At 53.8% G+C, this 69,534-nt stretch overlaps 3 protein-coding genes across 5 annotated transcripts in view; 2 read left to right on the top strand and 1 right to left on the bottom strand.

Moving 5' to 3' along the window:
- Positions 1-20,852: 20,852 nt before the first annotated feature.
- Positions 20,853-47,921, bottom strand: USP31 (ubiquitin specific peptidase 31). Of its 2 annotated transcripts, XM_030482980.1 has the most exons (17): positions 47,328-47,921; positions 39,189-39,326; positions 38,652-38,740; positions 37,684-37,776; positions 37,014-37,149; positions 36,382-36,526; positions 35,438-35,621; positions 34,647-34,758; positions 33,940-34,034; positions 33,353-33,430; positions 32,750-32,879; positions 31,876-31,995; positions 31,492-31,717; positions 30,489-30,647; positions 29,658-29,810; positions 27,121-28,679; positions 20,853-21,071 (listed from the first exon to the last, which is right to left on the bottom strand). In XM_030482980.1, the coding sequence occupies exons 1-16, from the start codon at positions 47,919-47,921 to the stop codon at positions 27,136-27,138; spliced, it is 3,996 nt and encodes a 1,331-aa protein (XP_030338840.1). In that variant the 3' UTR covers positions 20,853-21,071; positions 27,121-27,135. The 2 variants fall into 2 exon arrangements, with proteins under 2 accessions (XP_030338840.1, XP_030338839.1); XM_030482979.1 differs by lacking the exon at positions 20,853-21,071 and having other exon boundaries at positions 21,690-28,679.
- Positions 47,922-48,172: 251 nt separating this feature from the next.
- On the top strand, positions 48,173-59,882 carry SCNN1G (sodium channel epithelial 1 subunit gamma). 2 transcript variants are annotated; one of them, XM_030482977.1, is made up of 13 exons: positions 48,173-48,414; positions 48,533-48,854; positions 49,655-49,949; positions 50,366-50,559; positions 51,461-51,564; positions 52,021-52,184; positions 55,024-55,122; positions 56,323-56,440; positions 56,847-56,925; positions 57,004-57,061; positions 57,407-57,468; positions 57,670-57,745; positions 58,169-59,882. In XM_030482977.1, the coding sequence occupies exons 1-13, from the start codon at positions 48,390-48,392 to the stop codon at positions 58,556-58,558; spliced, it is 1,986 nt and encodes a 661-aa protein (XP_030338837.1). In that variant the 5' UTR covers positions 48,173-48,389; the 3' UTR covers positions 58,559-59,882. The 2 variants fall into 2 exon arrangements, with proteins under 2 accessions (XP_030338837.1, XP_030338838.1); XM_030482978.1 differs by having other exon boundaries at positions 48,309-48,414; positions 48,536-48,854.
- A 9,103-nt stretch (positions 59,883-68,985) lies between these two features.
- Positions 68,986-69,534, top strand: part of SCNN1B (sodium channel epithelial 1 subunit beta) — a 13,604-nt gene continuing 13,055 nt past the window's right edge. The window contains exon 1 of the mRNA XM_030484576.1: positions 68,986-69,040. The gene's annotated coding sequence lies outside the window, so the exon portion shown is untranslated. The remainder of the gene's footprint in view (positions 69,041-69,534) is intronic.

Genomic DNA, 69,534 nt, shown 5'->3' with positions numbered 1-69,534 from the left:
GGGAGGTGTCCCTGCGCATGGCAGGGGGTTAGAACTGGATGATCTTAAAGTCCTTTCCAACACAAACCAGTCTGATTCTGTGGTTGAGCCTCATGGGCTGTTCTACAGGAGCCCACGAATACAGTGCAGTGCCAAGTGCCGCACGCTTTGGTAACTGGCCCCATCGCATTGGTCACTGTTGTCCTTTGATTTACCTCCCCGGCCACCGCAGCCAGCCCGGGTCGGGTGCCACCTCCCTGAGCTGATGTGGGACCAGCCGCTCTCTGACTGCGGTGCATTTGGGAACAGCGAATTCTCCCAGCTCAGCATCCTGCCTGGAGCAGAGATTGACGGGCTGCATCCTCAGGCGCTCGGAGGTGGTGCAGCATCCCTGTGTTCCCTGCTCAGCATCCCTGTGTTCCCTGCTCAGCATCCCTGTGATCCCAGCTCAGCATCCCTGTGTTCCCTGCTCAGCATCCCTGTGCTCCCGGCTCAGCATCCCTGTGTTCCCGGCTCAGCATCCCTGTGCTCCTGGCTCAGCACCTCTATGCTCTGGCTCAGCACCTCATGAGCAGCTTGGGATCCAGGGGCTCAAACAACTCCCGCAGGGCTCAGCCAGGCCAGGCAGCATGGCCATGGGAGTGCCTGAGCTGTGGATACACACACATAGCCCCATCCCATCCTGCAGCGATCCATCTTACACCCTGTTAGCAGGCCCTGTAATGACCACCGCTGCTCATGAATATCAATAACAGCTTTTGTTGGCAGGGTGTTATTTGCCTTTCCAAGAGCTGGACTGTTTGAATCATCTATTGATTTTCGTAGTAAATCTCAGGCATTTCTGTCAAAGGCTGCAATTTACCGCTAGCACCTAAATCTCAGCCCGAGCTTCAGCTCTCCCCAGTGCCAGCACAAACTGGTCTCTGTACCACTCTGCAGCCAAGTGTCCCGGTGCAGGAGCAGCCCAGGAGCAGCCGGATGGGCCAGGAGGCTCCCAATGTTTGCCAGCACAGACGGGTGCTGCAGTGGTGGCTGTAAGATCCCCATGTGCTGCGTGACAGAACTGCAGAGAGGCTGTGACTGGTGCCCGGGAAAGGGGCACGCTTGGGTGGGATCAGTTTGGGATGAGATGCTCCTTCCCCTTGTGCTCCAGTGCTCCCTGCATGAGCCACAGGCTTCCCTGCAGAGGGGTCAGCAACGGGGCTGCCAGAGACCCCCAGTGATTTGTCACCATGTCCGGAGCACCGAGCCAGCAGGACCAGGGTGCAGGAGACTGAGGGGAGCCACAGTCCCAGCACCCTCTGTCCTTGGGCATGGGGCTGGGGATGCTTCGGAGTGATGCACGGTGGCCCTGTGGGGATGCAGCGCAACCACAGACCAGTTTAAGAGGCCTTACTGGAAGTGATTACTGTCCAGTGAGCTCTAATAGGAAAAAATTGGAGGTAATTAATGGGGATCTAATAGAGCTCTATCTGCATCTCTTCCACTATCATCCAGCAGCAGCCACAGGAGCCATGGGGGACCCAGCAGGGAGGGTACCCAGAGCCAGCTGAGGGAGAGGAGGGGATTAGCGTCTGTCTGCAGGAAGATGGGATGTTTTCTTGCATGATTTTTCCTTTAAAGGATAAAAACATTCATAGTGAGACTCACAAATCCCAGCCTCACCATAGAAAAGCCATTTCCAATCCACTCCAAGGAGACAGAAGGTGCTGGGTTAGATTGATCCCCCTGATGATACTGTATTAGAGGGAAATTAGAGCTGGAGCCTGAAGAAACTGCTGCAATATCAAACAATTACTTTACATTTGCCCTTACAAATGGAGGAAGCAGAAATGTGCTTAAATCAAGTATTAGGTTTCCAAAGGGTGAGCAAATGAGGGCTTAGGACGGGCTGTACTGAGAATGCTTATCACATTAGGAGCTCTTAAAATGTGGCTTAAAAAGCCCCGGAGCAGATGATCTGCATCTGAAAGAGGCAGGATGGGGGTTTGGTAAGGACATTGAGTGGCGCAGGTTTGGTGACACTGATGCTGAGCAGAGAGGCTGCCAGAGGGGCTCCCCCCTCTCATCCACGCCATTAAGCGGCTGTAGCAGTCAGGAGGAAAGTGCTTTCCTTAAGTGCAAACTTTACAAGCCAGGATGTAAATTCTAACAACCACTGTATGACTTTTAATGGGCCGGAAGGTACGTGGCTTAAAGCAACTGTTTCTATGAGAAAGGTGATGGAGAGCCCTGCTAGAGCACAGTGCAAAGCCTTGATGAGCATCCAAAGAGAGCAGGACAAGGACCTTTTGCTGACCTGACTGACACGGGTGCCAGGTTTAGAGTGCTGAGCCCATCTTGCCGCAGGGGAGGGACGGGGTGCAGGGACGGGGTGCAGGGACAGGGTGCCAGAACTGGAGCTGAGCTGCAGGGACACAGCGATGCCCTGAATGGCCGTGCTGGAGACGAGGTTGAGCTGCCCATCACCTGCATGAGCCTGCTGCAAGCTGCAGGCAGAACACAGTGCAGAGGGAACATCCCCAAGCTCTCCCTCCCCAGGGAAAGCCCCAGCACTTGCATCAGGCAGTGCCTGTGAAGCTGCCATGGCTTGCACTGGAGCTGCCGTGGGGTGACCCACGGGATGCACACCCCACCAGTGAAGCCGGTAGCACAGGCAAAGCACACTGGCCATGCCAGGAGGTGCCAAGAGACACTCATTGCCCATCAGCAGGCGGGTGCACAGCCATCCCTGGTGCAGCACGTCCCATGGCCCCAGAGGCATGGCCACAGCCATTGCGTGCACTAAGTTTTGATCGGTTCACTCAGGCTTGAACCCCAGAGAGCGGCTGTTTAATATTTATCAACTCATAAATACTTAAATGTAATGAACGTGACTTAAGTGGTCCCTGATCCCGTTCATGCTGAAGAGCTCTTGAGACGTGCTGGGTCAAGGGAAACCTTTCCAGGGCGCATTTACATCGCTGGCGAGTGCCCTGCCCTGCCCTGCCCTGTGGAGCCAGCGGCACGTCCCCATGAGCCATGGCACCGCTGCACCGCTCCGGCCCGGCAGCAGCCTCCCCTCCAGAACAGCCCTGGAGGCCCCTTCCCTGGCAGGACCATCCCAGGACCCCCACTCCTTCAAGGTGGCATCTCCATTAGCTATTTACCTCCCCTGCCTCCTGGCCCCAGGCAGGAGCACAGCGGTTGCTCTCTACCAGCAGGCAGGTTCCCGGCAGCCCCAGCCGGGAGCTGGCTCCGTGGTGAGCTCCTCACCAGCAAGCTTGAGCTGTGGCGCTGCACTGGCACATTGAATTAAACCCAAGGATGTTCAGCAGCACAAGGAGCATCGCTCATCCCTCAGACCATGGCGGCGTCACAGCACTGTGAGCACAGAGAGAACTTGATTAACTTCTTATTCATTAATACAATTCAGTTTCACTGCCGGCTCCATGTTTATGGGCAGTGGCGGGGATGGGGAGAGCGGCAAGGCCCTGGGAGCGGTGGGTGAGGGCAGCCCTGTGGAGGGAAGCTTGACTCTGCCTCGTGTTGGCCATTACAATCCCCAGGCAGGGACGAGCATCGAGATACACACAGTTCTAACACAGCCCCTCTCTCCGCCCAGCATGGAGCTGGGCAGCAAACAAATATGATCATTAACAGACACCTCTGACCCCTGGAGATGATTAATGCCCAGGAAGAGCTGGGGTGCTGGCACATCCAAGTAGGTCAAGTTTCCTCCTGTTATTTTATCAGGCTGCAACAGAGGATGGAAACCCGCTCTCGGCTGAACCCCTTGGGACCTGCCGCTGCTGGCCAGGACAGGTTCAGCTGGAACATCACCCAGTGATGCTGACACACGCCCGGGCAGTGCAGACACAGAGCAGGGTGCCGGGGAGCCAGCTCTGTGCCGCAGTGACCCGGGTCCGCAGGCATCCCCTCTCCTCGCCACGGGTCCCACACACAGGCTCCAGGATCTGCGCCCTGTGGCCAGTCCTCCCTTCCCCAGCTGGAGCCCTCCAGCACCTCCCGAGCTCCCAGGAACCACCAGCTTCCAAGCCCCAAACCCGCTTTCCCCGCTCCCAGCCTCTCTCCCTGCCTGCGGGCGCTCGGGGGGCGCAGGCAGCTGCCCTCGGGCACAGAGCCCCGCAGCCATCCCCTGCCCGCAGCACAGGGGTGATGAGCTGTGCAGAGCAGGAGGCGACGCCTGCACCCAGGGACGTGCCACCGCACACGGCTGATGAACACCTTTAATTCGCTTTGAGAGTTCTCCAAGCTCTTCCACAAGCTCCGCTCAGCGCTGCAGCGAGCAGGAGCACACAGGAATGAGAGGCCCTGATGGTATCAAATCTGCACTGGCGTCCAGGCATCACTGCATAATTCATTACCTGACAGCTAATTAGCCAGCTGGTCCAATTAGAGTGACTTCTGTGCAGCTGGGGCTCCGGGTGTGCGGGGGGATGACACTTGCCAGCGGTTCAGAGGGCCTATGGGGTGTCAGCTGCCCCCTGAAACAGCTGTCAACAGCTGGCAGTGTGTGCTGTGCCCATCGAATGCACTTGGGCACTGATCGAGGAATGATGCTCCTTACACATCCCTGCAGGAACACTGATTCCTGCAGCAGCCCTGAGGGCCCTGATGGCATGAGGTGGTGTGAGCATGGCCAGAAATGGGGAGACATGGCAGGCACCCCAGGGAAGGGCACCTGTCACCACGGCAGGCATGCAGACATGCCAACACAGAGCCCTGCTTGGCCACAACATCAGTCCCTAGGTCACCCAGTGGGCAGGCTGGCAATGGAATGCTGTGCCAGGCTGGGGGGTCTCCTGGCTCCAGAGGGACAGTGAAGCTGAGTTGGGGCTCACGGGATCCCTGGCTGGTCCTGAGCCATGGCATGAGGCAGGTCCATGCCAGGACTGGCTCCGTGCTAATCACAGCAGCTCCTGCAGTGAGCACAGCGTGAGGACAGAGACCTGCAGGCTCCGGTGCTGGAGATAAGGACAGCTGAGGTACAAATATTTACCCAGAGACTGAATGGCTTCGACTGAGTTCATTCCTATTAGAGGATCTGTTAGTAATTATCTGAATACACGTTATTACCTGGGGACCTATAATCTGCCACAGTAATGAGTTCAAGTGGCTCATGTGGCATAATAAGCAGGAAAGGGAAGGTGGGAAGGGGCCTGCTGCCATCCGCAGCAAGGGCAGGCAGGGCTCAAGGACATGGATCGCTTGGCTTCAGGAGCTGCTGCAGCACCGCAGAGAGGGACACAAAGCTGGGGCCTCACCTCCCCGAGCAGCGGGTCAAGGGCAGGGGCCAGGCAGAGCCCAGTGAGCTCAGAAAGGCAAAAGGAAGCTGAGACCTGTGTGAAAGAGCTGCTTCCCCGGGCAGGGAAGGAATGTGCTGCAGGGCACAGCCCCTGTGCAGGGCATGGGATGAATCTGGCTCCATGGGGCAGCCCTGGGGCCAGCTGGGCTCTGGGTCCGCAGCATTATCCCAGTCCTGCCTGCCATATGGACTCACCCGGCAAACTTGAATTGACTTTATGTGACTCACTAAAGAGTAGGATGCGAGGCAGAGAGTTACTATCCTCTGCAGCAGGTATTGACATATCCCCACAGCTGGCAAGGGGGAAAATCCTCTCCTGGAGACATGTCCAGGGTCTGTGTATGTCTGCAGAGTGCATGGTCCACACTGCCAGTGCCATTCGGCATGGGTCCATCCCCCACACCGCAGGGTACGGCAGCTCCACAAGTGTGTTGATACTTGAAGTGGCAACGCAAGAGGGAAAGTGCCCAGGAGTGATTGAGATTAATTACTCCGCAGCTAATCCTGTGAAGGATCCAACCTGCCAGCTGAAGTGAAAGCCTGCGATCCATCTCTTGTGATCACACACACCATTCTCCGCTCGCTGGCACAGGGCTCACACCCTCACACAGGGCTCAGGGGGTCCCCATGGGAAAGGGCATCGCTGGTCTCAGGAGACAGGGGCTTCAGCCTGTACCGCTCCCCTTTCTGCAGCTCCCACCCTCTCCCACCTCCCCTGAGCGCTGGCAGGTCCTGCTGCATTTGTGTGTTTTAAATGTGTTTCTGTATTTAAGAAATAACGATGCGAGACCAGCAGATAATCTCTGTCCCATCTCTGCCTGCTGCAGCGCTGCCATGTGATACTCCTGCGTTCAGTCACAGCGCTGTTATGAGAGCAGCGCAGTCATTAAGCTCTAATTTCTAAAACAAAGATAAAATTACGTGATTAAGATCTAATTAAAGCGTAACTACCAGCACCGTGAATCACATCAGCACACAGTTTAATGGATGTCTTTTGAAGCCATCATGCATTTTGCTTCCTTCTGTGGCCAGTGATTTCCCTGCAGGGGCTGCCTTGGCGCAGGCTGATGTTTGCTTTCGCTGTGGCTGATTTGGCTGGGGACCACTAAAAATGTTTACATGTGAGCACGGAGCTCAAAACCCCATTTCTAACCAGACAGAAAATCTCACTTGACAAGCTCGTTCTGACGGGTGTCTGTAGAAATAAGCAGAGTGGGTCAGGCTCCTCACACAGCCCCAGGCTGGGAACATGGTTCCAGCCATGCCATGTGCTCGGTGCAGTCAGCAGGAGTCGCGGTGCCCGGTGCCTGCACTAAGTGCCATTAAAACTCCCCTTCTTAGAAAAGCCAGCACACAGGAAAGCCTCCCGCGCAGCGCTCGGGATGCTGGCTCTAAGGGATGGTGCTATAATAATTTTGATGGAGAGTATTGTCATTTTCCTCTTTCCCAGCAAATCATCGCCTGCTGATGTCCCAGGGCTGCCTCTGCCAGATGAACACAAGCATTTTAATGCCATCACTCCTGTGGCTGCAGCCTGCCAAGGCAGCGATGCTGCCAAGAGCTGCCTCCCCTGGAAGCTGCAGCCGCTGCAGCCGCCAGCAGCCCTGTGCCAGCTGGACATGCCACACCGGCACTGGCATGGCCACGGTGCATGGACAGCGGGCATGGGCTCTGCCGATGGCACGGTGCAATTCCCCCTCCATATCGGGAATGCCAGCCTGGTCCCAGTGAGCCCACCCTGGAGACCCTGCCTGCTCCCCCTGCCCCCCGCAGGGCTGGAGGGCACACTCCCCAGGGGCTCGGTGTGCTCAGTGCTCTGCACGCTCTGCTTCCATCCCAAAAGGCAGCACCTTCAAAATGCTCCTCATTTCTCCGAGCCAGCCCTGCACTCACGGAGCTCAGCAGGGGAGATGCCAGAGCCGTGTCGCTCCCAGCACAGGCAGCAGTGCAGCCTGTCCCCAGAGATGCAGGAGCTGAAAATCCCTCAGGTTCCTCCAGCTTCACTGCTGAGACCTGAGGCAGGGACAGCCCCGTCCATCCCGGGGGTGCCAAGCTCCCAGCGGTGATCCCATATGAGCCAAGGCAGCTATGGCAGATTCCTTGGCGCTGCATCAACCTGAGAGGATTAGGAGCAAGAAAATCTGATCTTGACCTGAATCCAAGCAAGCCCAAAGACAGCCCAGTATGTCCCTTGGGGAGAGCCCACACTGAAATGACTTCCTCCCTGCTGCTCGCACGTGAGGGATGGATAGAAAAGGGTGTTGGAGGGAAACCAGACAAAGAAAACTTAAAGCCCCATTTCAGCTTGTTTCGTTGCTTTTTCGGTAGAAGAATGCCTTGTTTTTCCTGCAATAGCACGTTAAGTGAGCATGTGTCCTCCTGGGGATAGCTGCAGCTGCAACAGGTATCTAACAAACCGCTAAATGGGAGAGAAGATTACCATCATTAATCACACACTGTGAAATGAGGTACTTCTCAAAATTGCACCCCCATATAATTGTTAGTGGATACAAACAAGGAGCAGTAAGTCAGGGTAATGTTCCCCCGATGACTCCGACAGCCAGAGGAGATAAAGGAATTGAAATTCAGGAGTGCTACCGGTTTACGCTGTCTGAGGGATGAGCTTCCTGGAAACACTGGTTACAGCACAGCAGAGCTCCAGCCCGGGTCATCCCTGTTAACAACTGCACAAATGCTCCCTCCTGGCGTGAAACAGGGAACACCGGCAAGGCACAGGGGAGTGCAGGAGCACACAGGGCTCGGCACAGCCTGCCTGAGCTCTCAGGAGCTGTTAGCACCTTTGCGGCACCCAAAGCACCTTTAGAAAGGGAAGTCTCCATTGTCAGAGAGCACCCTACAGAGAAACAGGCTCAGGACACACCAGCGGAGCCCCAGAACTGGAGGTGCCAGGGCAGAGCCACTGAAGGTGAAGGACCACACCTCTGCAGAGGCCATACCATCATAGAACCAACCAGGCCAGAAAACACCTTTAAGCTCATCAAGTCCAACCGTTGCCCAGCACTGCCAAGGCCACCACTAACCCATGGCACTGAGGGCCTCAGCTACACGGTGTGTGAACACTTGCAGGGACAGTGACTCCAGCCCTGCCCTGGGCAGCCTGTTCCAATGCCTGAGCACCCTCTGGGGAAGGAATTCTTATTGCCACTAAATCAGATCCACAACAGCAAGGCACCACCCTCAGGCTCCTGCCGTTCCCCAGCCCAAGTCTGCCCCTGTCTGTGGACACTCAGCTTTGTCAGAGCACCGGAGCCACCATGGCCCCACACAGTGGCTCATTCACTGGCATGAGTGAAACTGGCAGTTAGAGCAATGTGAGCTGCAAGCAAAGAAATGAGAGGGGACAGATTGCCAATGCTCAGGGTGCACGTTACTGAGCTGCTGATTAAGACATTTCATGCCTCAAGTACCAGGAGTGCATGTGCTGCTGGCCACATCCCGGCAGCAGAAGCTGCTGGGCTCTACCTGAAGCAGACATCACCCGGTGCTGTGAAGAGAAGAAGTGATGGAAACAGGGGCTGCATTCACCAGCTGCACAGAGAACCTGCACTTGAGGCTCTGCAGAATGAGCCACAGCACAGCCTTGGGCAGGAGATGTTGGTGCCTCTTGGAAACCTCGTTTTTCCACTAGTTGTCCTGGCTCATGCGTCTGCAAAGAGAGCCGAGACACCAGCCCCGTGCCAACAGCCACACCAGGCTCATGAACCCCACTGCTCAGCGCCACATCCTGCACCCGGCTCTGCCGGCCGCCACTGCTGCAGCCAGAGCAGCCCCTGTGCTGGAGGGAATCCAGATTGGATGAGGTGATTTGTGCATGGCAGATCCGTGTGGCTGCCCCTCATCTCCCTGTTTACTCCAGGTGCTCACAAGCAGCTCCCTGTTTGTCAGCTCTGCTGCAGACACCCCGTGACCATGGCAGAGCGGCCGCCCCTGGTGCTGCAGCTCCTGCTCTCGGTGCATGTTAGTGTCAGGCTCAGCCATGGCCATTAATGAGCTCCGGCTGTTCCACCTACTTGCTTCAATTACACTTGAGAAGGTGCCATTCACCTGCATGGTCCAATCTGGCCTTTTCCCACCACCTCGGGCTCTTACATTGCTGCAAGGCTGGTGTGTGAGCAGTTCCCCTGGCTGCAGGTGGCTGGTTTTGGGTGGTTACAGGGAGCATGACGGGTTTAAACGTGGCTAAGCCAGGAGGAGGTGGACTGCCATGGGATCAGTGAGGGGAAAGGAAGGGAAGAGCATCGGCACTGGAGGTGTGGGACAGAGGATGCTGTGGGACAGCCATGGGCTGCACTGGCACCCCCAGCACCCCTCATGCTGCTCTGGCAGGATGTGGCTCACCTCCACACCAGGACAGGGGCTGCTGGGGGCAAACTTCAAAAGGGGAAGGAACCATTGTTCCTCTGAGTTAATATTCCCTTGTGAATCTTGTTCTCCTCATTATTCTGGTCGTTACTTAAGCAACAGCCGCTTGTCACTCGTGGTTCGGCAGCTGAGGGAAGGGCTGAGTGCAAGAGGCTAATTTATTTTCTTTTAGTGCTTCTCATCCGTGGCAGCCCCTGGCTGCTCCTCACCACTGGTAACCAACTGGAGGCATTTCAGATATTTCTAACGTATGACAGCAACTGGGAAGCAGAAATTACCCTCTCTGAAATAATTCCTGAGACAGATTTCTTTTGGCACTTTGCAATAGATACGCAGAGGAGACGTGGGCTGCATGTACTAGTTTGCCTTTCCTGAGCAATTTATTAGCCCTGCCATCTGGTTAAGACCTCATTTCTCTCCCCCAGATAAACATACCTCATCGGCGGGAATGGCATCTGCAGACACGTGAAGAGGAGGAGAGGAGGGCTCTGCTGCCCTGCTCGTCCTGCCCAGCCGGGTCCCTGGCTCCAGCAGACAGGAGCTGCCGGCATCATCTCACGTGCTGGGTCCCTGCCGCGAGCCGGAGCGGGAGACAAACGATGTGCTCGGGATGCAGTGCCTCCACTCAGCCCAAGTGACACTAAAACATTGACAAGAACAACTTCCAGGGGGGGATTTGGAAAGGTTTGTGCCGGTGCTGAAGCCATGGAGCTCCTGTGGCTGCTCCATAGCCACCAGCCCAGCTGCCCATCACCTCCCTGGGCACCAGTGGGCACCCAGGCACGGGGCACTGGGATGCTCCAGCCATGATGTGCTGCCTGCACCACAGGAGCATCTCCCCAGACAGGGCAGCCCCAGCGCTCAGTGGGACTTCATTTGAGTCAGCCCAGGGAAACAGGAGATGGGCCATTACTCACAGCACACCCAAGCACTGCTCTGGGTTCCCTGTGCCACCCTGCATGGGCACCAGATAGCTGGGGCACTGCTGGCCCTGGGGTGCTGCCCAGGTACTGCCCAGGCCGCTGCACAGACCCGAACATGCCCCAGTTATCTCACCCCATGGCATGTGTGATCCTCACCACATCGCTGGCACCCCTGTCCTAAGCAGAGTGTCCTGCAGCAGTGTGCAAACCTGCTGGTCCATTCTGCCTCCAGATCCCGGGGGCGGTGGGCATTGGCTCAAGATATGAGAGCTCAGGGCAAGGGAAGCCCTGATTCTATGATTCTATGATTCTAAGTGGGTGCACGAATGGGCAGCGAGACAGTTGGCCAGCAAGAGACTGAGAAACAGAAAGAAGCTGGACTGGAATGGCCCCACAAGCGAGCCAGGAAGAGGACAAGCCCCACGGCACAGAGGGGTGCTCACAGGGTAGGGCCACAGTGAGAGTCTGCCTTGGCAAGCTGATGGAGCGGGGGAAATGAGAAGAGCACCCCAAATGCAGCTCTGAGCACGGCCATCCCCTCCTGCAGAGGAGCCCCAGCAGCAGCTCCTGCGGGCCCGGACTGGCTCCGACCTGCCAGTGTCTGATCCCAAGCAGCAGACCCGCAGGATATCAAGCTGCCGGCAATAACATTTTCATCACTGGAGTGTTTGAAAAGCTGCCGTAGTATTTTAGAGCAGAAAGGCAATCAGTCGTGGCTTACTAATGCACCCTAATGGGGCTCTTTGCGCACGAAGGACACGTGGGGTCCGTAATGTGTGCCAGGGGCTGAGCAGCATGGCACAACCGCAGTGCTGCGGGTCACAGACTGCACGTCCCCAGCCTGCCTGAGAACTCCTGGAGGAGTGACTGGGTCTGGAGAACAAATGCCGTGAACGGGGCCAGAGCACGGTGTGTCCTAAGCAAAGCCCAGCAGCACCAGCAGCTGATGCTGAGCACAGGGACATGAGGACCCGATCAGGGCTGCTGGTGCTGGAGACAACAGCAACACAGGCAAAGCCCTGTGCTAAATCAGCCAGGGGCTCTCCCTTCACCCCAAAACAGGCACTGGAATGGTGAGGAGGGATGAGACAAGAGCTGCATAAATCTGTTGCTGGAGCTCTGATAAAAGGGAATATGATGGTTAATTAAAGCCTTTCATAATCACATGGATTTTGGTCTTACTTTGGGCTTTTGTGTGCTCAGAATCATCTTCACATAAGGGTTTGGGAAAACAAAGTGAACTCGAACTTGCTGCCAAGGCACCATTCCCCCGAGAGCCGGTGTGTGACCGAGGGCAGCACCCACATTCCCATGGGAATGGGCCATTGGCTGGCCCAGGGCAGCGGGGCCGTTACTCAGGTCCCTGCTCTGTTCACGCGGCTCCAGCACCGAGCACCAGCGCCCTGCGGGTTGGTGTCCCCCAGGAAGATGCCACCACCCGGCAGCAAAACAGCAACACGGCCACGTCTCCCCCCCCCGGCTCTTCAGCCTCCTCTTCTAATCCATGTTCCAGCACCTTTTTAACCAGGGCATCACAGCACCAAGTGAAACACTGTCCGGAGCCTGCTATACCTGCGTCACCATCTCATCAGAGAATGAAATCAGGTTGGTTTGACAGGTCCTACTTCTTTTCAATGACAGGCATGAATTTATATTCCCAGGCTCTAATTCTGCCATTAATTGAATCCTGCATTAGTTTTTCCACCCATTTGGCCAGGATTAATGTCAGGCTAATTGGACGTAGTTGTCCAAGCCATCTCACTCACTCATTCACTCACTCACTCACTCACTCACTCACTCACTCATTCACTCACTCTGCTGTCTCTTGGTACAATGTGTTCTCCTCCCACCCAACACCACTTCCCAGCTTTTCAGGATCAAGAGAGAAGCTCCGAGGGCTTGCGTGATTCATAAAATCATAGAATCCAACTGTGGGTGGGAAAGGACCTTAAAGCTCATCTAGTCCCAACTCCCTGGAATGTGCCTCCTTCTCAGCCACAGCCTCAGATGGACACCCCGGTCACCCCCAGGCAGCCGATGGAGGGAGGACTCAACCACCAGAGCTGGTCCCAGAGCTCCCAGCATGAACCACAGCCAAACCCACGAGCCGCGGTGATGACTGAACCATCACATTGAATTAGCTCCTCTGCTCCACAGGCTGACATCGAAGATTGTTTGTAATTAGGATTAAAAATTGAAGTAAGAGAAGAAACAGAATTGCAAATGGGGTTTTGGTAATTAAGAGTGCTGCTCGTGCTGCCATCGCGGGCCGGGCTGGGGCTGGTGCCTCTCCAATGCCCATGCGCGGCTCCATGGTGCTCTGGGGCCAGCACCAGGGGCCCCCCTGCGCTCAGAGCCTCCAGTGCTGTGACAAGGGTTTAACCACGATCCCTTCGAGCAGCAGCGGCTCGAGGCTGGGTCACACGGAGCAGGAGGGGACAGGGCACCGCGCACCCGGCTCTCGGCTGGGAGCAGCCGGCGTGGGGACTGCTCCGAGAGCACCACCGGGCTCTGCCAGCGTGTCTGCTCAGGAGTGACCCAATAGCGACCAACCATACAAACAGACACAGTGTGAGTGTGGGGATTCATTTCCATACGTTGCACTGTTCTTCACTGTATTCCCAGCCCCTGAACGTCAGCGGCAGCCGGAGGAAGCGCCAGGCCGGTGCCTGAGCCAGCCCTGGCCCCGCAAGCAGCACATCCTGCTCTCCAGCTCTAAGGACTGTCCCAGCTCAGCCGCTGTTCCCGAGCGCCTTCCATGGGGTTACACATCACACCAGGTTGTGACAAACCCCATGGAGAGGAGAGCCGGTCCTGGAAACATGATTCAAAACTATTGTCACTTCAAGGAGAAGGGGAATCTGTCTGGAAGGAACCTTATGGCAGGAATTTCTAACATTTACCCAGTTTCACACCTTCTTTACCCTTTTGGGAGAGCTTAATTTCATGTGAAATTCAGGTTGCAGATGAGCTCACTGCTCAGACAGCCCCGAAAGCAGCTGAAAGACGTGATGTCCCTCCAAGTGACCCAGGACACCATCCCACTCGAGCACCATGTGGTGGGATGTGAGCTCTGCAGCCCCGAGAGCCTGACAAATGCCGGGTAAATTCTGATCGTAATATTCAAAACCACACAGAGCACACAGGAACCCATCCAACACTGGCACAAGAAGGGAAACATCTCCCTCACTGCTCTGGATGGGACATCTTTGCTTTGCTGGCAGTTCCCCTAATCTACTTACCCCTTCTTTGGCAACTTCTTAATCCCATTTCCCAGGAGGTTGGGCTCTTTGGAAGATGCTTTTAGGGCTCTATTTTCAGTGGTTTCAGTGGATTTAATTGCAACTTACCATTATCTGAGCACATGACAGGAGCTGCATGGCCAGCCAGGACCATGGGCACCCAGGTGGGTGACAGCCCTTGAAGCTGTCACTGCTCTGTGGGGACACACCACATACCCCAAAGCTGGATGCACCAGGGCCAGTGGTACCCAATGCCGGTGCCCAGCCCCTCAGTGCTCCTGCCAGCGGCAGCTCCTTCAGCTGGTGCTGCCCAGCACCACATCCCACCGCAGGCAGGCAGTGCCCGGCATCCCAGCACACCAGCTGTAGTGATGCTCCCTTGAGAGGGAATTTGTAGTGACCCCTGCCAAGGGTGATTTGTGGCCCCAAAACAGCAGATGCAAATACACGAGTGAGAAGCACAGGCCCTGTGGATTTTTAAAACATTGAGCAGCAGCAAGTGAGGGTGATGCATTATTTAAAGGGTTTTCAAGAGAAGGGAAATAATTTCAGCTTAGTTGGCTTTGTAGGACAGCCTGTGTAGAGAGCAGGGACAGCAGAGCTGCCTGCAGCAGGACAGCAGAGGGGCAGGGACATGGACAGAGCCTGGGGCCATTGACTACGCTGGGACACAGCACGATGGGGATGTGGGTCCCTGAACCCCGAGATGGCTCCTCCTGCAGCCCCAGTGCCCCAGGGCAGCCTCCAGGCTGCTGAGTGAAGCCGGGTCCAGCCCAGCACCAGCACTGGTGGCTCTGGGCAGAGCAAGCCGGGATGAGGGGACAGAGCGGCCACCGGTGATGGACGAGAACGTGGCGGGACGGGCACTGCGGTGCGGGAGCGCGCTGATGAATTGGGTGTCACCGGGTTGAATCCAGAGCCATTAGCCATGCTGAGCACTCGCATATCATTTGTTAAACTAATGGATTGCTGGAGGTCATTCGGTAATAAGAGAGGGAGAGAAGGGTTATTAGTTTTTATCAGACATTAATTGGCCAAATTCGATTACTTATTTAGCATGTGCAGTGTGTGAGGGGGGTTCTGCCCCAGCAGCACCCCGGCCGGCAGAGCAGAAGGGTGGCAGCAGCTCCAGGATGGGCACCACAGCATTGCCTGGGCACTGGCATGGGGTGGACATGGGCAGATACCACCACAATCAGCTCCCATCCACACGCTTCCCATCGGCTTATCCTGGGCTGCGGGGCCAGGGTTGACAAGGGGCACCCCAAACCCATGCAGCCACCCCACATGCCCCATGCCCATGGTGCAGCCTGTGCCCAGCCCGGGACAGCGTCGCAGGCAGCAGCTCCCGCAGCCACGCTCCGTGTGCAGGGAGCAGCAGAAACGCTCTGGCAACCGCTCAGGTGATACCACATTTATCTAACAAGCTTCCAAATGAAAACTAGCATTTGGACTTATTGCATTCTGGCTCAAAATTTGATTACATTTTTCTACAGCTGTAAATCTGCCTTCCTTTCTGCAACATTATTATTAAAGCCGGTATCGAATTGGTGGTGTGATACGTAAAATTTCAATCCTGGCTTTGACATTCCAGGAAGTTAAAAACCAATTACAGTGTGTGCTTTGCCTCGGGACAGAATGAATCATTGAACATAGCCACTTCACCAAGAGAAATTAAAGGTTGAAGCAGCAACATGGTGAAGGTATTAAGTTAAAATCAAAGGTCAATTAAAGTAAAACTGAGTCTATTTTATTTTTAATATTTTGCTTACATTTTCATTCCTTTCTGATGAACAAGGAGGCAGAATAAACCTGCACTTTTATTTATTTGCCCAGTAATAAATCTGGGCTAAACTTGGTTTCAGGAGCTGAGAGGGAACATTCAGGTGATAAAACTCCCAGCCCAATAACTAGCATTAATCTCACCGTAATGAAGCTGGCACAGCAATGGGGCAGCTCACACAGCCCCAGCACCAACAGCACCCACTGCACAGCAGCGAGGTCCCACCTCACCTCACCTGCACCCACTGGGCCACTGCAGCCACCCATGGGACACCACAGCACCCTGGGGACACGTGTCCCCGTCACTGGCACCCCAAGACCATGAGACTCACTTGGCCGCAGAGCTTGGCCATGCCACACATCAGCATCACACCACGACAGCATCGCGCCATGCAGTGCCACCCTGCACACGTCTAGTGCTGCTCTGGGCTCCGAGGGGCACCCAGGGCAAGCCCTGGGGCCCCTACCTGCTCTTATCCAAATGGAGGGCAGCAGCTCTCCATCCCCACACATCTCGTACCAGTGAGATCCCTGTGCCCCCAAGACCCTCCAGGCAAGAGCAGAGCGAGGCCTTTCCCAGCATCCGATCCACCGGCTGTGGGGCCGCCTGGCACCAGCAAGTCCCCAGCCTGGCACAGCCCCGGCTGTGGCTCGGCCAGCCCAGAGCAGACCCGCTGTGGGTACCTGGCCCAGGCTCAGCCCCATTGTGCACCCCCAAGTGATGGAGCCAGCATCACCATGGGACCAGAGCCGCAGGAAGCACGGGCAGCTCCCCACAGCAACGGGACACGTGTGTGCACACACAGAACCCCCCAGCACCGTGTGCAGAGAGCACGAAGGGGCAGCCCCTGTGGGGGGACGCAGCACCCCAGCTCATCCCCACTGCAGCAGCGTGTTTGTGTCAGCCCGTGCCGGCCTTGGCAGCGGGCAGAGACCAGCCCGGTGGCACTTACTGCTTCATAACCAACCACAGCAGCCGTCTGATGCAGCCCTCGGAGCTGGGGCCCTGGAGAGATGAGATCACAGCCATGAACTCATCCGGCTGCGGGAGGGAGCCAGCACGCAGTGAGCTGCGATGGGCTGGAGCCTCCAGCGACAGCAGGGCAGGATCAGTGCTGGCACAGGACCCGCTGGAGTGGGTGTTTATGGCTGTCATTAGAGCAGCAGCGGGGAGCCGTTATCTCCTGAGCGGGGGCAGCAGCTCTTGACCCCTCCTGTAAAACAAAAGACCAGTTGTACATTCCGTTCCCCGCAGCAGTTTGTCATCTGCAGATGCCTTTTATGCGTGGACTCTAATAGATAATCCATACCCTTGAAGTGGAGTACATCATCTGCTCGGTCCCAACGATAAATCATTTGCAAAATATTAAAATGCTTAAAGACTGTCTCAGGGGCCCCAGGAACAGCTCTGCAGCACTCACACTTCAGCCTGTTAAAGGAGAAATGTATTCATTGCAGAGCTATCAGATGCTACTCTGTCGACAGGCTGGAGCACAAAGCTATCGGCGAGGTGCAGCGGTGGAGGGAGAACCCCCCAGCCCCAGCACCGCCACCCTGCTGGACAGCCTGACCCATGGAACTGCAGCAAGGGTGTTGGGAAATGCACCGGTTCTCCAGGGAACCAGCTTCTCCCAAATGGGAAAGGGATCGAGCACGTGTGCTGCTCCCAGCGCGTTGGTGTCTGCAGGCACCAACCACCAGGAATGTCATCCCCATATCCTCAGACAAACTCATTTCAATAAGAAAAGAATCAGACACAGCAAAAGGTAGGAGAGCAGAGATCACCCCACTGGCGACACCCAGAACGAGCTGGCAGCACTGTGCTATGTGGAGATGGTGCTTTTGGCCCCGAATGGGAGAGCAGGCACGGCAGGGCTGGAGACACGGAATGCCCAGGGAGTGATGTGCCTGGAATGGGAGCTGGGCTCCAGTGCTGGGTACCACCAAGTCCACAGGGATACGCCAGTGCATGACAACCTATCCACCACCAGCCCTCACCTGCACAGCAGCGTTCATCAACAGAGGAGAGGGGCAAAGGGACCAGAGGAGCTGGAACAAGTGCAAATGAAAGGGTCTGGAGGCTTCCCAGCATCAGAGCTCCCATTCACAGCAGTGTCCCTTGTTCACAGCCATCCCTGTGCTGCCTGCTGGCCACCACCTCTGTGTCATCCACAGCAAGCTCCGGGCATGGGTATGCAGCCAGAGACACAGCAGGACCCAGGTCCCGTGGCATCTGGCGTAGGACACCCCAACCAGCACGGGAAGGGGCAGGGAGCTGCCCGGGTTATACCCACCAGGGCTCCTGCGAGTGCTCTGGCTTGTTTGGTAAATAACGACTCCGTTATAAATATTCCATAAGCCCAGGAGCTGCAGTGCATTAAAAAATGATAAGGTCCCTGCTTCCCCTGCGCCGGGGCTGCGAGAGGGGTTTCAAATCGGATGTCAGCTGGGGCCGACAGGGGATTTGTTGTGGGGCTGATGAATAGTTTGAGAAATATCCAATACCTTCAGGAAGGATCAATTTATCACCGTTTGGCTCAGACTGAGTGGAAACCTACAGCCATCCCCACCGCACAGTTTATTAAGAAATCCAGGTCATTAAGTCGGACGTGCAGTTTGTTACTGCTTTTTCACCGGATGAAGCTAACGTGGAGAAGGGGCCGTGTGGTACCTGGATGAATTGCTCCAGCAGCCACGGTGCTCTCGTCTCCCCGGTTTACATGTCTCCAGAGAGAGGGCAGCAGGACTGGCACCAGCACAGCGGTACCAACCCCTTTGCTTTGAGGTGGTTGCCAGGCTCTGTGCCCCAAGGCTGTGACTGTCACCCTGCACCATGGGGCAGACTCCCAGGTGCTGCTCAGTGGTCCAGGAGGGTGGCACGGGGGGGATGAGCCCCGCAGGGAGCTGGAGCTCTCCCCTCTCCAGGGCAGTGAAGCCCCACCAGCTCCAAGCTGCCAGCCCGTGGTGAGCAGAGCATCACACCGAGGCAGCACCTTTGCAAAGTGACACAGGGGTTGTGTAGGTGCAAAACCAGCCGCCACCTCCAGGGCCACGAGGGCACAGCAAGTTCCTGAGGAGTGACACAGCGAGGAGCCCGGCTCATCAGCACAACACCCCCTGAGGCACTAACGGGAGGCACCATCAGATACCTCCAGGCTTTCCAAATCACAGAATCCCAGCCTGGTTTGGGTTGAAGGGACCTCAAAGCTCCTCCAGCTCCAACTCCCTGCCACGGGCAGGAACACCTTCCACTAGAGCAGGTTGCTCCAAGCCCCTGTGTCCAACCTGGCCTTGAACACTGCCAGGGATGGGGCAGCCACAGCTTCTCTGGGCACCCTGTGCCAGCGCCTCAGCACCCTCACAGGGAAGAGCTTCTGCCTCAGAGCTCATCTCAATCTCCCCTCTGGCAGGTTAAAGCCATTCCCCTTGTCCTGTCCCCACAGGTCGTTGTTCAAAGCCCCTCTCCAGGTTTCTTATCAGCCCCTCTAGCTATTAGAAGAATGTTATAAAGTGTCCCCAGAGCCTTCTCTTCTCCAGGCTGAACAAGCCCAGCTCTCTCAGCCTGTCTTCATCTTCTCTGCCTATAACAAAACCCTGCACATAAGCTGGAAAGAGCGATTCCACCAGCACCCCAGCCCTGTGGCCACCCCAGCTCACTGTCAATGAAAGCTGGGGTGTCCACTGGCCAGGTGAGGCTCCAGGAGCGCTCTCAGGGCTTCCCCTTGGCCTTGAAGCTTTCAATTAGGTACATTTGTGTGTATGAAATATTATGACAATCAAAAGCCCGCCCAGTGGTGCAGTAGAACCCCCCACGTGCAGAACAACCGGGGCACTGGCCTGGCCTCGGCTGCTCGATCCATTCGGTCACGACACTGGTCTGGTGGCGAGGGGCTGGTGTCAGCGTTTTGCACTAAAAGCCGGGGTTTGCTATAAGAGGGACTAGTTTAATGTTACCATAAATTGTCAACAGTTGGTCAGGTCCCCACAGAGAGAGGATCGATACCCAGCAGAGGGGAGAAAGTGCTGAGAAAGGAAAAGCGATGCTCTAATTAGAACAGAATTTAAGATCCGGGGGTGCGGGTGACAGCGCCTAATACGTTATAATTCATTGACAGCCCCCACAGATCGGGTTTTGTTCTGCTCTCGGAGGCACCGGGTGTTAATAAACATCCCAAAGGACAGCAGCTGCCTGCAGGGAGCTCCTCGCACATCCATCCTCAGCCCCGCCATTGGCACATCCAGCCCCTGCCCTCGCCTGATGAAACCATGGGTTCGGCCACTCCAGCCCAACAAGTGGTTTCCTCGGCTCCCCTGTTTGTACAACAGAGGGTCCCCACTCCAGCTGCCCCAGGGCACAGGGACAAGCCCCAGAGCTCCGGGGCACCCCAACCTCCCCAGGGCATCAGGAACCTGCCCCTCGCTCTGCAGGAACCTAATCCTGGTTTAGCATAGCCGTAATCCCAGCCCAGGACCCGAACATCTGCGAGCCCCGGCTCCGCGCCCAGACACAGCTCCCCTCCTGACCCAGATTTAACCACCACTCGCGTCCCGACCTGCCCTCACTGCAGCCCCCAGAGCACCCGCCGCAGACCCGCATCCACGAGGAGGCAATAAAATCTAATCACTCCGGAATCAAAGTTCCCAAGTATTTCCCAATTGGCCTCTCGCCCCCTCCCAGCTGGGTTTCAGGAGTTGCAGCAGGCTCTCTATTGAATAAAGTGGCCATAAAACCTGCCTGGATTGGAGAAATACCGGTGAATATAATAAACAAAAATATATTAACTCTAATTCTGCGAAGCCTTTGGCTATATTAATATCTTTTTAATATAATCACCTATAAATAAGTGATGACCCTATGATTTAATATGACATTTGTCATCCCCATTTCCATACAAGACGTGAAGTAATTACTCTCTGGTATGCAATAAAAGGATGGGTCTTGTACACCATGACTGCCCAGTGTAGCCACCAGCTCCTGCATTGCAAGCGGGAAGACACAGGTATGCACATAGGAGAGAAGATATTGGAAAAAAAGCCTTAGGAACCAAAAAAGGCGAGTCTGTGGAGCCCAAGCACAGCCCCTATTGCACCAGCGCGACGGCTCAGCCCAGCAGGAAGGTCAGAGCCCGCAATGGAAATGCCCCAGGCAGCTCCCTCAACGCTGTCCGTTTTCCCTTCCCGTTCAGCCAAGATGACGCAATGGATTACTGACGCGTTTCACACCACATTCACCCTGCAGACAGGAGCCCAAGCAGCCCAGAAACCACAGGGATGGTTCCCAGCCGTGCCCGCAGCAGCCGCAGCTCACCCAGCCCAGGGTGTCACCTGCACATGACGCAGCCATCCACACAGACAGAGAGGTCTTCCCTTCAGCAGCCAGGAGCTTGTCCTCCTTCCTCCATCCTCCTCACCAGGCTGTGCTCTCCTCCATGGCCAGAGCCACCGCTGCCCACCCTGCTCAATGAAAAACAGTATTTAGAATCAGAGAATCCCAGACTGGTTTGGGTTGAAGGGACCTCAAAGCTCACCCAACTCCAACCCCCTGCCACAGGCAGGGACACCTTCCACTAGAGCAGGTTGCTCCAAGCCCCTGTGTCCAACCTGGCCTTGAACACTGCCAGGGATGGGGCAGCCACAGCTTCTCTGGGCACCCCAGGGCTTTAGGGGCAGGAACGGGCAGGGCTGGGTGCACAGGGGACACCCCACCCCTGCCTGGCCAGGGTACGAGCCTCTGAACCTCAAAGAGGAGGCAAATCACATCCCCCTGACCATGAGGCTCACAACGCACCAGCACAAAGGCTCTGGGGGTCCAGGTCCTGCACCCCAGGGACACACCAGCAGCAGGGACCATGGCCAAGCACCAGCAGGACCTGGGCTGCTGGTCTGTGCAGAGAGAAGCACCCAGGACACCACCAGGAGCCTGCGAACCCCCCTCCCCAGCACACAGACCTGCTCCCCAGGACCAGCTCTGTTGGGGATGCAGAGGGACGTCACAGCCCTTGCCCTGCTCCCATCCTGCACAGGGCCAGGGCAGAGATGAGGACCTGGAAAAACACTCACGCAGGCAGGATGCCTAGTAATAAATTTATTGTATTTTATTACATATTCCCCTTTTTGCACTTAATTCCAATTCCTCATATTCAAACTCTTCTTTCTGAAAGAAAATGACTTTTAACATAAAAATATAAATTCTGCATATTAAAAGTGCATACACCTTGAATAATAAAACATACAAATAAATAATAAAAGGCATTGACACAGTCTCATGCACTTGTCCTCAAATAATTTAAAATTTATGGTACAATGTTCGATCCCAAGTACAGACAGCCTGCTTCCCAGATTACTGTACAGTTCAAAAACATTAAAATACAGAGGAGAATATCAAAGTGTGGGCGAGCCCCACGTCCCAGGTTGGTGTACAGTGATGTGACATGCAGTTGTCAGAACTGTAGATATTCCAGTGTAAAATCTGACATTGTGTCCAGAAGAGAAACTGCATTTGCAACAGGACTTAAAATTCAATTTTAACCAATGGTGAGGCACAGTTGGTGAGCAAACCTGGACAAATCAATACTTGGAAGGCCACAAGAAAATAATCTAGCCGCTTGTAGCCTGGATTCCCTTGTGTCACCCTACCCAAGGCAATGTAGCACCTAGAAATGGTTTCTTATTGCACTGCACAAATGCCACCCGCACCTAAAGCCAACCTTCTCGCATCGCGTTTGTGCTGCAGGGCCTCCAGCGAAACGGGACTGGTGTCTCCACTTAGTTTTAATCTGTGTCTTTAAAAAACACTGGTTGCAGATACATCGAGTGCTGCCGCCTTTAAAAAAATAGAAGACTCCCTAAATCTTCAGACCCAATATAGATACGGTGCAGGTCTTGAGGTGCTTTTATTTTATAAAACAAAGCTCCTAATAGTAAATGCTTGACGGTGCTTTTGTTACGAAAACCATGTCAGTACTTTCATCTCACCACAGATTAAAACTAAATTTCAGTTCCCTCCACAGATAACATCAGATACTGCCAAATTATTTTGGATTAGGAGGCAAATGACAGAGATAGAGGGAAAAAAAGAAAGAAAACAGGAAAATTATTTGGAATGTCGTTTCCAAACCCTCTCCATGCTGGCTGCTCACAGGGGATGGGCGCAGAGCCCATGGGGAGCGGGACCCGGAGCCCACCCAACACCCTGAGCACAGAAACTCAACCAAAACCTCTGGGTTTGGGTGCTCGTGCGGGTACAGGCACAGCCTCTGCCCCCAGTGCAGAACGTGTCCTTACAGTTACATGGGAAACGCAGGCTACGGACACAACACGGATGGGGTTTCCCTGTTAAAAAAAGAGAAAACAATACAAGACAGAAAACCAGTTTGTTCTCGTTTCACCACTCCGGCTCCCTCTGACGTTGTGCTACACTCCAGCCTGGTCAGTAATGCAGAATCCTGCGAAGGAAAGAATCAAAGATGTGCAAACAAAGCAGGAACCCGGGGCCATGCTCCTATGTGCCAACACCACGAACAGAAGGCGGGCTCCAGCGGCGCTCCGGAGCCCAGCACCGGCCGGGAAGCGGGGCCGGTGCCCGCAGCAGCGCTTGCATAGTCCAGTGCATGCGGTGGGAGGCGGGAGCTGCCATGCACAGCTTCGCTGCCGAGCCAGGATGGGTGCTCATGCTCCAGCTTCAGTTTGGAAAGCAAAGAACCCCGCAGCTGAGGCGATGAGGGCACTTACAGTGGAACAAGTGTTCTGTAATTAAGCTGCTAATTCTCTATCCTAAGCGTCTTTTTTCTTTATTTAGCCATATTTGATAAGTTTGACAAGGTTAACAATTTCTACACCCAAAGTGAGACACAGGTTACAGAGAACTGCAGGCACCAAATTGTCTATCAAATGTGATTAATTCAAATAAAAGGTGCCTCTTTAATACACGTCATTGAAAATGTGCTTATAATTTGTATACTACTAAACACTATCCAAAAGACACAGCCCAGAAAAGGGTAAAAAAGAATTTCCCTCTGTGACTCCAGCAGGAACCTGGCGCTGGGATGAAGGAGCTGCTTCCCTGCACCCCCAGGGCCGCTTCCAGGAACAGAAGCGAGTGTCAGACTAGGGATGCGGTTGGGATAGCAGTTATACGTGGCTAAAGAAGGTGAGCTCATCCCAAAGCTGACCAGCAACGCACCATAAAACCCTTCGGAGGGCTGGCAGCCTCCTTCCCACGGAGCTCACACACTCTCCGAGCACAGGGATGCTCCTGAGCCTCCTCCCTTGACGGCATTTCCCACCAGCGTGAGGTACCCAGCAAACCTCTGCCCCCAGGTCACCAGATGGGGGTCCCAGGCTCCACCCCCCCAGGGCAGCCACACGAGGGGCCATTCCACGTGCCCCACACCGTGCGTGATGGGCAGAGTGCAAAGTGCTTCGGGAGCCAAATGTGCATTTGAAAGAAAAGAGGTGACCATGTACAAGCGGCTGCTTCAGAACAGCCTCGAGCCTTCACTGCTCTAAGGATCAATGCACAAAGCCAAGGTGATGTTGACATCTAGGACTTGGAAGATCCATCTCTGGAGTGTTCCCTAGTACCATGTCACATCCTTACATCTGGACAACGTGATACACATGGACAGGAATTCCTGTGCATGAAAGGGCTACGAAACAAGTCTGCAGTAAAGCAAGGAGAGAAGAATGATGTTGCTTTTCCCCAGATCACTGCAATAACCTACATTCACTTTTAGGAAGATTTACTCTACATCACCGATGGCGCCATGACTTTACCAGCAAGGAGGCTTGGTTCTACACAATGAACATCGTTGCTTTCTGGACCCACACTCTTCAGCCCTCTCCTGTGCAAGGCAGTGCATACACCCCTGGAAATGCGTGATACCAAAAGCAGGGATGCGGAGGGGCAGCACAAGCTGCTTTCCAAACTGCTTCATTACAGGACTGACACAGCCACAGAACAGGTCCTGCACCAGCACGCTCTGCTCTGCTTTTAACATCAGCTGCTGGAACCCAGGACCTCTATTCCCATTTTGTCCACACGGGAGCTCTACTGACCGTTCTCATGCCCCAGCTGCAAACAAACTGAACTGGTGTTCAGCTAAAACTCTTGGTTTGGACACGGCTTCAGATTTCCTCCAGCCCAGGCACGCAGCACAGGAGCAAAACCACCTCAAAAACCATACACCAGGTTCCACTTCAAACTTCTTCAGTGAACGATGGCAGGAAAAGAAAATGTCATTTGATAAGAATAACCTTTCACAAGCGTCCCATGGCAAAACGCACAGAAAACTGGGCTCTGTCTAGGAAAAGACAAACCCGAGCTTGCACCAGCTACCAGAATTACATTCTCGCTACAAGAGTTGTTAGAAGAGAAAAGCCAACATAGAGCACGACCTTAATACAGATAAAACCTTAAACAAATACTCCAACATCAACATTTCAGGTAGTAATTTAAGTACTACAACGTGAAGCAAGTCTTATCTGCTCTGCTGGATATAACAAAAAATAATCCAAGAATAATCCAAGTCATACATTTAAGAAGCAAGTAATGCAATCTTGTTGCTGCAATGAGACTGAAACAATGCCCGGGAGAAGAAACGCATCACGAGATGGTCATGTTCAGGTTTAAAAACAGAGTCCAGGGCCCAGAGCCCAGCACACTGGTAAAACACGCGGGCTGCTGGTGCGGCTGCTGGGCTGCAGGAAGGTAAGCGCTGCAGAAGGGCACAGGGACAGAGCGAGGGCTGCACCGCGGCACGCTGTCACACACACGCTGCCTGTTCTCTGGGGTGCCAGCTCCCCCAAAACGCCCCCTGCAAAGCCTGCTGCGGATGGGTGGTGAGCTGAGGGTAAGAGGTGATCACGGAGCAGCAAGGTGCCCAGCAGCCCTGGGGGCAAGGCTTCTTGGGGGTCACCAGCACATCAGCTCAAGGGAGGAGGTGGCACAGACTAGCTCAGAGTCACTACCTGGTTGAGGGCTGTTTGTTACACCGAGAGAAGAGATGCACAAATAGATCTGTCCACCAGCGAAGCCTGGGGAAGCTCTGCCACAGCAGACTGGATGAGAGGCAGAGCCCTCACTCGGAAGACAAGCGTGCCCAGCACACTGCCCATCGTGACCTACACAGGATTGCTGCTGAACATAAAGGAGAGGCAGCACTTTGATAAACAAAATAAATACACTACACATATAAAAGGAGTTGAGGAATCCACCTTTTTAGAGGAATCGTAAAGAACTTGAGGAATCTCCCCTGTAAGAAGGGCATGTAAACAAAGACGTCACTAGATGCAGTGTTCGAACCCTGATAGACTTATCCACAGGAGGCTGGAGAGTGGTTCCAAGGGACATGGGGGAGCCAGACCTGTGGGGGAAGGCGAGGAGTGTGCCAGGGCAGGGACACAGCAGCATTCAGAGAGGTGAAAACTGCCCCGTGGTGTTTGGTACAGCCCCTCCAGCCCCACGAGAGGCTGCCTCAAAGCACACTCAGAGAGGGCAGAGAAGACAAGATGATACTTGGCTTACCTAAACATCACTGCTCTAAGTAACGGGTGCTATGCTCACACCACCACGATTAAGCATCTGAGCACTTCAGGAAATGCTTCTTCTCAGGAATCTGAACAGGGGTCCTACAGCATCACCCACCCCAGGGTCAGGAAGACAGCTCTCCTACGGCACTGCCACCATCTCCCACAGGTACCAAGAGCTGGCAACCAGCTGCTGCTCAGTGGTTTCTTCCGTTGCTCAGTATAGTGTTTCAGAAGAGAGAAAGTAATTAAAGAGGAAAGGGTAGAGGTTGCCTTAGGTATGGACAGAGCAGAATTCTTTGCACACATAGCAACAAAAAATGCAGGTTACATTTCACGGAAAAAAACCCGTCACCCACTTTCAGCTGCTGGAATGCAAAATGAACTGTTATAGACACACACGGACACACAGGTACCTTTCTGCCCATCCACTAATGCTAGTCCCTCCTATACTGGCTGAGTATATACCTGAGAAACAACATTAGTGTTGAAATATTGCCCTTTAGAAAGCTTGAAAATGGAGGAGAGAGGGGGTCAAGAGAGAGCATAAGAAGCGGCAGTCTCTCCTTTCCAGTTTCCTTCGCATCCTCCCCAGCTCAGAACAAGGCCACACACCAGCGTGGACACAGCCTGCTCAGAACAAGACCAAAGGCATATCAGTTCACAGCTCTACAAAGCACACTAATGTCAGTACAACTGGCTTTCAGATTTCAGACCTCAAATCTGAAGGAAGTTGTTGCATTTTCTATAAAGAGACTCCTGTACAAGTGCTATGGGACAGCTGCATTCATGTTCAACAACGACTCCAGCTAGACTACTTGCATCAGTGCTGGCTGCCTGTGGCTATTTGGTTTGATGGCAGAATCAAAAGGCGCTTTAACAACTTGCAGTTAACTTCTCCTCAAAACATACATTAGGCACAGGAACAAAAAAACAAGAGCTCAATAAATTAGCTTCTCAGCAGAAGAAAAGACACCTGGATTGCAGCATTTCACTGAGGTTCCAGAGAAGGCCGTACAGACACCTGCATGCTGGAAGGTAACCTTTTCAGTGGCTTGTCAGCAGACTGCTTGCCACTGGAAGGAGGAGACTGGACTCCGGGATCTAGCTGGGAAGACTTGGACTTGCGACTGGATAGCAGAGAATGTTTGCTGGGTGCAGAGTCTTTAGGGACAAGTTTTTCTTTCGCAGTAACGTTGGCATTGGTTTGGGAGGCTGGTGGGACACCACCTTTCTCTGATTTGTCCTCCAGCACGTTTTTACTGCCTGACCTGGAACTGCCACTCCCTGTCTTTTTGGAGAGCATCGTGGTCTTCCCCAGGTCCGCTGACCTCCGCGTCTCCTTCTGCCTTAAGGCCGATTTAAAGAAAGACAACCCCTTCTCCTCTGACTTGCTGTCCCTCTTCAGAGCAGAACGCACACCCACGTTTGGAGACCGCAGGTTGGCCATCGAGGAGCTCCGCACGTGCTTGCTGTCCACTGCCCTGCTGTCGCTCCTGGAGTGGCTGATCCGAGGGGAGCTCGTTCTCGAGCTGCTGGTAACGCTCGTCTTATCCGACCCCAGACTTAGCTTAGAGCCCTCCCTGCTGAGGCTGCGGTCTGAAGTCCGGCTCTTCCCAGCAGAAGAGCCCTTAGTCAATGAGCCTGATGGGGTTCTCTTGGCAGCTGTGGAGGATGGAGATGAACCTGGCCTTTGCTTCTGTTGGGCTGATGGGACAGCCACCTCAAGGGGCTTCGTGCTATGGTCCTTCCTAGCCTGAGTGGGAGCGGGAGACCCATGTCGCCCACTGGCCCTAGAGGAGTCCGTCTTACTTCTAGACCGGGACACTTTCTGGGCACTCTTTAGTGGAGGAGGAGAAGAGTGAGAGACTTTGGTCTCTTGGGTAGATAAGACTGTCCGTCCCTTCCTCAAACTTTTGTCTGGCTCAGAAACTCCCTTGGAGCTGTGAACCTTCTTAGGAGTGCCATCTGCCTTCTCTGCAGCCAGCCCTGTCCCACTGGGGGCTTTCACCTCCTTGACAGGAGAGCTATCCACAGAATCACTCTGATCAACAAAGGCGATCTGATTGTTGTTATCAAAAGGGTCCAAAGCAGGGTGACTCCTGTCTGGCTGCACAGAGCTTTTACCATACTCATCTGAAAGGTCTGAGCTAGATGTCCTTACTACAGCCTCTTCCCTGAACGCCCCTTCCATGACAGCCAAAGGAGCCCTGCGAGCCGTCCTGTGCTCTCGCCGACTGCCATCACAGGGCTCCAGGTAGCTGCTAGAGAGGTTCCTCAGGCTGCCGAAGCAGGAGGTGGAGACTTTATCATCAGCAGCCTCCCCGATCTTCTCCAGGGTGGAAGCAGAGGTGTGCACCGGGGACTCTCCAGAGAAGCGTGACGGCGAGTTGGAGCGCAGCTGCAGCTTCGCAGAGAGGGACCACGAGGGCCTGACGCCGTTCTCGCTCACTGCCAGGGGGCTGGTGACAGACGATCGAGATGACAGGCTCTGACGCTGGACACTTCGCACGAACGGCCGAGTTGAAAATCCTCCTGCAGAGAAAGAGACCCCTCAGTACGAAGGCTGAGCCCTGCCTGCCCCACCATCCACAGACACTGCTCCCTGTGTCCGACAGCCCACCTACACCATGCTGCAATCCTCCCCACGCCTGCCACAGCCACAGCTTCTTGCATGAATGCTGAATAAGGAGTTCAACAACAGTTATTTGCTAGTGGCAGCCTGTAACCAAAACCCCAGATTTTCCTCTCATCCCTGAGCAGCAGGAGACTAAACGCAGGTTTTGCACCTTGGAAGCCCTTGAAACTAGCCATGAATTCAAATTCAAATCAAAACTAAGATTATGCTCCTAGAAATGCATGTATTTCTGTACAAAAGAACATTTCCCACACCATCCTGTAGAAGGCCAAGTAGGATTCCTACCTCTTGAGATAAATCAATGTATTTGTATTTACAAACACCAAGTGCAACAAGCAGCACTACAGAAATGCCACTGCCATGGTTAGGCCTGACAGTTACCCCACTGCTGCTGCAGGGACATCTCTACACCCGTTTTCAAATGCTCAGACTGCCCCATAAGCTCCACGTTTTCAGAAGTTATAAGGCACCATGCGGAGGAGCCAGGCAGAGCCAGGAACTGAACAGGAGCAACCTGCAGCATGGCAGCAGACAGTCAGTACCTCTGCTAAGCTATAGCAGTGTGCAGCCTCCCTGCAAAGGTGCTGCACTGAAACCCAGAAAAATCACAAGCACAAGTTCTTGAGAGGTTTCATTGTCAGTATTACCTTTCTTTGAAAGGCTCCTTAGGGTTCTGCCCTGCTCTTCTCCATCCTTTTGTACCAGAGAAAAGCTCGCCTGTGCCAGAACCCATCTGCTCCTACCCACAGTGCCTGCCTCCCCAGCTGCTAGAGTAACTGCCCCTTAAACTGTGTATTTTGCAGCTACGTTAGCAGGGATCTTGTAGCAGAAACAGTGGCCCAGTGGCCCCCATGCACTGCAGTGCTGATACACACCATCATCTTCACTCCTTTCCCCAGTCAGCTCTACTGATTCCGAGAGTGAAGCCAGGGACGTGCGCCGCGACGAGGCTGCCGAAGCGATGCTGGGCTGCTTGCTGCCGGGCAGGCGGCTGACCCAGTGCTCGCAGAGTGAGGAGCTTGTGGAGCCTGCAAGGAACCAGGCACGGACGTCAGGCCAGAACACAGGCAACCTTGGAAGGCCACTGAGAGTTGGGTACATACCACACTGCAGCGGCTTCGACAGGCACCCGGAGTCTGGGGCTGGCTGACACAGCCACAGCATCCAGATAATGCTGAGAGCAAATCTCCACTCTTATGAAATAGTGTGGCCATGAGTCAAAGACAGAATGGCACCCGGCCCAGTACACTGGGAATCAACAGCAGCAGTGCAACAGCAGGCAGGCAGAGGGCAGTCCCCGAGCTGCCATAAAAGCACAGTGCAAATCCTTCCCAAAGGCATCTGCATCCATCCCCATCTCTCCCTGGATTCAGCTGCTGCCTACCACAGACCAGCAGCACTGCTGGAGGGAATGAGCCAGTCCCATTTCATGCCCTGGTTTTGACAAGGGCAGCTCTGAGCAGCATGACCCACGGGGTGGAGGGGGGTGCCCCATCTCCACTGGCTTTGACACAACTACCCTCAACAGGAGAGGTGGGAGTTTCCTGTGGCCCCTCTGTGCATCAGCAGACTCAGAGAAGCCTCACCAAGTTCTGGGACACAGAGCAGGGGCTTAAGCAGAGCTGGGCAGAAAATCCTTCAGAAGGACAAACTATCCACAAAACGACAAACCAGCACCACTCCCTGACGGTGCCAGCAGGGCTTACCTGCCACAGAGCTGTTGGCAGACCACGATGGGATTGCCGTGCGCCTCTGGTAGAAAAGAATGTAAGCTGTCTGCTTGCAGACTTCGTTCTCAGGAAGCTGCTGAACATCACTGTCATCAAAGCAGTACCACTGGCCATCAACCGAGTTTTTGCAATATGCTGAGAGGAAGTACATGACTATTAGACTTTCCTCACTCCTGCTACTCTCAGGTTTGCTGTACGATAACTTACACTTGACCTTATCTGCTATGATGGACTTAGAAGGGAATGAAAGAAACAGATTTATACATGCAACACATCCTCTTCCAGTGTGACTGGCAAGACGGGGGCCTGAGGCCACCAGAATAAAATAAACAGCTCCCATTCCAGGATTTTCTTTGTCCAGCATCACTGCTCACAACAGGCCACCATTAGAGTACATCAGAGGGCAAAACTGGACACAGGCATTTTGGGGCTGCTGTGTGGAGTCTTACAAATCCTAAGACCCACCAAGTAACTTTGTCTATCTCTGGCTGCTCTGGTTGCTGCTGGAACAAGCTCAGAGGAGTTCATAAACTGGGTGTGCACACAGGCAGCGTGCAAATACTTCCTATGTCTAACAGCCTCTTGCAATTACGCAAGTTCTGCTCTGAGTGGCCAGGAGCACTTTTGAAACATGAAAGGCCAGTTACATTACTCTGAAGGGAAAAAAGTAGCAGAGAAAGAAACATACAGTAAGACACAGAATCATAGAATACTTAGGTTTGGAAAAGACCTTAAGATAATCTAGTTCCAACCCCCTGCCATGGGCAGGGATGCCTCACACTAGACCACGTCACCCAACAGGCATTATTCCACTCCTTAAAGTCATAAAAATTACCCCTGTGGTATTACACAGCCAGCCCTTATCAGCTGGGTTAGGTCCTTTTGTCAAGAAAGATGAGGAAGCTATGGACACTCAAATGTCACTGTAACAGTTTTCTTTCGGAAAGGACCCACCATACATGACATGGCAGGTACTTGCCTGTATAGTGTCCCCCCTGCATGGTGCCATGATGGTTGCAGACAGCATACAGGTCATAGATGTAGTCCTCCGGATCCCTGCCGAGACCGTAGGGCCTCCTCCAGGGTGACCAGTGAGATGGCAAACTCCAGCTGCTCTGGCTGCGTTTAACAACGTGAGGAGTCATGTCCAAACCACTCAGGGGGAATTTAACCATGTTCTGAAGTTTCATCCTTCGGTCTCCTTCCTGTGGAAACAGAAGGGCATGAGCTGCAGTGGCAGCGAGGCCACCACGCCTGGGGAAAACAGAAACCCAGGAGAGGCGTGCATAGGGCAGAAGAGGCGGTGTAGTCAGGACCCCCTGGCTGAGCAGCAGGCCTCCAGCCACACTGCAGGCATCCTTACCTGTCGAAACCTTTTGAGATGTATGATGAGAACATCAGGTAAGGTCCAGAGGCTCAGTGTGATGCTACCCTGCTGCAGCTGCTTGCAGTGTGGGCACCGCCATGCGTCATCTGGGGCAAGCTACCAGGAAGAGGAAAGAGTGGGGTTTAGTTTTCACATTCTAAGGCTGCTTTGAGCTGTCAAACATCTTTTCCCTCACTTCTGAAAGAGGAGACAAGATAGGCTCCAAGTCAAAGCTCAGTCATGGGTCCACCTCTAGGACCATCCCTTTTTACAGCAGATCAGAGACCTCCGGCAATGAGATGCAGATTAGTCAGTGTTCTAGGCAAGGGCAAGATCAGACGCATCTGCAGTCTGCTCCTGCCACGTCAACCTCCTCCCACCACGAGCAGAGCTAGAGGAGGAGAGCAGCCACGCTCCTGGAGAAATGAGCTCAGTGGGCACTGCGCTGGGTGCAGTGGTCAGGGGTCCCACTCAATGGGTTTGACCTGAGCCCACCCCAGGCATGCTCAGGCTGTGAAACACATAGCTGCTCCAAATCAGAGCAGTAAATTCCCAGGAGAAGCCACGCTGTTCTAACCCTTTACAAGTGTGCCAGAAAAAGACATTGTTGGTTCACAGGGAGGAAACTGCAGAACAGAGGAGTGAGCTCTCCTATCAACATTTGGGCAAAAACCCCAAAAGCAGCACCTCCCACAGCTTCCTCCTCACTGCAGAGAAACTCTGGTAGCAGGGCTGGTAACTACTGTTGCGTTACAGAACTATTCTCCTGTCTCAACAAATCAGTGTTTGCAGAAAACAGCTCCTGCACTGAGCATAGGAGTTGGTGCAGCACGTGGACCAGCCAGACCTCCTGGTCCTGTCTTGTCCCTACCTGTTCCTCTTTGGTGTACAGTTGGAAACACTGAGATAAAGTGCAGGTCTGAGGTTGGTGATGAAGCTCTCTCTGCTGGCGGACACTGTCAGAGTCTGGAATATATTCCTCTTCCGTGTTCACAAACAAGCTGCATCAGGGAGACAACACATTTACCAGCACATCCACCACTCCCCACGCTGCCGAGGAGCTGCTCTCAAGGTGCAACCGGCAGCTCTCTCCTGGATCTGTCCCACTACTCGTGAGCGAGAGCTGCCTGGCAAGAGATCCTGCCAGGGCAGCACAACTGAACACAGGGGAATCACCTGCAGTGGCACCCCCTCATTTATCTCAGACAGAAAGAGCCACTCGCTGCCCACAGGCTTTCTCACACAAGTATGATTTGTGGGGGACGGAGCCACCGGCCAGACACATGCTCCACAATGCAAAACCCAGCTACAGAGAAAAGGGCTCCAACCTGGAGCAAGTCTGGGCAGCCCCAGGACAGGGCCACAGGGTGCAGCTTGAGGGGTCTCCTGTTTGCTGAAGGGTGCACAATTCACACAACCACACAGCATCACTCTCAAGGTGAACACCCTTTAAGGATATCTACTTTATACTTACTAATCTTTAGTTTCTTTGTCCCATTCTACCACTAATTTCACATGAGCAGTTCCCCCCTGTCCACATGACTTCAATGCCCTGCAGAGAGGAGCAAACAGAAGTTAGACCATCTTTCATCTGAAGCCTACATTATCTTTCACATGCATAACTTCTCTCCGCCCGCCCTCCATCCTTCCTCCACTCCCACACAGCTCAAGTTTGCAAAGGAGTACAAGGAATTCACACAGCAAAGAACATGGCAGAGCTGGCAAACTGCATTACCCAGTACTTTGGTTCTGGGAACAAACTGACACTTATTTATGGCACCGACATCCACAGATTCCTAAAGCATAACAGACACTACAAAGAAGTAAAATGGTTGGAGCAGAACTTCCATTGTGTTCTCCATTTGGAGGAGGAGAGACTCCAGATGGCATCACAGACACCACTGAGAATCCTCACACAGCTTCTTGAGGACAGTCAATCGCTTCCCTGCTCCTAAGGCCTGGGAAGTCCATTCCACACATCCACACCAAGACCATCCCTTCCTGCACACGGGGTCCCCAGCTGCCAAACCTCTCTCCACCCCTGAACGAGCACAGACTCACCTTTCCACTGTTGGGTGGCAGAGGGGTCGCTCCTCCTGAGGTAGCAAGTACGTTATGCCCACAACACTGACCACTCGCAAGCTGAACGGGCAAACCTGCAACAAGTAGAAGTCATCTCAATGGCTCAAACCCAGCTTACCCAAGTGCAAACCTGCTCTCAGCCTGGCTGAGGTGTACTTTGTCCTAGAACGTGTGTTTTACATAAGAAAGCAAATTCACAAGGACTCAGTTATACCTAAGCAGCTACCAGAGGGGTGAGGTACAGCAAGTGAGGCTTTGTGCCCAACAACTCCTCTACAGGGACCTGAGCAGACACCCCTCTGCTCTCAGAGCAGGTTCCCATCAGAAACACACCACCACTAAGCAAGCAGTTCAGCTTTTCTTTAAGGCAAACACCAGCAACCAGAGGATTCCAGTGCAGACACCAGCACTAACCTCCCAAGTACTTCTTGGGGATAATATCCTCCTTACCCTCAAGCATGCAATTTCTTTACATGATCAGTCTAATCCTACCTGTACCTTTCACAAATAGACAAAAGCACCAAAGAGGTGGAATACCAGATCTGAATATCATTGCATAAAGGAACATTGGGAAGCTTTCAGTTCGGTGTGTGCAGCATGATCATCACTGCAGGTAACTGGCTTCCCCCCTTCAGTCCCCGTCACACAGAGCTGGAAGTCTCAACCAGAGAAGCCCTTTGCCTCACCTGCAGGCAGGCTGCAGGCCGCAGGAAATACTGCATCTTCTCCAGGATTTCCTTCTGCAGAATATCCCAAGCAATTGTTTTTTCCAAATGCAACACAAAGGGCAAGCCAAACCTATGGGAAGAAGCAGTTGAGGGAGCAATTAAAGGATTAATCTGTTCAGCAATCGATCCTCAGACTCTGACAGTGCCACTCTCCTCACTCAGCACTCTTTGGATGAACACTGCTCTCCAGGGAAGAGGTGCTTAACTTTGGAATAACAGTGTCACAGCTGCCCATGCAGAGGGCCCCTTCCAATGGGCTGCAGCCCTGCTCTCTGCTCAAGCAGCTTGAGGCTGCAGAGCTTTGTGACTTGCCTGGGATAACGTTTTGTGAAGCAAACTTGAGCAGCTGAGACAGTTCTGAGCCTGCTGTTGGTATAAACGCCTTTGCCAAGGTCATATCTCACTTCCCCCCACCCTGTTTGACTTCACACATCACAGATGTGGTTGGACATGCTCGCTGCTCTCTGGAACCAGACAGCTTACAGAGAGGTGGCACATCTTCCAGCTGCTCTGCACTCACCACTTCCCACTAACATGGGACTACTTGAAGTTCACCAAAATTCGGAATATTTGAATATTTTTCTGCATTCATTAATGTTTTTCAATCAACATGCTCTTTGGCACCCAATGCAAGCTGGGAATGCAAGCTGATGCTCCTTCACCTTGTTGTTTTCACTATATGGTGAGTAAGCCCCAGGTCAACTAAGGATGCAGCCAGAAGAGCAGCTCTTAGTGAAGCTGCCAGTCACCTTTTGCTCTGCTGTCCAGTGCACGCTCGGTTACACACCAGCAAGACAATCTTGTCATTCGCTGCTGGTTTAGGAGAGGACTGCTCCAGTTTTCCAGACTTCGCTGTTCCTTGAGTGTAAGATATTGTTCGGGAGTGTTCAGTGCCACATTTCAAGTTATTCAGGTTATTGTTCACATGTATTCCTGAAAAATGAGGAGGAAGGAAACGTTTTATTATGTCACTTGCCTTTAGTGCCTTGATGCCCCCCTCAGGAAACCCTCCTCGGCTGCAGAGGAGCAGGTCAGTATGGGATCAAGACCATTTTTGCCACTTGCATGAAGGCTGCAAGGAGCAATTTACTTTTCACTTTCTTTACAAAAAGAAATTAAATGCAAGTGCTCACCTAACTGACTTTCCACAGCGCTTTGTACAAGCGCTCATAGCTTTGCCTGCAAGAAAAGCTGAAGTGACACAAACCCTACTTATGACTTCCAATAATAAAATTTGCCTTTGATAATGCTCCATCCACTCAGGATGCAATTACTCCCTTTCAGAGGGAGATGCAGAAAGCTGAGGCTTCTGAGCTTTGAAAGTGTTTGTTCATTCCTGAGACTGTTTATTCATCACTGGCAATCTGATTTTAAATAACACAATTTCAATGGCTTCAGCTGGTCTCTAGCAGGTCTTTAAATTAAGCCTGACAAGAGATTTCACATTAAAGCAGCCTGGCGTGCAGAATCAGCCCAGGAAGCGGAAGAAAGGAGTGTACATGGCTTCTTGATAACCTCCCAGCTGACAATACCACGAAGTCTGCTGGAATGAGGCTGGACAAACTCAGAGATGAAATCAATACACCAGAACATCAACTACTTGTGGGACTTCTATTCTCAAGTATATCTTTTTCCAAAACAAATCTCTCTCACACACGCCTGAGGTGGGCATTAAGCAGAGCTATGGACTTACCTCTCTGACTGAGGATACCCTCAGGCCTAAATATCTCTGGGGTCTCAAAGGCAAAAATGCAGTCGCTCTCATGAATGGTGTCCAGGTCATCGGTGTCGCAGAAGGAACGGTGAAACCCATCATAGTACATCTCTGTCAGCACAATCTAGAGCCAGCAGAAGCAAACTAGAACCATTAAACCACCCATGCCTGGTCCAGCTGAGCTGCCCCATCCCTGCTAAGGGATGGCATTCCTCAAAACTTCCTGGCACTGGCCAGGAGCAAGGAACAGGGAAAGACTGCCATAAAAGAGAAGCTGTGGTAAAGGCAGCACGTGGAATGGTTTTAGAGGAATCAGACGGCTTTCCTGAAGCTCTTCCTACAGAGGAATTCCCCATAGATGCCCGATGGTTCCCTCACTGACAGGATGCATGAATACCCGTGTGACCAGGAAGGTCTGCACACTCCACTGATGGCTATCCCAACATCACTAGGTTTCAAGAAGCCCATGCACAGGGAAAAGCATGATCCAGGTTACCACCACCCTGCCTCACAGGATAGGATTCCAATTCTTACATCCCCAACGCGGTACGAAAGCCCTTCGCTCCCTCCCACTCAAGGAAGGACACCCGGGGACAGGCCCAGCCCGTTACCTGCTCCGTGGGTATCTTGGTTTCTGAGGATACAGCTTCCCGCAGCCTGGCCACCGTCCCTGCCACGGGCACGGCCACGCCGATGCGCATGCAGTGGGAGCACTTCCCCTGGTACACCACAGTGACATAGAGCGGCCTGCAGAGAGCAGGGAGGCACTTACACCCCGTAGCTTTGCTCTGCATCTTTATCTTTGCTCTGAACTTCTTATCTGGACTTTTCTTCCCCTCCCTGAAGCTTCTTCCTTTACCAGCAAATGCTGTCTTGCAAAAAGAGCAAAATGCTTTGCAGGAAAACTTCTAACTGCACTTTTTGACACTGGAGTCATCAGTGAGACTGTTCTAAGGAAAGTTAAAGGAAGTGTTTCATTTTTAAGTTTAAAATGCTATAAATAAAGTCAAAAGCAGAATGTTTGCTTATGTGAATCAAAGATTTTCTTCTCCCCAAAATTAATTCTGTAGGAAGCTAAGGGAGGGGAAGGGCCATTCTGAAACAAGTAAAAGGCTCAATTTTCCAATTCACCTGCAAAGCTAAAGAATTAAAGCCCCATATGGTCCTATCCATCTTCTTTAAAGACTTATTGCAGAGATTTTTGCTGACACCTCTCTTCCTTCAGTAGGAAATTAAGTACCACTCTGTGCATGGGAAAGAGCCGACTCGACAGTTACATACCGTGTATGAGGCAAAGGAATCGGCAGAGAGATGCAGAGGAAAGGGTCAAAGGTGTTGCTCTGCTTCTGGCAATGAGGGCACGTCAGAGAGGACCTGGTGCGAATACCAGTGACAGGGCAAAGTTATTCCTCATTTCATCAGAACAGATCAATCACCAAAGCACAAGCAACAGCCTTCCCACGTCAACCTGGCTGCCCCTCACTACTCCTCCTCCTCCCCATAAAGCAGCTCTGCACAGAGGCTCTACGGACAGAGCTGCTCTAAGTGATGTGCTGCTGGTTCCTACATCCTTTCTGAATACTTAGGCTCAAAGTCCATTACAGGGTTTGCCAGGAAAGACTTCACCCCACTCACTGCCTTTTAATAAACAGCACTGCAAAATTAATAATTCACCAACAGTTGCTCCAACATGGAAGGCCGGGAAAGGTTTTGTCTTTGAAGAGAAGTGAAGTGACAGGAGGGAGGCGGCAGCATCAGCACCACAGGGGTACAGACCTCTTACTCCGAAGGGAAAAACTCCAGACAATCCACCTCTCACATCCGGAATTAACCTGCACCTTACACTGGCTTCATGTGTTATACCAGGTTTTAGGCTTCTCCTTCACAAAGGAATTCCTGGCAAATACTGGGGAGAAAACCCTGCAATTCAAATCCTTAGAGCAGCACAGGTAAAAGGAACACTGGAAGTCAGGCTGTTCTCTTGTATTAGTTCTGACTTGCTTTCAGGATGTATGGGGGCAGGTGAAGAAGTGGTACATACTGTAGATTTTCACAGGATATACCAAATTTGAAGTAGTGAAATTCCCTATCCCCTCTGGAGCAAGATCTTAGTTCAGATTTCATTCAGCAGGAATTCAGAAACAACAGTGACACCAGTCTCAACTGTACTGAGATCTAGCCTCAGGGTAGAATCATCCTGGGGTCACCAATACATGCCATAATGCCTCAAAATGTACTCAGTATCATACCTGTACTGGGCTTGAAAGAGTTCCTGCACGAAAGTACTGCTGATTGGAAAGGCTGGTCCCTCGAGCAGCACGTCATCCTCCAGCGGCGGCTGAAAGAGAAGAATAAACCCTAGAAGCACTCCCAGGTGTGGAGTGCTGGATGGCTCCAGCACCCCTTCTTGAATTTGTACCCTTCCTGCCCAAAGCCACCCAAAAAGTGCCACCAGATGTTCGACTAAGGAGTGTGGCTACACAGTGTGAGGTAGCTTAGGGCAGCCGCAGGGTGGGCAGGGACCTCGCAGCAGGGCAGCTCTGGCAGTTCCTGCCCATGGTGCCTCCCAGCCCTTGCGGAGCAGCGTGGGACCCTTCCCAAGTGATTGTGCTGGGGTGCACTTGCCACGGGTTAATTAAGCAAACAAAACAGTGTTTTCACCCAAACTTTTGTTCCATCCAAACTATAAGAGTTGAGAAGTCAACAGGGAGATGGAATTCAGAAGGGAAGCCTGTATCCAAAGTTAGAGCTGCTCTCAAGTGCTGGCTCCCAGCGAAACCCCTCACCTTGAGTGGAGGCATCCTGCTGTAATTCACCACGTTGTTCAGATCTTCGTGGACCCTGTCGAGGAGCCACAGCAGGAACTCCTGGGCGTCGTGCTGCGCGTTCCCGCGGTACTGCATGGCGTTCTTGGACACAATGTTCTGCAGAGGGAGGGAGGTGTGTACAGCGGGGGCCCCGGCAGCGAGTGCTCCCCTCCACCGAGCCCGCACCGCCGCAGGGCCAGAGCTGGCAGCGCGCTCACAACCAGAGTGACGGCTCTGGGGGGGCACTGCCACCCCACAGCAGCCAGGCACAGCACAGGACCTACCGCTGCGTGCTGCCCCTCTGCACAACCCGAGCTCCAGCAGCAGCCGCTGCCTTGCTGGGCAGGACAGAGCGGAGGGGTGAGGGCAGTGGTTGTGGAGGAACTGCACCATCGTTTAACAGAAGTGTTCACAGCAAACTTGGTGCTTATCCCCTCTGAACTGAGCCCCAAAACTATCAGTGCACTGTACTTGCACACAAGTCGGGAGCGCCGAGGGGCTAGGCAGGATCACACGCACGGAGCCCCAGCTCCTCCGCTCCTCTAATCAGACTTTGCAACAGATTTGAGAAATGAGGTTGGGCTGCTCGCTTTATCCCTCTAGAAAATGGGGTCATCAGAAGCAGGGAGGGGGGTGAAAAAGACAGGAAAGGACTGATAAACATACACTGCCTATCCTCTGTAATCTGTGCACCTGCCTCAAGGCAGCAAAACAAGGGAAAACAGAAATAATCTGCTCTCATCACATGTGTGTGAGCCCTTCTGACAGCAGCTGCCTTACCTGGTCTAGCTTGTCCTTCTAGCTTGGTGAAGTTAGCCAGGAGGTGCTATCACCACACTGCAAGTCCTAGTCTAGACAGAGTTGAAGATAAAAGGGGCTTTAGTGTTGCTAGGAAGAGGAGAATCTGGTATTCTTAGTAAAAAAGGGGGCATTATGGGGTTTGTATGGAACCAGACACCAGTAAGCACTTCAGGCACCCAGGCTAGCATTCCTTACATCACCTCTTTCCCAGTGTCATCAGCACATGACTCCAGCCTAGACCTTCCCTGGCTTCTACTGACGTGTGCTCCTGGTGATGTGACGTCCTGGAGTGAGCCGCACAAGCCAAACACCCCACAGCAGAGCAAACCCCAGGGATTCACATCAACCATGTGCCTGTATCTGTGCCATTCCTATCTCAGACACGTCTCCAGGATAACTGTTCTGATTTCAAGACTCTCGCAGCCTGAGTGGACCAAGAATAAAGAGCTGCCTGTGGAGACAGATCACAACATCTTGGAAGTGGTTCAGGAAGCACTACAAAATATCAGATGCAATTCCCTCACAAGAGGCTCCGTTACAACAACCACTCCAGCAACAGCGGCGTGTTCCTGGCGTTACTCACGCTTCCTGCCACCGCTGCTGCAAGCGGGTTTGTTAGTGCTCAAACCTCTGCAGCTGCTGCTCTGGGGAACGTGCCTCCCTCCCAGCGCGCCCCGAGCCGCTGGGACGGCAGAGCCCTGCGAGGCTGGCGAGGCGCAGAGGAGAGGCAGCAGGCACACAGTGCGGAACAGGCAGTGCTGAGGAACACGGACCCAGGGAGAGATAAAGGAGCTGAATGAAACGGTTTAACAGTCTGAGAAAAACAGCAGGAACTCAAAGCGCGGCCCCCGCTCAACTGGCTGCCTCTGCGCCCAGACGCAGCCCCGCAGCTTCCCTCCACAGCCAGCCCCTCGCTTTGGGCTCTGTGAGGGTCCCGTTGCTACTGCAGTGGGCTGCAGATAGAGTTAAGAAGCAATTGGTTTAAAACACACATAAACCCACATTAAAACCACTGCATTTACCAGCCCCTCGTAGCCTCTAATCCTCTGCCCCTAATCTGGCTCTGCTGGAAGTATAGGTGGCACATCTGACCAGATCCCGTCCATCGCCAGAGGTATTACAAACGGGTCAGGAAGGATTTCAGTGCAGCTGTTCTAGATGTGAGTCTCCAAGAGCAGCAATGAACACTGAAGCCCCCTCCCATCCTTTTCCATGAGCACACAGCCAGGCCCCTCCAGCCCCTTCCCTCGGCTCAGCCCTGAAGAGCATGCAGAAGGATGTGTGAGAGCCGAAACACAAGCACCCTGAATGGAAGTGGCACCACCAGAAGAGATAACGGGGAAAATCATCATTTCATATTGATTGCACACACTTACCCAATGCCCTAATGCAAGCACCCAACAACCAAACAAGTCCCTGCCTGACTATAAAGCAGATTTACAGCAAAGATGCATTATCATATTTATCAGCCACTGGAAGTTTGATAATCATTCATCTGTTGCTCTGAATAGATGCAATAAATAAATCCAAGCATAGCTGAACCTCTGGCCTCTCCTCTGCTGCTCTTATTGTTCCAGATTACAAAGACAACTCAGGGAATAATGTCAGTCTGCTATTTTCCAGCGTGCCTCTGGTAGGAAGCAGCTGTGGGGAGGTTTTTGTACATGAGCGGATGAAGCCTGCTCATTAGAGACCTGACACAATGGCACACGTGAGCAGGAAAGAAAGGCTATTCTTCATCTTCCACCAAGCACCATCAAGTTATGCTCAACCACATTATTATTTTTCTTTCTTAAACCCAGAGGCACAGTTCTGTGTTTGGGCAACGTCTGCAGCAGACACCTCATGAGGAGCATTGATCTGAGTTATTCCCTCTGCTCACACACACAAAGAGCAACTTCCCCAACAAGTGAGATGATGTTTTCTGGGGAAAGCAATGCCCAGGAAACAGATCAGACCTTCTGTCCTCCCCCAGGCCGGGGATGGGGATAAGGACAAGGACAAGGCCAGCACCAGCGCTGGGGCCACTCGCCTGCCTCCTGCCAGCACTGAGGACGAGGCGCAGGTCCAGCCTGGGACAGAAGGGATCTCCTCTGGCTGAGCAATACCACAGCTCAAACAGGGAAAGGGCAGTTTTGAAGACAGCAGGTCTGTCGATGCAGCCAGGGCACGACACAGCACTCCTCCTTTGCTCCATGGAGCATGCCAGAGGGAGGCAGCACCCCATGGAAGATCATGGCAGCTTTTTGGGAAGCTAGCTACTTCCACCCCACTGCTGCAGGGGGGTGAAAGCACAGCTTTTACTGCTGCACTTCAGAAAGTAAAGCCAAGAGCTGCATGGGAGAGCACAGTGTGCCAGGACCGCAGGGGATCCTCCACCACCTTTAACAAGCCTGGACAAGAAGCATCACCCCACCAGCCCCTGCCTGACACCCATCTCATGCTGGCAGCTACTCTCACCCTCCCAGGTAAAGCCTCAATTAATCCTGATGAATCACCTTTCTTCAGCACATAGAGAGGGCGAAGTTTGTCAAGATGACACCTTCCAGGGCTGCTGTGTGCACATGCAGTGCTCGCTCCTCTGGCAGGCACCGGTGGCAAAGAGATTGTAAGGAAACACCAAGAAAGAAGTAAGCAAAAATACCCAACACCCCCCCCACAAAATGGACTTGCATTTTATTGATCATTAACATTAAAAAAAGTCTAATGTGGAAAGACTGCCCGAGACCTTTGTGATCCCACTGAAGAAGCATGTTGCCATGATGACAGAGTGTCACAATAATGATGTAGAAAAGTTGTAACTTGCTTCTTGTTCCAAGTGAAGTGTGTCACTTCCAAACCCCAGAGCAGCGCTAGGACAAGTCACCCCATCACAACAGCACCACTGGGAGCACATGGACTGAACTGGAACAAGCACTTCAAGATCCCACATCACGGGGCCCCACTCGAAGCCCTTTTACATGAGCACAGGAACTGAAATACCAGAACCAAGGGATGAGGCACCAGGAGAGAAGGGTAAAGGGTCTCAGACCTCTTCTTTCCCGTCCCAGTCCCCCATCTCTGGGTAATGGGAGGACAGTCTGCTCTCCACAGAAGTATTTTAGGAATAAGCAGTTAACACTGTCCAGAATAAAATCACCGATTGCTGTGCTAGGCAGAGAGCAAGATAATAAATATGATCTGGGGGATCCCATTTCACATGTAACTGGCTCCATTAGCAAAGCACGAGAGCTCTAGCAAGTGGAAGCGCTCGTCGACAACAGCTCCAGGAGCAGGACCAAAGACTTCCAACACCCAAACTGCACCAAGCAGCCCCACGCTGGGAACTGCTGTGATTTAAGCTACAACAGAAGGTACAGACAGTGAGCACATCAACACTTTGGAGTTCCTCCATAATGCAGAGGAGTTATTTGTTAATTCACAAAGTAACCAACTCAGCTGACAGACTGCTTGTCCCAAGTGCCATGTTTGCACTGAGTGCATTTCCAACACACCAGCACCTTGAAACTGTAAGAGTTACACACAGCTACTGCGAAATCTTACACTAAACATGGGTTTAAATATAAATAAAGATGGAAGCCTGGCACAATCGTGAACCTGGCACAGTAATTGCTGCTCTACTGACAGGGATTCATTCTGGGTTCAGATGTAATTCTCATAATCCGACTCAATCGGGTTGTTTTGATTTTGCTGTATTTGCTCTACACACTGCGGGTCATAAAAATAAGGCACTCTTCATTTTGTAGGACAAAAAAATGCCATCAACAGTTGTAGCACACAAAGGGTCTTGTTAAACATTGTCATGCTTCAGTGTGCAACTGGCTGAGCTGCAAGAAAGCCTCAAAACAGCAAACAGCCTCATCACCCCCAGGAGAGCAGCGCTCCGAGCAGGCAAAGGCCTGGAGGAGCTGGGTAAGTATGCACAGTTTCTCAAGCCCAATTAGTTGAAATAAAGCCCTTTCTCCCCCAAGACCCCCTCTGTCACCTCCGGGCTCACAGACCAGTTCCCCGTGACAAAGGGTGCTCTGTCCTCACTGTCTGACACTCCCGGGAACTTTGCAGGCAGAGCGGGACAGCTCCCTGGAAAAAAACAAGCCCAAAGCACAGCTACTGCTCATACAATAGATGTTTGTCACCATTGTCACCCCATCACAAAGGGGAAAGAGGAAGCACAAGCTGCAATATTGGCCTTGTTATGAAAGTAGCAGCTTTGTTTAGGCAGGAAAATAAAACCCACTGAGCGACTGGAAGGATTGTTAAAACAAACCGCAAAAGGAGCACAGGACCAACAGGAAAGTCACCCAAAGCCGAGATATAAACCATATAAACCATCCATCACCTCCACAACGGTGCTCCTGCGCTGTCCCGCCAGGCTCCCTGTGCTCCCAGCCCCAAGGCTGCTTCCCAAGGATCCAAACTTCCCCAGCCCAGCCCACTCCTTCCCTAAACTCCTCCAACACCAGGTTTAAAACACAAACACTGGCAGAGACCCTTGGGTTTCAAGTGGATCCGACCAGAGATGACGTGCTGGCTGCTGCCTGGGCGAGCACTTCACCTCCCCTCACCGTGCATTAGCTCGCTCTCAGCCCTGCCATTACAAGACAAACCGTTTTATAGAAACCACTCGTTTAAACTGCACTTTCCTTGTTTCCAGCAGCAGCACTACGTGATTCATGAACCTGTGGGATGGGTTATTTCTTGGAGACCAACCTAAAAAGGGAGAAAATACTACCAAGAAAAAAAACAGCTGAGGGTAAAGAGCACCTCGAACCTCACCCCCTCAAAGGCCTCTGTCCACAAGGACTCAGACACACTCTTAGTAATGAATTTCCTCTGCCGCAAGAGAAAAGCCTACAGATATAAGAACAAGCAAGAGGATAAGTATTATCCTTTATCCTAAAAGACGCTTAGCGCCTGCAGATATGCATTTAGGAATTAGAAAGTGTCTTTGCCCTGTATATTCAGTGACAAAAGAGGGGAGGAAAGAAAAAAACAGCCCAACACACACGGATTTCTACACACGCTGGCTAAAGAGCTTTCCGACCACCAAATAACTGCTACCGTCAATAGCTGCTTCTGCTGGAGTGAAAACGCAAAAGGACTGTCCTGAAAACACTTTTCACCCTTAAAAATAATGACAGCACTGCAGGTGGGGAGCGTTCCACCCTCTACCCAAAACAAGCCCGGGGGGATGCTCTTGTTGTGGGGAGAAGCAGCAGTTTCCAGAGTGAAAACGCCAATTTTCACCTCTCTCAAATCTGAGCTTGTTATTTACATCTTTAAATTAACTGCGAAATCTGCTGCTGAAAACAAATTTAATTAAGAACACTGAATTTAATAGCAGGTTCAGGCTACTGAACTGCCTTTAGAGGCGTTAATTTACTATTAAAAGTAATTGACCCCATAAGGAAACAGCCAAGTGCTTGACATAATGACAAAGTCCTCTGGAGCAGGACAGGGGCTGTTGACATTGTGCAGCACAGAACAGGACCTGCTGGGACAAGCTCCCCCGCAGCAAGATGCTTTTTAACAACCTCCGGGGACCTGGCAGGGAGAAGATTGATGAGCTCCAGCTACATCCACAACAAGTAGAAAAGCATTCGCTTACCGTTAGTGATGCCTGCAAGCAGGCAAACCAAGTTCCACTATGAAAAAACCCCTTGGAACATGGCCTTAATTTAATGTACAGACCTGCTTCTCTTCTTCCTGCTGTCACTCTTACCTAAACGCCTCTACAGCAGGCCTGCATGAACAGCGAGTCTTGGCCTAGAAAGTGGTCTGCTTTCCCCTCCGATTTTATCAGTTACACTGGCAAGAGGTAATTCTGCTTTCGAAACCTTTTATTTCTGCTATTACTCAGGAGAAATCCACCATTTCTCCTCCTGCCAGAGCACCTCCAGAGCAGTGAGGGTTTACAATAAAGGCGAGTGCCCTGTGGTGCTGCCAGGACTGGACGCACCGAAACAGCAGCCAAGAGGACCGGCTGCCCAAGCACCCCTCCAGCAATAAGCTCCCAAAAACACCACAAAGGCACCACCCAGGGTCCCTTCGCTCCAAAGGCGAACAGCTCCCCAGGGAACAGCCCACCGTGAGGGTGGATGCAACTGCCTGGAAACACACGGGAGAGGCGAAGGGAGGTGCCGGCTGCGCATCAGTCCAAGCGACTGAGGGTGCCAAAGGGTGCTGGAACCTCAGAGTTGCCTCTTGGGCACCCGACCATCCAACAGAGACACGGAGGAAGAGCAGACTCCGATCCCCACTGTCCCTACCTGCTGCCGCACCCCACCTGGCCTGAATGCAGAGAGTCCCAGGACGTGTGAACTACGTTCTTGCGGTATTTTCATGCATCTGTGCATCCCCTCTCCAACTCACTCTGCAAGAAGAATTCCCCTAAAGCAAAGGTCTTTAAGTTAATGGTTTGGAAGCTACCACCTACCCTCTCATTCTTTCACACGGATGAACAGTTTTACATGCCAGGGAATTGCTGTTACAATAAAACTTCACAGTACTCATTTTGAGAAGCAAGGCAGGCCTGGAGCATTCTGAAAGCAGTTGTGTCTTGTCTCCATCACACTGCCGTGCGAGGGCTCCAATGGGGAGAACACCACAGTGTGAAACAAGTTGGCACAAGGAGGTGGGTACGGTCCTATACTCCTGCAACGCACTTCCCAAACCAGCCCAAACTCAACAGCCACCTCCTCCTCCCGTTCACTCACAGCTCCCCGCTCCAGTGCCTCAACAACAATTAGTCGCTACTTAGAATTCTAACAGTGGAACTACAAAGGTATGAAACAGCAAAATGGACACTTTCACTGGTAAAAAGCAGCAGAGCTGTCAGCCAGTGTTCAACACCACCAGTAACAAATGCAGTGCCAGTAACGAAGGCAGCAGCTCAGCTGTGGGCACTCACCCCAGGATGGTGAGAGCAGCCACCACGGCCATGGCATGGGCACACCACGCTGCCCCTCAGGCTGTGCAGGGCCGGGGTCTGCTTCTCCCCAAGGACACCGGGAAGCGGGAGCAGCTCTCCAGAGGGCTTTTCACATCCTGTGAGCCACTGGACCAGCGACAAGGCCCTACCACACCCTGACACCCAGCGCAGCCAGGCAGCCTGCGGCACCGTGTGATGGGGGAATGCACTCCCTGGTGTCACCTCTCCCAAGCGACACGTGGAGCCCAGCCCCGGGCACCACAGCCAGGCGAGGGGCACCAACGGGCCTCCCCATCCCCGTGCCGCAGGGATAAGGCAGCCGAGGCCCGGCCGCTGCCCCACGCCCGGCCCTGCAGCCTCGAAGGGACGAGGCGGCCGCTGCTCACCTTGAAGTCGCGGCTGTGCTGCGGGGTGTACTCCAGCGTCCAGAGCGCCCGCACCAGCTGCGCCAGCTGCTCCGTGACCTCGCCGGGCGCGGCGGGCGGCCCGTCGGCGGCTGGGCTGGGGGCGGCGGGGGGCGGCCCTCCGCGGAACTGCTCCAGCGCCAGGAACTCGGCGAAGAGCTCGGTGTTGCTGAGGCACTGCAGGATGGCGTTCATGAAGCAGGTGTTGCCGTGGTTGCGCAGCCCCGCCACGCCGGGCACGGCCTCGGGGCCGCCGGCGGGCCGCGGCGGGGGCTCGGGGGTGCGCGGCGGGCCCGGCGGGAAGCAGCTGCCCAGGCCGCCGGCCGCCTGCGGCGGGGGTAGGCGCGGGGCGTGCGGGCCGCGGGACTCGGGCTCGCTGCTGTAGTGCGATAGGGTGGAGAGGGTCTTCAGCACGCGGCTCATGAACCCGCCGAGCGACCGCCCGGACGGGGCCGGGGACGCGGACGGGGCCGAGCCCGCGCCGCCGCCCGCCGCCCGCCCGCGGAACAGCCGCTTGCTGAAGGAGCGCTTCTCCTTGGCGCTGCCGGCCGGGCCGGGGCCGCTCACCCGCGACATGGCTGCGCGGCGCAGCGCGCATCCCCCCCGCGCTCAGCCCGCCGGCCGCCGCATCCCGCCGCCGGGCCGCAGCCGCCGCGGCTCCGCCGCCTCACGGCGCCGCCATGCAGCGGGCGGGGCGGGGCGCGCCCCCACGTGACCGCGCCGCCACCTTAGCGGCGGGCGGGCGGCGACGCGCCGCGGCCATCTTTGTTGCTGGCGCGGCGGCGGGGCGGGAGCAGCGGGACCCCGCCCGCCGCGGCCCCGCCCCGCGGGGCTCCGCCGCGGCCCCAGCGCCCTGCCCGGCGCTGCCCGCCCGGCCCCGCCGCTGCCCCGGCCCCCGCCGTGTGGCGGCGCTGCGCGGCCGCGGAGCGGGGCGGTGGCGGCGGGGCGGGCCGGGCCGCGGCGGGGCGGGGCTGCCGCTGGGGTAGGTGCCGCGGCGGGCGGCCGCCGGCCCATCGGCAGCGGCACCGGTGCCGGGAGCGCAGCATGGCCCCGCCGGAGGGCGGCCGAGGTGAGGCGGGGCGGGCGGGGGATGCCCGGGGGGCGCGGGGTCGGCTTACAGGGGGCGGGGCGCTGTCGGCGCGGGGGTCCCGGTGCCCCCGCTCAGCGGCCCGCTCCGTGTCCCGCAGCAGCCATGGCCCCTGGGAAGAAGATCACGGCGCGCATCAAGCGGACGCTGCCGGTGCGGGGCCCGCAGGCGCCGACGCTGAGCGAGCTGATGCGGTGGTACTGCCTCAACACCAACACGCACGGCTGCCGCCGCATCGTGGTGTCCCGCGGCCGCCTGCGCCGCTTTCTCTGGATCCTGCTCACCCTCAGCGCCGTCGGGCTCATCCTCTGGCAGTGCGCGGAGCTCCTCAGGAACTACTACAGCGCCTCGGTCTCCGTCACCGTCCAGTTCCAGAAGCTGCCCTTCCCCGCCGTCACCATCTGCAACATCAACCCCTACAAGTAAGCTCGGGGTGCCAGGGAGAGGTGAGCCCCGCCGCTGGGGCGTCCTGCCCAGGGCATCCCCTCAGCCCCGCACCAAACCCCCTCCGGGCTGCGCTCCGCAGCCGTGCCCGCCCGGGTTCCCCGCTACGGCACTCGGAGCACCACAGCCACCATGTGCCGATGCTCTTCCCGCACGTGTGGGTTATACTCACGCCCTGCGCTTGTTCCCTGCTCGGCTGGACTCCGTCAATTTAGTCTCAGCTTGAGACAGACCCTGCTCGGTTCCATGGTTCTCTTCAAATCGCCATCTTCCCAGGACCCAAGTTCCAGGATTACAAACAACAGCATCTCCTGAAGAATGGACAGGGAATGCCTGTCACGCTAATGTTGCCTCTTCCTTTCCCTGTAGGATGCTTTGACGTTATCAATCAACAGTACTTTTTCTAGTGCCATATTACACTTTACATCAGTGTCTGTTCTGCTCCCAGCTGCCCAGCCTGGCCCTGCGGGTGACCCGGCTCCCCGGTGCCTCTTGGCACAGTGGCAGAAGCCTTGTTCCCACACGCTCTGCCTCCTCGGGCTTGCTAACCCAGCCTCCAGGGAGCTCGGGAGTCTGTGAGGGCTCTCGCTGTGGCTTAGGCTCTGCTTTGCTTTTTGTGGTCCTTCTCAGAGGTGTGCCTGCTCTGATGTGTATCGATGGGGTGGTGGGAGATCGGCATGAGTCTGTGGCACAGAGTCTTGTCCCAGTGATGAGACATGCAGCACAGTGGGTGAGGTGAGATGGGATGTCACTTCTTACCGTGTTGTCTCCAATGCAGGTACAGTGCCATGAAGGACTATTTATCTGAACTGGACAGAGAGACAAAAAAGGCTTTGGAGACTTTCTATGGATTTTCAGAGGGCAAGTCCAAGGTGCGCCGGTCAGTGGATGAGTGGAACAGCTCAGGGAGCGACTTCTTCCAGCAGATCCCTCTGCTGAAGTTTGAGGAATTCTCTAAGACGGTGACTGACTTTCACAGTGGCCAGAAGAGGAAAATAGAGGGCAGTGTCTTTCACAAGGATTCATCCATCGTGAACTCTGGGGATTCAAATGATATCATCGGCTTTCAGCTGGTGAGTGTCACTCTTCCTTGGCCAGCCAGTTCCCTGTGGGGCAGCGAAGGGGTGTTTTGGGTTGGTGTCCATCGGCCAGTTTTATTGCTTCCTTAGGTGGCTTTATAGCGAGTAACCCTCCAGCTGCTCTTCTGCCCAGGCCTCCGTGGCTGCCTGCAGATACAGCTCCAGCTCCCTGGAAGAGAAACACCTTCCCAAAGTCTGCCCAAATAGGTTTAGTGCTTCCCGTGACCTTTCCTTTGGGCCTGAAGCATTTGATCATATCACTTAACCCTGAATGAAAGGTCTTTGCTGCCCCTTTGTCCCCTTGGTACCACTCTAACTCCGTGTGTGGCATTGCTGCGGGGTCACCCGTACCTTGTGGAACACTTGATTTCATTTCACCTGAAACGCTTTTTCCCCTTTGTAATTATCAGTGCGATGCAAACAACAGCAGTGAATGTGCACTGTATACATTCAGTTCTGGTGTTAATGCCATCCAGGAATGGTACAAGCTGCATTACATGAACATCATGGCACAAATTCCCCTGGAGACTAAAGAAAAATTGAGTTATTCTGCTGATGACCTTCTACTGACATGTTTCTTTGATGGCCTATCTTGTGACAAAAGGTCAGTGCACAGAACATCCCTCCAGCTTAACGGCTTATTTCCAAGTACATAGTATGTAGGAATTGAATATTTGGTGTTCGCTGAATCCCAGCAGGAACCATTTCCGTTTCTAAAGAAAAGTCAACATTCGTGTCTTCATCAGCTTTAATTATGCCCTTTAATTTCATTGTGCCCGTGTTCTGCTGTCCGTGTTTTAGATAAACCTGTGGGGTTTGGCAGAATCAAGTGTCCCTGTTTGTGTTGGTGGCAGTGCAGTTGTGTGTGCTGGCAGCAGCAGTTTCCCTGTGCAGTTATGGGGCTCAGATTATACTTGTACCCTGGCTTTAGCGGTTTTCCCACTGCCAGGAGCAAGCTGTCCTGTACTGCTCGCTGCTGAGGGTGTTCTGCATGTGCCTTAATTGCACAAAGGCAAAACATCTTTTCTTGGAATGAAGATGTTTGCTTGAGTGGGAGGGGATGCTCAGAGGAAAGACATGAATGTGTTTGGATGAGACAGGTGTGTGCTCAGCTCCCCTGTGCAGCAGCAGTTCTGAAAGCCAAGATCCGTGTTCCTTTAGACCCTTGGCTGCTGAATGAGAGAAGACTGTGTCTCCTCCAGCACCACCTTCCTCCTAGGCCTGTAAATCTGCTTCCCCATCCTCTCAGCCCCCACTCCCACACAAAAACCTCCTGAACGTTTCAGTTCCTGGTGCTATTAAACCAGATTGTGTTTCCATGTAGTTTCAAGATCCTAGGAAAAGGACCCACACTTCTCAGCAAAATAAATCGCTTGCCAACAACAAAAAGGGAAACATCCCATTCTGCCATATCTCTACCAAAACAAAGAGCCCAAATCTGCTGGTTTGCTCCTGCAGAAGTGAAAACTGCTGAAGACAACGTGACAACCCTTGATTTCTTGCAGGCACTTCACTCGCTTCCATCACCCCCTGCACGGGAATTGCTACACCTTCAACAGCGGCGAAAACGGGACGGTGCTGAGCACCTCCACGGGCGGCAGCGAGTACGGTAAGAGAGCCAGCGGAGGCCGAGAGCTGCTGTTAGATAACAGCGGTTCAGTGAACTGGATCCCACTGGAGAGTGATTGATGTGTTGGCTCTAGATGTGCAAGCAGATTGGGGAAATGCTTGTTTGAACTAGTGCAAACCATTGCCAGAGAATACAAAGATAATATCATTGCATCACTAATGTTTTCCATTGGGAACTACGGCTTCCCAGTTATATAACTTTTTAAAGTAAGTTTCAGCCACCTTCTACAGAGACACTACCTGTTTGCTGGCCTCAGGGCCACGGAGGGACGGTGCTTGCTGCAGGGGTCTCAGTCTAGCACTGCAAAGGCTCTGCTTGGCTGTTACAGTTCTGCTTAAGGCCAGATAACATTAAACGAAGTGCTGCTCTCCCTGCCCAGAAAAGTGTCTTTGGCTTCTGGCATAACTCTGCTCCTGCCTTGCCTCTGTTCTTCAGGACTGCAGGTTGTTCTGTATATAGATGAAGCAGACTACAACCCCTTCCTGGTGACATCCACAGGAGCCAAGATCATCGTCCATGACCAGAATGAATATCCCTTCATTGAAGACATCGGCACAGAAATCGAGACTGCAGCGGCCACCTCCATCGGGATGCACTTTGTGAGTGACAGCAGTCCCGTGTCCATGTGCACGGTCCCATTGCCTTCAGACAGGTGTAATTATGACCCATTTGGTGATGTTTGACCATGGCCAGCAGCTGGAAGGCTCTAACACCTCACACTTGAGCAGCTGAAGTGCCCTGAGGAAAATCCTGTGATAGCACTTTTCAGAACAAAAAGTTTTCCGTTTGTGTAGAGGCTGTTGGAAAAATCAGGTCTCTATAAGCCAACCAGACACGGGGATTTTGTTTGTTCTCCTTCTGTCCCACCCCTTGGCTTTCCAGGGGATTTTTTGTTTTGTTTTCACAGCAAAATCCACAACCGCAGAAATGTGTTAAGTGCCTCGTTTCGCTTTGGCAATCAGCAGTTCGCATCCCACGCAGGCTCCGGAGTCGGAGCTGTGGGTAACCTGCCTTAGGGTCAGGTCTGCAGCACAACCCCTGTAGCTGTTCTGTGGGTTTCTTGCTATCTCAGCTGTAAAAACGCCTCGTGGGCAGTGACTCTGCCTTTGCCAGCTTAGTGAAGCATCCTGGGGAGGGCAGGGAGAGCTGCAGCTCCAAATTTCCCCAATTAGTGTAGTGAAGACAGGGCATTTGACCCAAGGGGCTGCTTTCCATGGTAGAGAAGTGAAAGCAGCGCCATCTGGCCAGCCAGACCTTCCCCTTTCATCTGGATGGGCTGTTAAGTGAGCAGTTTAGTTCTGCCTTCTCTTCCCTGATGGTGGGTCAGATGCATCAGCAGCCAGCCCTTATCTGTCCTGGCTGGGTGTGCCAGGTCGAGCTGGTCCCTGCATGAGAAAAGACATTAAGAACAGGGCTGATGTTTTTAAAGTGTGCAAATAGTTCACTGTCTTCCAGCTGTCTGGAAAACTGCAGCAGCAACCCCTTGGTCAGACCAACAGGATAAATGCTGCCTGGGAAACAAAAAGTGACTGGGAGGTATTGGAGCCAGGGTGGTGTAAAGGAGGCAGCGTCTCACAAGACTATTTCCTTTATAACTCTTACACCGTACAGGAGACAGTCACTGCAGGCAGAGCCTCAGTATTTAATGTAGCATGGTACGTTTGGGCTGTTGCGTATAGAATAAAAACCAAACCTGAACATATCTCAGTGGCTGTGTTTAAAAGATTCGGCATGAGGAAGTGATGCAATTGCATCCTAACATAACAGCCAAGAGAGAAGCTGGGCACAGCTTCTGGACTCAAAACCCATGATCACTCCAGAGAGCCATCCAAGGGGGAGTCGTGATTGTCAGGACAGGGCTGCCCCACTAAGGTGCTGGATCAGTCCTTGCACCCACATCCAGGTACACAAAGGAGGACACACCAACACTTGCCACACACAGTGCTGCTCACTACAGGCTTGAACATGGCAATCCATGTTTCCCAAATGCATGTCAGTGTCCAGGTTATCGCTCCTGTATTTCTGCTGGGTACTAGGACTTACCCCCCCACCCCGCCTCCTCCAAAAATATTCCAAGATGTTTGGAATGCAAACAAGACATTGCTTGGTAGGAGTTTCAGTGCTTTAGTTAAATATTTAGTTTGGAAATTATTTCAGTACCTGAATGAAGTAGTAAGCTTTTGTAGGAATACGAGCTACAACAGAGAAGTTCTGTACAAGAGATCTATCATCTGGTGGAAGATACTGCAGCAGACTGAGGCAGGTTCCTGGCATTAGGTTGTCTGTGGAAGTTAAAAGCATATTAAAGCTGGTTTCATTCAGTTTTCAGAAGTAATCATTCTCTAATATTGAAACCACATACTTCTGTGTCCCCTCCAAAGAGATTTGAGCGTCTTTCTGAAGGATCTGACTTGCACCATGCATGTCAGCTCCTTCAGAGCTGCACCTACTGCTGCAGACAGAAGTGGTAATTAGCCGTCAGGTTTGACCTAAGTAACCTGCAGATCCATAGTCAGTGCCTTAAGGTAAGCAGGCCTTTCTCAGGTTCCTACTGAACTGATCCTTTGTAGGATCAGCCCCTAATTTTAAACTCTGTAGAGAAAGATATGTGAATGGATCCTTAAATGGGTGACATTTCTCATGGTTTTAGGCCACTTTGTTATGAAGTGGATAATTACCGCAGGGAGATAGGAAGGGTTCTGGGCCGAGTGAGGCTGCAGGAAGCCACGGTGCAGCCTGAATCAACTCTTGTGAACTTGAGGGCTCCCAGCCTGGTTTCATCAGACTTCGCAGGCACTTGGCATTTCAGAGCTCTCTCTCCGGGCAGAGATTGCAGAACAGGAAAAGGTGTTGGCATTTATCAGAGAGGAAGGGTCAAAGCAGTACCTGGAAAAAGTCCTGAAGGAGATACAAACATTTGATTTAGAGAGATTTTTGGAGAGGTGCTGTTGAGCACTGGCAGAGCCTGAAGTGCTGTTTTAGCCATGGAACAGGAGCAGCCAGGGCAACAGCAACCTGGGAAGGTGGGTTTTCACAGGAAAGAGTACAAAACCCACCCAACAGCCCCCCTGCCTTCAAAACAAACACATCAGGGTAAACTATGCCTCTAGGTCTTAGCAATGAGAGAAAACATACACATGAATAACTCTGCTTTGAAAAATCCTCACTGCTGCTATTACAAAGTCTCAGCATTCCTGTAGAGGTTGCCAGTGAAGGCAGCAGATAACTCAGCCAGAGCAGTGTTTTGGGAAATGGACATTACAAACAAAACAGCCCTTTATTTTGGCAAGTGGTTGACAAACCATTTGAGATGGCAAAAGCTAAAGGTGCTGCTCAAACCTGCCCCATCACTTAGTTTCAGAATTGTGATGAACAGCCACTAAATCCTGTGGTTTCTGTGAACTCCATAACTGAGGTTTGTTCTTTCCTGGTTCTCAGACTCGGTCTCGCAAGCTGAGCAAACCCTACAGTGACTGCACGGAGACAGGAGCTGACATTCCAGTAGAAAATCTCTACAACAAGAGCTACTCACTCCAGGTAAATCTGTTGCATTTGTTTTATCAGTTGCTTGAAAACTACCTTCATGAAAAGCTTTATGATATTGTGCAGTTCAGGATCTGAGATTGTGAACAGTGCAGGCGTGGGGTCACTGCCTTTAACCACTGATGTAAAATACCACGGCACTTTTTAAAATCCAAGTTTTATTCCTAAGTGGTTGATGTTTGAAGTTCCCTTAGGCGCCCTGCTAGATAAAGAAAGAACATGAGCTCATTAGGCAATTTTCAAGCAATGTGAGACTGGAAAATATTGGCCAAGTAAATGTTGCAGCTTAGTAACCCTTGAAGCCAGAAATTGTGACCTTTAGGACTCCCAAGAGTAGCAGATACCATCTAATCAGTATCCAGATAGCAGGATGTTTGTTTGCAGAGTAAGTTTCCACTAATTTTGCATGGTTTCTGTAATTGGGTCCTCCTGGAGGGTGTCAGTTGTTGTAGCACTCTCCACATGAAGAATTGTAATTGTATCAGCTGCTGCCTACTGCAAAGCCCGTGCCTAGCCTGGATTTTGGTTTATGGGGTGTTATACCTGAGAGCTGCTGTGATGTACTGCCAGTTAGCATCACACAGACATTATCTCAGGGTTTTAATAATAGTACTTCACCGAAACTCAGTGCTCAGGGAGGCTGGGACTGGGACCAAAAGGCTTGACTGGGATTTCAAAAAAAGAAGCTCAGTTCCTTCTTGTTCCAACCCATTAAGAGTTTTAGCTCAAAACACTGACTCTGCTGCCCAATAATCTATAAAACTTCAGGTCTCCAAATAGGCACCAACACAATTTGGTCAAAGCCGTGAAGGTTTTCACCAGTGAGTCACTTCCCACACCTAGTTGTTGATTCATGGACCACATGCCACAGCAGACAGAAAACCTCCTTGGCTGTGGAAAGAGCAACTGCAACAACTGAAGCTCTTGATGGCTTTAGGGAAAGTGGGGGCACTCCCAGACCCCCCCTCAGAGAGGAGTGTCTTGCACTAGAGCCTACACTCTCCACAGCACTTTCTGCCTGTATTTGTATTCACTAGCAGCAGAGCCTGAAGGTGCAGGGAAGTGGGGCTCCCATCTTACCACTGCTGGCATAGAAGCAGATGTTTTTAGGGGGACACAAGCCTGGACCATAGCACTGCAGAGGCACAGCAGCCTGTGCGTCTCAGACAGCAGCCCTTGGTTTATCTCCCCCAGATTTGCCTGCACTCCTGCTTTCAGAAGGCAATGGTGGACTCGTGTGGCTGTGCCCAGTACGCGCAGCCCTTACCCGCTGGGGCAGAGTACTGCAACTACAAGAAGAACCCCAACTGGAGTAAGTATTCAAACACACTGCACATGCCTCAGCTGCCAGCCATAGCACCACAGCCCAGCCCTGCCTGCACCCAGCACCTCCTCAGCCCACTTCAGACCCTGTACCACAGAGCCTGAAACTGGTGCTCTTGTTTAGATTGACTTGTTCCTGACAGTTGTCCTAATTGCTTGTCATTTGTGCACACCACACTTGACCCGGTGAGGCGATAGTTCATGCCTATAGCAAGTGACAACTACTTCTCAGAGTATTTTGCAATATTTACAGGGTAAATCTTTTTGTTCTCACCATAGAGGTGATGGCCACAAAGTCCACCTCCACCCCAGAAGCTCCACTCCAGCACAGGCAGCAAAAGATTATTGATTTTCTTTCTGGCTTCTCATCTACATGTCCTGCTCCCTTCTTGCAGTGTACTGCTACTACAAACTGCACGAGAAGTTCGTGAAGGAGCAGCTGGGCTGCCAGCAAATCTGCAAAGACGCCTGCAGGTAAGTCCTGCCCGTGACCAGAGCTAAAATGCCTCGTGAGAGTTGAGCTCCCCACTGACAGCCTGCCTCTCTCTGCAGCTTCAAGGAGTGGGCGCTCACCACCAGCATCGCCCAGTGGCCATCCATCGTGTCAGAGGTGAGTTCCTGAGCACACTGTGCTGACAGCACATGGCACAACAAGGGTCTCACAAACCCACAGCTTCAGCGGAAGCTGGAGCCCCCTGGAGCGTTCCTTAGCACTTCAATGCTGCTCCTCCCAGAGGCTCAGTCTGTAGTGTCCAGGTCAGGGCTTCCCCTCCAGGGGTTCACCATTAAACCAAGGTTTGGCTTGTGGGTTGGGAGATCCCCTCAGGGACCCATCACACACATTCAGTCCTGGCACCCACACTGGTCCAAGGAGATGCTGAGCATGAGCTCCCTTTTCAGGGGGTTTCTACACAAGCACACACAGCTATAACAGTATTTTCTGTCTTTTTCCCAGGACTGGATGCTTCGAGTTCTCTCTTGGGACAAAGGGCAAAAAATCAACAAGAAGCTGAACAAGTAAGTTTCCCTGTATGTGTTTCTAGCTTGCACCTCAAGCTCAGATATAATCTCAGCAGCCCTAATGATGGCAATTGGGAAAAAAGCTCCCTTAGAGCGGCCCAGCCCTACTGGTCCAACTGGTTATTTGCATAGTTTTTCAGTATGTTTCATGTTATTGTTTTACTAAACCCTCAACCTGCCTTTTGCTTCTCCTCTCAGGACAGACCTCGCGAACCTCATGGTGTTTTACAAGGACCTGAACGAGAGATTCATCTCAGAGAATCCTACCAACACAGTAAGTGAGTTCCCTGCTCACCCGCAGGGAGACGTGCCTCTTCCTCCCTCGGGCAGGCTGGAAGCTTTCATCTGGCCAGGGGAATTGTCCCATCCAGCAGGGGCAGGAAACCGCCTGCATGATGCGCCAGGTCCTGCCCTTTACAGCCCTTTTATCTGGGGCTGCTTTTCCAGCTGTGCAGTCCCAAGCCCTGCATTGGAGCAGGCTGTAGGCTGCCCACAGTACGTGCAGCACTGAGCTCCTGCCAGAGCAGAGCAGGAGAGGATAACCAGGCAGCAGAGGAAGGGCTCACCGCGTTCAGTAGTGCTCAGCAAGCTCTGAGTGCCCCAGCTCAGCACAGACTCACCGCACACCGTAACAGTGCCATGGACATGGACCCGGCACCCACAGGAGCCCATAACCTTGTGCTCTCTTTCCTTGCAGCTCGTCACTCTTCTTTCCAACTTCGGAGGCCAGCTGGGCCTTTGGATGAGCTGCTCGGTCGTGTGTGTCATTGAGATCATCGAGGTCTTCTTCATCGATTCGCTTTCCATCGTGATGCGGCGCCAGTGGCAGAAGGCAAAGAAGTGGTGGAACAACCGGCAAAGGCAGCGGCCGGGGAGGCCCCCGCAGGCTGGAGACCTGGAGAGGCAGGGCCACGACAACCCCGTCTGCATCGACGAGGACCTGCCCACCTTCAACACCGCCCTGCGCCTGCCGCTGCCCCAGGAGAGCCCCTTGCCCAGGACTCCCCCCCCCAACTACAGCACTTTGCGGCTAGAGACTGCCTTCACGGAGCAGCTGCCCGACACACTAGAGCTTGGCCAGCGCTGATGCTTGTTTATCCACCCATCCAGGTGCCAGAAGAAGAGGTGGGTGCTGGACCCATGTGTCCAGGGGCAAAAGGCACATACCCAAACGAGCACTGAAGGGCTGTCAGGCCCTTATTCAGGGATTGAACTTGCAGTCAAAGCTTCTCAGAGCAAAGCTCAGACACAAAAGCCAAGGGCTCAGAGACATTAGGAACTTCAACAACATCAATTCTCAAGTTAATCATTGCAGGAGATGGCTGGAGCAGGATGTGGCACGGAGCTGGGATGTCTTGCCAGACAGAGGCATACATTAGCAACCAACTGCACACACCCCATTGTATGTGGGCAGGAATTACTCCACAGCAGGAGATTGATGCCATATTGAGTATTAACACTAATTGCTCTCTGCTGTGTTGCTTGACTTGGGGGAAAAACCCAGGGCTTTCAGGAATGCAGCATGACATTTGCAGGAAGGGACATGACAGTTTGGTAAGAGCACCAAATGGATAAAAGGAAAGCTCTCAAGCTGAATCTTGATGAGGTGACCTCAGGAGCTCTTTATTCTGAGAAGAAAAGTTAAGAAAGCCAGAGATGTGCTTGTAGAGCAAGTCATTACACAGCTTGAGCAGGAGAACCTAAGTCATCCCAAAAGAATCACCTGAAAGGGCATGAAATCTAATTTTGATCACAGTAATGCACTGCATACTCTGCAAGCCTGTTTGGTTCAACATCACCCAGGCTAGCTATTACACGGTCTCAGAGGAGCTCGTTGGGCAGCCTCAGCCACACGTGACTTCCTGGAAGCTTCAGAGGGAGCTGCTGCTCTTCTTGCTGAACCCCAGCACTGACACCCTGTTCACTGCCCGGAGCTGCCCTGGGCTCCGCGCACAGCAGGAGGCGGCTGGAGGATCCATCTGCCCGGCGCTGCATCATCCGCTTGCCTACACCTCCTCCACTCCACGGTGCTGCATCAACACCCGCAGTCTGCCTCCCGTGCGCTGAGCCAGGCTACTGCCAGAGCCCGCTGCCTGCGCCCACAGGGCTGTGGGGAGAGCCCTGTGGCACCCAGCCACAGCACCCTCCCACTTGCTGCCAGTCCTGTGCCCGACTCCCTCCTGCCATAGCCGATTCTTAGCTGCCTAAAGCACACTATAGGTGTTGATGATGAGCATAGCCTACACTGGGTTGGCTGCTTAGGGGTTTTGTAGAGAAAGAATGATTCAGATCGTGTGCATGTGTGTGTGTGTGAGCGAGAGTGTAAGAAAGCCTCTTTTGCTCTCTCTGTATAAGCTTATATAGAATCCAGAAAGGTTCTTTAATGTGCAATAAAGAATATTTTAACTGAATTATTTAAATAGCTGATAAAGTGAAAAAATAAAGATATATTTTTGAGTAACTGCTTTTTTCTTTTTTGTTTGTTTTTAACGTGAGCAACAGACAAGTCTATCCACAGAGAGCCAGGAGATACAGGACTTGCCCCAGGCAGCCAGGCCAGGTCCCCAGGCTCCTCTGCAGAGGTGGGGCTGTGCTGCAGCATGCTGCCCAACCTGGCTCAGGAGCACAGTGAAAATGCCCTTTGGAACGCAGCATTCACCAGCAAGGTGACCAAAACCACTGGAATCTCAGGGTCCCCAGACAGTTCCACTTCAGTAGCCCTTTGGAGACCACAGGAGGAGAAGTAGGTTTGCTCTGCATCAGAGCCCTTTCTCTAGTGCAGGAAGGTGAGGTGCTTGGAGCAAACCACTGCTCATCTCAACACCTCTAATGCAACACCAAATACCAACCACGCTCATCACACTAGGCTTGCCCCGCTTTCAGCGACAGCAGGACAGACCTAGAGAAAGGCTGAGTAGCCTGTGCAAGCACATGCACACATTCACATAACCAGCATGAGCCACCCTGGCTGCAGCAGCAATGGAAGTAACAGCAACCTTCAGAGCTTCATAACACCTTACAATAGGCTCCTTCCGTACCAGTTTGTTGCATCTTTCTATAGGAGCTGCTTTGGCTCAGTCACACTTGGGTAAGGACCATCTCCCAGACACAGGTAGCTGCTGGGGCCAGCTTGGACTCCAGCTCTACAAAGCACAGCCTCTAAGGACATCAAAAGGGGAAAACCTCCCTGGGAAAAAGCAAAACAAAACACCACAGTGACACATACCACAGGTCCATTCCTCACCTGTACCTCTGCATGCAGCAGCAGCTCCGCAGGACCACAGCTTTGCTCACTTCACACACCACAGGCAGTGCCAGGAGGGGCTGTAAGATCCCTCCTCACTGCTGGCATGGCACAGCACAGCTCCTTCCCCACCACTATCCCCTCACACAGAGACTCCTCTTCCTCCCCAGCACCAAGGGCTGGGTTATATCAGTAGGTGCTAATCATGCAATCAGCATGGGAACCTCCTGCAGCTGCTGCTGGAGCATCGCTGCACCGGGTCCTGCAGCACAGCTCAGGATGGGCCAAGGGGACACGGCTTCATGTCCCTGGTCCTTCCCACCATGTGGCAGCCCAGACCCATGCCTGCAGATGCTGCAGGCTGGCTCCCAGAGCTTTCTTTGGGATACCCGAGAAGGTGAAGCCTTGCAGTGATGTGGTCCTTACAGAAAGTCTTAGAATCACAGAATCCCAGCCTGGTTTGTGTTGGAAGGGACCCTAAAGCTCATCCAGTTCCAATCCCTGCCAAAGGCAGGGACACCTTCCACTACAGCAGGTTGCTCCAAGCCCCTGTGTCCAACCTGGCCTTGAGCACTGCCAGGGGTGGGGCAGCCACAGCTTCTCTGGGCACCCTGTTCCAAAGGCTTCCCAGAGCGAAACTAAACCCTTAAAAATAAACTGAGCGGTGCCAATCCTGCAGCATGGACTGGTCAAACTCTGTACCCGATAACTGCAGTTCTCGCAAGGAAAACACCATTTGACTGGGAGCAAGGCTGCTGCAGTGTCACGCTCCCCGCAGTGTGCCTGTGAGGCCTCGCTGGTGGATAACACAGGACGTGTGTCCAGGCACCTTTTGGCACAAACACTCACTTTAAGCTCTTTGGAAAAGCCCAGGTTTTCTGGAGGTGCATTTACCGCTGAGGGCAGACGCAGCACCTTCACTCCTTGGATGAATAATCCTCAGGAGGCAGGAAGCCACGGAGCAGCTCCAGAAAGGGATTACTTCATCCTGAATTAAATACTGAGCTCCACTGAGCTGCTGAGTCATCTTAAACACAAAGAACTGCCCAGGATGGTGCGAGAATCAGCTCTGGCACATGCTAAACATCATAAACTGAAAGCGTTTGAGAAACTCAGCTTGGGCTTTATGGGAACAAGAGGCTGCAAAGTTTGTGGAGGTGATGTCCCTTCCGCTGCTGCTGCTCCCGGGGGGGTGGGAAGCTCTTCCCATGGAAAGCATTTCAAGGCACTGGTTGGACCCCACCAGCCCCAGGCAGGGACTCAAGGGTCCCGGGTGGGGGTAATGAAGGCCCCAGCCCCAGAGCCCCTCAGCTTTGGCTTGACGGGGCTGTAGGGGAGCGGCTGCGGTACCTGAACACACCGCAAAGGCACAGGCAGCATCGCAGGCGCCGGGTGAAGGACATGGCAGGGAAAGGTGTCGGAACAACCCTGCAGCAGCAGGAGCCGGTGACTCACAGGGAAAGGCTGCTTGTGCCAGTGCCTGTGCCTGTGCCTGTACTTATGCCTGCACCTGTGCCTGCGCCTGCGCCTGCGCCTGCGCCTGCGCCTGCGCCTGTGCCTGTGCTCTCCCGCAGCTCCCAGCCACAGCAGGAGGTTGCAGGTGGTGGAGAAGCTGCTGGGGAAGGGGATGAGGAGGAGGAAGATCCGGGTGCACAGAGAAGCTTTGCAGGAATCCAGAAATGGGGTGTGAAAGCACCAAGAGCCTGCCGGGTCCTGCTGGCACAGACACCTCCATGCACCATGTCACAGAGCCTGCTGGCCAGACCCAGGATGAGCTTTGTCTCAGCTAATGCACAACTGCCACATAACAGCCTTTAGGGGCATGGACCAGATCTGTCCTTCAAAGCAACCTTCTGACTCAACCGTAACCCAAAGAGCTCAGGCGTTTCACTTGTGGGTGCCTGATTTCTGTAGTTACTGTCCTGACCTACCCCAAAGGAGCACTGCAACGGCTACATGGGCTCATCCTGTCCTGAGGAGCTTGGAGGTTGGTTTATAGGAGCTGTGGTGGAAGCAGCTGCAGATCTGACAGTGATTCCAGTGCTCCCAGCTCCGCTGCACCAACTCTGGCCATGCAAACCACACCAAGAGGGGCAGGGGCAGAGACAGCACCACCTCCAGCAGCAGGACTTGCTGCTCCAGTACTTCCAGGGGCTGAAACTGCTGGGCAAAGGCTTCTCCTGGTGGAAAACAAGACTTTCCCCTGACTCTGCTGGTTTCCCTGCTCAGCATGAACAGCCGGCACGAAAGTGACTCAAAATAGGAGGGATAAATGCGAGAAGGATGGGAGGCTTCCCTGTCAGGCTGAATTACACCTGGTATCCCAGAGAAAAATGGGAGCATCCAACTTCCCAGTCGGGAGGGAACATCCAACCTCCCAGCCAATGTGCCCAGGATGGGACAATGAACAATAAGTCACGGATTCCTTAGAAATGCACCTGAGGCACAGCCCGGCCCCATCGCGATCCCAGCCATCCAAGGCACCGCTGTTCCCAGCCCTACGGTGGCCGCAGCCCTGGGATGTCAGCCTGGACGGTCACTGCAGACCCTCGGAGCGAGGGGATGGCTGCTTAAAGCTGCCCAAAGCTGCTCCCATTGGGCAGCACCGAGGGGGTTAAGGGCTCCCTGGGCCCCCTTCCACACTGGGGACATCCAGTGGTCCACAAACAGGTTTGGGAGCTAAATGCCCCATTAATGTAAATGGGGCTGGGCTGGGGAAAGGCATCTCCAGCACATGCCTATGGAAAACCCTTTCAGGCTCTGAGCCCCCACCTGAGCCCTGCAGTAAGATGCAGCTCTGGGGAGGCTGGACATTGTGGGTGCTTCCATTTCACCCTCTCACCTCCGGGGCAGGTGAGCCAGCTCCATAGCCATCCGCACTGGGAAGTGTCTCCTCCAGGCACCCAGCAAGCAGCTCGCAGGGCTGCGGCAGCTCCTCCTCCTACCCTTCCACAGCAGTGAGCACCATGTGCCCGGAGCTGGGCAGCCCCTGCGGCAATTGAGAGAACCCCAGCCTGGTTTGTGTTGAAGCGGCCTTAAAGCTCATCCAGCTCCAACCCCCTGCCACGGGCAGAGACACCTTCCACTAGAGCAGGTTGCTCCAAGCCCCTGTGTCCAACCTGGCCTTGAACACTGCCGGAATTTCCCACAGAGGATGCCAGGTCTGGGCCATCCCACCATCCCATGGGGTGTGGAGGCTCCTTCCAGGAGCATCCCGAGCACAGGCCGAGCCCTGGCAGTGCTGCAGGTTTCAGACAAGCTGAGTCAAAGGTTAACCCAGGATTGCAGCACCTGCAGTGACATGCCATGACATGGCCCCAGCACTAATCCCGACGCCAGCATCTCCCTGCAAACAGGATGGACCGGGAGGTGCAGAGTCACCACCGGCTCCTCACACCTCCACCAGCACGGGGGTAACACCGTCAGCAGGGACGGGGCAGCTGGTAAACCCCAGGAACAGCGAGAGTTGAGGCTGAGTGTGACCAGTGCCTGAGGACAAGGAGGGAAAAAATCCCAGGCCAGGCTGGGCAATCCCATCTGAGAAACCACCCCGTGCCCGGGGAGCCTGGGGCTGTCTCTGCAGCCGTGGGGCAGCGCTGGTCCCTGCTCTCCCCACTGCTCACAGCATTTCCTGCTGCCCCACTATGCCGGTGGCTCAGTGCCTCACGGTCTGAGGGCAGCGCTGGTGGCAGCTCCTCCTCTGCCAGACACCCCAAACTCACCAAACCAGCCCCATGCTCAGCCACCGGGCACCGGCCCCTGGTCGCTCCCAAACGGGCGCTGCTGTGCCCCGTCAGCACCGCACGCCCAGCGTGCCCCGTGCTTCTGACCCGACAGCACAGTTGCACAACCGCAAGCTCAGAGCAGCTTTTCCCCTGGCACCGGCAGCCGGGGCACCATTTCCCTTGGGGGGTTTAATGACATCTCCTTCTCCATCTGTCCCCCTTCCTCCCAAAGCCAAGGCTCTTCTCCCACACCCCGCTCATTCCTCTCCGGAGCAGCGGGTGCTCAGGACGCCGCAGCCCTGGGAGCCGGGTGGCAGTGGCTGCAGGCAGGGGCTCTGTCCCTGCGGCACGGGTCGGAATGCCGCGCGGCGGGTTCCTGCCCCAGCCGGACACGCCGCACAGGGGCTCATCCCTTGGGCCCAGGCGGGAGCAGCCGCAGGCTCGGGGCACTGACCCGGCAGCTCCGGGCCTGGTTGCAACACAGCCCGAGGTACAAACAGGGAAACACATCTGCCCTCGGGGCCGCAGACAACGTGTTCTGGCGCTGGGTCCTCCCTGGCATCGTCCCTGTGCTTTGGCACTTGGCTGTTGCGCTCCCACACCGCCTCGTCTTCCCCAGTCTCAGGCTCCTGCCTCAGTTTCCCTTCCAGAAGGAGCTGGGTGGGAGCCGCATTCCCGGCCCTGCACAGCTTGCCCCACGCTGCCCAGCCCCGTGCCCGCTGCCCTGGCTGCCCGGCAGCGGCGGGACACGAGGTGCAGGAGGGTGTTCACCAGAGAAGCCTCTGTGGGGCCGAGCGGTGCCACCGCCAGCCTGGCACCTCCTGCCCACCTGAGAGCCAGCCCAGCTCCACCAGCACGCTGAGACGGGATCCCTGCGGCCTCCTTCCACTCATGTGCTTTGTCCAAATCTGGTTCTAGACATGGACAAACGTCTGTTTTCACCAAACTGATCCACGTGGGGTTTAAAGCGCGCCGCAGCCCCAGTGGAGATGCGATCACGCGAAGGGTGGCTGGAGGCAGGTGCCGGCCGGACCCACAGTGAATCACAGTGTTTTCACAACGTCTCTCGCCCAGAAATCTTCCTCGCTTGTGTTTTAAGACCTTCTCACCCAAGTTTACATAACGAATCCTGGAAGGTACAAGCCGTTCCCCTGGATAATCACACAGGGCAATCATCCCCGCTCCTGTCCTTGTTATAAAAACTCACCGGTCACAAAATATTTCACATTTCCCCCAGAACATGGGAGAGGACCATAAAGCCCTGGCCCACAGGGATCTTTATGATGCTCCGTCTGAGCCGGCGCCACGCTGGCGCTCCCCGGCCTGCGCTGGAGCATCCTGGGGCCAGAGCCCATCTTTCACTGCATCTTTAGACATTGCAGTCATGGCAGGCGGTTCTTTCTTCCCATAAGCTTCTACATCAGAAAAGGCAAATAAGTGCAGCTAATTCCCTGTCACACCAATTAGTCAGGGAGTGGGTCTGGGGAAACCCCATAGGTGACAAACCACAGCCCCACAACAAGAGCATCCTCCTGGTTTCACCCCCCAGAAGAGTACAGCCCAGTGTGATGAGTCTGGGTTCAATCACCAGTGTCATTAGTGCTCAGGCTATGAGCACTGTGGGACTGTCCCCAAGCCGGGTTTCACCCCATCCGTCCCATTCCAGAGCCAGCAGCTCACAGAGGTGGCACCTGCACCCAGCACCATGAGCCTCAGCACACACAGAGCCCCTCACTCCACAGCCACGGACCGTGCAGTGCCAGAGCTGGCCGGGGGGGCCGCTTCCCTCTGCTGCTGCTTGTAAAACAAAACCAGTCTTGGTTTTACTGCCTGATCTTTGTAACGCAAACAGAGGTCACTTAAAAAGGTTTTATATGCAGCGGTTACCAGAGCAGGTTGGCTAGTGAGATGCTCGCTATCATTCGACTGTGATTTTACTGGTCACAACTAAATTACTCTATTTTGTTTAGTGACAGCATGTTTCTGAAAGTGCACCCAATAAACTGGGCAATTAAAGTGCTGAATGATCCTGTCTGCACCCTGCAAGGGAACGGGTGATGCCCGGCTTCTGCAGCAGGAGCAGCCTCCCCGCTGCTGGGGCCGCGGTGCAGAGCACCAGCACAGGGTGAGCGATGGCCATGGGACAGACACGGTCCCCCCAGCACGGGGTGAGTGATGCCCATGGCATGAGTGATGCCCATGGCATGAGTGACGCCCATGGGACAGGCGCCCACCTCCCGGTGCCAGCTGGCAGGAGCGCTGTCCGCACACCCCAGAGCCGTCCGACTGGAAGAGGCTGCAGACGTGACTCATTCTGGGCACGTAGGTCTGGCAGCTTCTGCTGCACGTCAGTGCCATGAGCGGGTGCATGGGCAGTGCCATTGTGCCCATCGTGGCTGCCCAGGCAGGTAACACCAGGCACAAAGCCTCGGTACTGCTCCTGTTTCTGGAGCCCAAAGAGCATTTCCAAATCCCACTGACATCCCTGAGCACCATGGGGTGACCCCCTCACGCCCCGCACCATCAAAGGGCATTATTCACCCACGAGCAATGCAGATTTACACAGAGCCACATATGAAGGAGTCAAAGCGGCTTCCCAGTGATATGAACTGTAATTTTGGGGTGATTTCCTCCCCGCAGAGCTGTCCCCAGGTCTCTGCATTGGGCTTTGGCACAAGCACCTCTTATCTTTATGGACAGGTCTAAAAACCATCCCAGAAACCTTTTCAGGCTTCTTGTATCTGCTCCAGCCACCACTAAAGTGTTTTCCTTTCACCAGACCAATGCAGGACCAGCCGCTGTTTTGGGAACACCATGGATCAGCCCGGTGGTGCCATTCCCACCTCTATATCCAGTTTCTCAGCTGTATTTGGCTGCTGGCAGCAGGGCATGGCCCCAGCACAACACCCGGGCTCCAGCACAATGCCTGGGCTGCAGAAGAGCTTTCCACCGTGTTGTTCAGCTGTATTTTTAGCAGGAGGGTTTTGCTTATGAAATAAACTTTCTCATGAGGCAAGTGAGACAACGCAAAGTCAAGCCCAACTCAAGGTCATTTGGTTTCACAGCTGATGTTCTGCACCGTGAACAACACAGCCTGCTCTATTTTCAGCTCTATTTTTCAGAGCTGGTGGCAGACATTGTTCTCTGGGGAAATAAGTAGCGATAGAGGGCGATTATTTTGACAGGACAGAGGTTGAGAACTGGGTAAGTCCAGGTACTCGCCATCCAACCTGTTCATTCCAGCTCCACTTGCAAATGCTGCTTAAACGCAATCCCACATTCCAGCCCTGACATAATGGCAGGAGGTGCACTGTGCAATTTAAAAACAAAAATCCCTTTTGTTCCCAAACAGCGGCACTTGCGGACATTTGGGAAAGTCTGACCCGGTCCTGATTGAACAAGAACCTGCGAGGATGTTTCCTAGTGAGAGGCAATCATGACCTCTTACAACGCTGTGTTGCTCTGCGGTGATTTATAGTCCCCAGGAGGGGACTATACCCATTTACTGCTCTGCTGTGAGGAGTTAACGTCTCCCACAGTCACTCAAGATGCTCTTTACCTCTAGACTGTGGTTGTAGAGCTCTGTTGGGCTCAGGGATCCCGCACACGCACGGAGGTGGTCCCAGTGTAGGCAAATAAGGTCTTTTAAAAAATGATTATAAGATCTTTTTAAAAAGGCTTCTAAACCTCTTTAAAGGCACTCGTGCAGTTCACCTGCAGCTCCTTGGCCTGTGCCAAAGGCTGGTCACAGAGACAGTTGGCACAAGGCAAGTCAAACCTGTGAGGGGATGTCCTGATGCCAGTGGCATCTCAAACCAGGACAAGAAACTCACTGTACATGGCTGTGCTCTTGTATAAGATCTCACAGACTGGTTTGGGTTGAAAGGGACCTTAAGGCTCATCCAGTTCCAACTCCTGCTATGGGCAGGGACACCTTCCACTAGAGCAGGTTGCTCCAAGCCCCTGTGTCCAACCTGGCCTTGAACACTGCCAGGGATGGGGCAGCCACAGCTTCTCTGGGCACCCTGTGCCAGCGCCTCAGCACCCTCACAGGGAAGAGCTTCTTCCTAAGAGCTCATCTCAATCTCCCCTCTGGCAGGTTAAAGCCATTCCCCTTGTCCTGTCCCTACAGGCCCTTGTCCAAAGCCCATCTCCAGGTTTCCTGGAGCCCCTTTAGGCACTGGAGCTGCTCTAAGGTCTCCCCTTCAGGAGCCTTCTCTTCTCCAGGCTGCCCCAGCCCAGCTCTCTCAGCCTGACTCCAGAGCAGAGCTGCTCCAGCCCTCGCAGCAGTATCTCCGTGGCCTCTTCTGCACTCCCTGCACCCGAGCTCCTTCCCTGTGGCCATCCATTCCCACGGCACTTCCCCTTGGCGGAGCCCAGGGGACCGGAGCAGGGCAGCCCCAGCCCTCGGGAAGCGGGGCCGGGGCCAGGGTGCGGTAGAATGGAACCGCTCCCGGGGATAACTAAAGATGCTCCGGGAAGCGCGGGAGAGCCGCGGCGGGCGGGGCCGAACCGGGGTGGGCAGGGCCGGCGGGCGGGGCCGCGGGCGGGGCGGGGCCGCTCCCGCTGTCGGCCGGACGGTGCCGGCGCCGCGCGGCAGGTACGGGGGGACCGGGGCGGGCGGGGGGCGCCGGGACCGCCGGCACCTTCACCCCGGGCCGCCCGCGGGCGGTGCCGATGCGGATGCCGGTAGCCGCGGGCATCCTCCCGCCAGCCCCGGGGTGAAGGGACCGGCGCGGCGGGGCTGGACCGGCGTGAGCGGTTGGTGAAGTGTCAGCGGTCAGACCTCACCGGGGTTTGCCGCCGCCTCTTGCAGTGGAGGATGCGGGGTTAAGGCGTAAGATTCTTCCCTGTGAGGGTGCTGAGGCGCTGGCACAGGGTGCCCAGAGAAGCTGTGGCTGCCCCATCCCTGGCAGTGTTCAAGGCCAGGTTGGACACAGGGGCTTGGAGCAACCTGCTGTAGCGGAAGGTGTCCCTGCCCGTGGCAGGGGCTGGAACTGGATGAGCTTTAAGGTCCCTTCCAACACAAACCAGTCTGTGGCTCTGTGGTTCTTTGGAGAGGGAGAAAAATAAGGGGAGTCCTTTGTTGATGTT

This window comes from Strigops habroptila, chromosome 4, assembly GCF_004027225.2.
Source record: "Strigops habroptila isolate Jane chromosome 4, bStrHab1.2.pri, whole genome shotgun sequence".
Lineage (NCBI taxonomy): Eukaryota > Metazoa > Chordata > Aves > Psittaciformes > Psittacidae > Strigops > Strigops habroptila.
The sequence above is the reverse complement of the archived record's forward strand: the minus strand, read 5'-3'. Positions and strand labels throughout refer to the sequence as shown.

Coding starts and splice junctions, on each gene's coding strand:
- SCNN1G (XM_030482977.1), top strand. CDS start 48,390: ATGGCCCCGCCGGAGGGCGGCCGAG. Junction 48,855..49,654: donor TGCAACATCAACCCCTACAA/GTAAGCTCGGGG, acceptor TCTCCAATGCAG/GTACAGTGCCATGAAGGACT. Junction 55,123..56,322: donor ACAAGAGCTACTCACTCCAG/GTAAATCTGTTG, acceptor TATCTCCCCCAG/ATTTGCCTGCACTCCTGCTT.
- USP31 (XM_030482980.1), bottom strand. CDS start 47,921: ATGTCGCGGGTGAGCGGCCCCGGCCCGGCCGGCAGCGCCAAGGAGAAG. Junction 35,622..36,381: donor GGGTATCCTCAGTCAGAGAG/GTAAGTCCATAG, acceptor CTCATTTTTCAG/GAATACATGTGAACAATAAC. Junction 31,718..31,875: donor ATCTCAAAAGGTTTCGACAG/GTAAGGATGCCT, acceptor CTGTTTCCACAG/GAAGGAGACCGAAGGATGAA.